Source organism: Saccostrea echinata, unplaced genomic scaffold (assembly GCF_033153115.1).
Source record: "Saccostrea echinata isolate AGI-Se365-2 ecotype Australia unplaced genomic scaffold, CSIRO_AGI_Sech_v1 ptg000014l, whole genome shotgun sequence".
Classification (NCBI taxonomy): Eukaryota; Metazoa; Mollusca; class Bivalvia; order Ostreida; family Ostreidae; genus Saccostrea; species Saccostrea echinata.
Genome location: NW_026889763.1, coordinates 2,568,838 through 2,640,926, shown reverse-complemented (window position 1 = coordinate 2,640,926; position 72,089 = coordinate 2,568,838). Strand labels below are relative to the sequence as shown.

Here is a 72,089-nt window from a genome sequence, read left to right as displayed (position 1 = left end):
TTATAGTCCGCCGCTGACGGTTCAAGTGGAATTATCCAGACAAAGAGAGCACATTTAACAGAGAAACATGTTATTGAACTGTAACACAAGTAGGAATCGAGTTAATCATCCAAACATGCTGAAGAAACACGATCTTTTGATGTCCGATCTCTTCTTTGTTTACATGCGAAACTTCTTCCGGTGATCGTTCAAGGTTAGATCGAAAATGTTTATTTTCTTTTGTGATTTTATAAATATTTCTTTTGTAAACGTTCTATGTCCTTTTGCGTTTCTGTAATTTATTTTGAAATATGAATTAACCTTTACTCCAATGTGTTGAAAGCTGTAGGATACAGGATAGGATAGGATAGGATAGGATTGGATTAACTACTATATGTTTCTATCGTGAATCCTCAATCCTGAATCCTATCCAATCCCACCCCATGTCAACTTGTGGGATAGCAGCACTGTACCAATATCTGTAAAAATAAGCTATTTTCTTCTACTTCCTGTTTGGCCGAAAGTGACGTCATTCGATGCATTTTGATGTTCTCGCAAGCTGCTACTTGTCATGTTGATCAACTTTGCTTCTTTGAAGTATTACAAATTCTCAATACTTTTTGAGATATCAGGAAAAATATTTTGGCCCCTTTAGATTCCTTATTTTAGGGGCCAGCCCTTTTTTCGATATCATTTAAAAGATCTTATAATTCTGCACAAATTTTGTTATATATGTTTTCACAAAATATTTCCAAGTAAAAAGATATCCTACAGAAAGTGTTCGAAATTTTGAAATTTTCGATACGACTTTTTTCAGGCCATAGCGAGCGTCGACATGTGGCACTTCCGCTGAAAGTTAACTACGTATTACAGATCTACATATATTGCTCTGTCTTCCCTAAAAGTTTCACGTTCCTGTGATGAGTGGTTTCTCAGAAAACCTGCGGACAAACTGACCCTCCAAAAATCACTAAATCGCAAAAATCTTCGGACCGGAAGTGACGTCATCAAAATAAAAAAAATATTTATCAAGAATTTTTAATGTTCTATCAGACCTGAAAGTTTCATGAAAATCGAGCAAACCGTTTTCGAGAAATTACGTGCACAAAATCGGTAAGAAAAAAAAGAAGAACTAGAGCAAAGCTCGTTGCAAAGCAACGAGTAGGTCTTCCGTCCGATTTTCAGAAGCACTGCTTCGAAGATGGATAAATGAAAATAAATTATTCGTTAAAAAGAAGACCTCCAGATCAAAATGATGTCGATCTGTATTTTGTTTTTTTAGGATTGAAATCTATGCTGATTTTCGTTAAATAAAGCAAATCAAGCCTATTTCCTGTTTGACCAGAAGTGACCCCAATCGACAGAAAATTGGGTCAGAAGTCTTTGGCGAATTTAATTATTTGATTTTATGTTGATATTTGAAGAAATACGTCATTTATAGTTACTTCTGGTTTAACCGGAAGTTGACAAAAGTGACGATACTCGACAGGAAAGACAATCAGACGTCCTCTGTGACATGCATAATTCAATTCAATACCAATATCTGTGAAAATAAGCAATTTTCTACTTCTTCCTGTTTTGCCGGAAGTGACGTCATTCGATGCATTTTGATGATCTCACAAGCTGCTACTTGTCATGTTGAACAACTTTGTTTCTTTGAAGTATTACAAATTCTCAATACTTTTTGAGATATCAGGAAAAAACATTTGGCCCCTCTAGATCCCTTATTTTAGGGGCCAGCCCTTTTTTTGAGATATTATTTAAAAGATCTTGTAATTCTGCACTAATTTCGCAGCTCTGTTAAGGCTGCATAAAGGGGGCGGGGCCTAATTTATACGGGAAAAGTTTACTGTGACATCACACAAATATAGCAATTCCTCAAAATAACAGAAAATGAAATAATTTGCGAATCTAAACTGCATAAGAGTAATGAACTACATCAAAACTTACCACTGCATTCATTTTTGTCGCTAGTTAAATCCCACACAGCAAGATATAAACAAGTCACTGATCACAATGCACTTGTCGACATGACGTCATCATGGTAAAGTTTGACGCATTTTATGTGCAGTGAGAGGCGGATCAAGTAACTTTTTCACAGTTAAAAATGCATTTTATTATTAAACAGAATATTATTTGAAAATCTTAGGTAGACCATTAATACAAATTTGAAACATTTGTTTAGTGTCATTATTTAAAAACTATCGAGAGAATGTATTGAATTAATTCTACCGTGTTTTTGTCTACAGGGTGTGCATGTTTCACGCCGAGGTGCCTCATTAAATCGCCTTTTCGCAAGGGCATACACTTCATAGATCTTGACCACTTTTTGAATACATATAATGGACATATTCCTTAACTTGAAAAGTGCTGCTGCTTTCCTGAAATCAATAGCATAACTTAATAAATACATAAAATACTTTGTAAAGGTCACACATATTTCGACATTAGCAAGATAACATGAAATTTAAACTAATAAAATGCGAATTCTATTTAAAGCAGCAGCACTTTCCATAAACTACAAGTTGTGTAGAAACAATCTATTACTTTGATTTTTAATTTTAACTAGGGTATGCCCTTGCGATATTGAAATTTGTTTGTGACCTACATACAGTACACATTACATGCATTTATCACGTGACTATCAAATAACGTGACCAAACCAAATTCAGTACAGAGCGAGGTATACAATGTTATTTCAAAGAATGTTAAAGTCATAAGATAATATAGTACCTTTACAAAATTAAATTCATTTTAAAAAGGTATGTATTTATACACGTTTATATTCTGTTGATTTCTTCGAAGTACGCCTTAACAGTGCTGCGTTTGTTCTATATGTTTTAACAAAATATTTCCAAGTAAAAAGATATCGTACAGAAAGTGTTCGAAATTTTGAAAATCTCGATATGACTTTTTTCAGGCCATAGCGAGCGTCGACGTGTGGCACTTCCGGTGAAAGTTAACTACGTATTACAGATATACATATGTTGCTCTGTCTTCACTAAAAAATTTCACATTCCCGTGATGAGTGGTTTCTTAGAAAACCTGCGGACAAACTCACCCTCCAAAAATCACTAAATCGCAAATATCTTCAGACCGGAAGTGACTTCATTAAAATAAAAAAAATATGTATCAAGATTTTGTAATATTCGATCAGACCTGAAAGTTTCATGAAAATTGAGCCGATCGTTTTTGAGAAATCGCGTGCACAAAATCGGTAAGAAAAAAATAATAAGATTATACACAGTCAGCTGACAGTAGCATAAGAAATGATCATGATGATTCCTCAATAAATTATTTTAAATTGCGATCAGATAAGAAAAAATATTTTTTAGCCACAGTAGGGAAATGATTCTATAGCAATAACAAAGTGAAAAAGTGTAAATACATCTGATCATGTGACAAAGTATTTGTAAATATTTAACCCCCCTACCCGTCACTTTCTACACAACCTCCTTTTTTCGCATCCGATTTCTGTGTATATTACAACAGAATAAAATTTTAATAGTTCAAGTCATTAAAACATTGCTTAAAGGGAGAGATATGAATAAACATACACACATTTACAGTGTGTAGTATACTTACATGGTCTTGCACCAAACAACTGCGATTATGATCTGTTATAGTCCGCCGCTGACGGTTCAAGTGAAATTATCCAGACAAAGAGAGCACATTTAACAGAGAAACATGATATTGAACTGTAACACAAGTAGGAATCGAGTTAATCATCCAAACATGCTGAAGAAATACGATCTTTTGATGTCCAATCTCTTTGATTACATGCGAAACTTCTTCCGGTGATCGTTCACGGTTAGATCGTACGCCATATTACTCGAAGGTAATAGAATTAATGTGTGTTAAGAAAAAAATATTTATTTTCTTTTGTGGTTTTATTAATAATTCTTTTGTAAACGTTCTATGTCCTTTTGCGTCTCTGTAATTTACTTTGAAATATGAATCAACCTTTACTCCAATCTGAAGGCTGTAGGATACAGGATAGGATAGGATAGGATTGGATTAACTACTATATATTTCTATCGTGAATCCTCAATCCTGAATCCTATCCAATCTCATCCACATACAACTTGTGGGATAGCAGCACTGTATCAATATCTGTGAAAATAAGCTATTTTCTACTACTTCCTGTTTGGCTGGAAGTGTCGTCATTCGACGTATTTTGATGATCTCGCAAGCTGCTACTTCTCATGTTGAACAACTTTGCTTCTTTGAAGTATAACAAATTCTAAATACTTTTTGAGATATCAGGAAAAATATTTTGGCCCTTTGCTTCTTTGAAGAATTACAAATTCTAAATACTTTTTGAGATATCAGGAAAAATATTTTGGCCCCTTTAGATTCCCTATTTTAAGGGCCAGCCCTTTTTTGAGATATCATTTAAAAGATCTTATAATTCTGCACAAATTTTGTTATATATGTTTTCACAAAATATTTCCAAGTAAAAAGATATCCTACAGAAAGTGTTCGAAATTTTGAAACTTTCAATACGACTTTTATCAGGCCATAGCGAGCGTCGACATGTGGCACTTCCGCTGAAAGTTAACTACGTATTACAGATCTACATATGTTGCTCTGTCTTCCCTAAAAGTTTCACGTTCCTGTGATGAGTGGTTTCTTAGAAAACTGACCCTCCAAAAATCACTAAATCGGAAAAATTTTCGGACCGGAAGTGACGTCATCAAAATAAAAAAATATGTATAAAGATTTTTTAATGTTCTATCAGACCTGAAAGTTTCATGAAAATCGAGTGAACCGTTTTCGAGAAATTGCGTGCACAAAATCGGTAAGAAAAAAAATAATAAGAAAAACAGTGGAAAAGAAACCGAAGAATAACAGGAAGGACTTCCGCTGAAGACGAAAGACCTTAATAAAAGTGAAAAAGAAACCTAAGAATAACTAGATGTGATCTCTTTGCGAGCAACGAGTGGGTCTTCCGTCCGATTTTTGATAAGATGAGATCAGAATTTGTCTGAGACTTTCGTTCAAATATAATGATATAAATAAATTAATAGGAGCAATTTTGCTTCAGTAATCTTTAACAAAATATTGATCATTAAAGATTATAGCTTAAAGATTTTCGGTCCATTTTGGCCCCTATTTTGAGGGGTCAGCCCTATTTTCTTCACATCTTCTTACAGCTTTCATGATTTTGAACACTTTTTGTAAAACAACTATTCTAAAATTCTTTTTCGTTTCCAAAATATATGCAAAAGAAATAATAGGGGCCTGCCCTTCTTTTTAGCAAAAGTTGAAAGGTAACAAACTGTTCAGAACATTATTGTGAACATCTTTTATTCAATAATGCTTATCCAAATATTTCCCACTTTTGAGATATAAAGCATCAAAGATTTTGCATTCTACTAATGTCCCTAATGTCCACTTATAACGTAACATATGATGACAACACGTTATATAGTTAAGGAGTATGAAGATGATCTATTTTGCCTTAGTAGTGTATTACAAAATATTGATCGTTTAAGAGTTATTGATGAAAGACTTTCGGCCCCTATCGGCCCCGATTTTGAGGGGCCAGTCCTTTTTTCTTGATTTCACCTTAAAGCTCTTATGATTTTGAACACTTTTTGTTCAACAACTAGTCAGAAATTCTTTTTCGTTTCCAGGATATATGCAAAAGAAATATTTAGGGGCCGGCCCTTCAACTCCTTAATGGGGACGTTTAGCAAAAAATGAAAGGTTGCATATTGTTTAGAACATTATATTGAACATCCTTTGTTCAATATTGCTTATCAAAATATTTCCCACTTTTGAGATATAAAGCGTCAAAGATTTGGCTTTCTTGCCCCATTATGGCCCCTAATTATGTAACATATGATGTGAACATTGTAATATATAGTTGTAAATTGTTGAGATACACATTTTTGCTTCACTAATGCATTACAAAATATTGATCGTTAAAGAGTAATTGATCAAAGACTTTCGGCCCCTCTCAGCTCTCAGCCCCTATTTTGAGGGTCCAGCCCCTTTTTCTTCACATCATTTTAAAGCTCTCATGATTTTGAACACTTTTTGTTCAACAATTAGTCAGAAATTCTTTTTCGTTTCTGAGATATTTGCAAAAGAAGTATTTAGGGGCCGGTCCTTCAACTCCTTAATGGGAACGTTTAGCAAAAAATGAAAGGTTGCATATTGTTTAGAAATTGTTTAGAACATTATTTTGAACATCTTTTGTTCAATATTGCTTATCAAAATATTTCATAGTTTTAAGATATAAAGCGTCAAAGATTTGGCATTCTGACCCCTTCGTTGATCGTTAAAGAGTTATTGATTTAATACTTTTGGCGCCTCTTGGCCCCTAATATGACAAGTCAGCCCTTTTTTTTTACCCCTACCGAGCTTCCATACTAGGCACTTCCGGAAAATATCCAAACCCAGGTGCAAAATGGCAACTTGTCCTCTATCATCACTGAAAATTTCAGCGCTCTAGCTTAAGCCGTTTTTGAGTTCCATCGCAGACAAGGTGGTCCTCTAAATTTTGATAAAAGGGCGATAACTTCCGACCGGAAGTTAATATCCCTTAACAGAATTGCCGGAATTAACTTCAGATGTCAACGCATCTACCATGAAAATTTGAATGAAATTGAACAAGCCATCTCCGAGAAATCGTCTGCACAAAATTTGTAAGAAGAAAAAAGAATAAAAATAATAATAACTAGATGCGATCTCGTTGCGAGCAACGAGTGGGTCTTCCGTCCGAATTTTGATAAGATAAGATACGAATTTGACTGAGATTTTTGTTCATAAATACCTAATTATTCAAAACGTACAATTTGTTTCAGTTATGTTTAACAAAATTTTGATCATTTAAGAGTTATAAAAGGTTTTTGGCCCCTCGTATGGCACCTAAAAACGTAATATTTGATGAAGATTTTAAAAATATATATAGTAGCAGATCGTGAAAATTGACATTACTGTTAAAGAGTTATGAAAAGAATTCTGGCCCTTCTGAGCCCCTAATTTGAGAGGTCAGCCCCTTTCTCTTGATATTACATGAAAAGCCTTGTAATTCTGAAGACTTTTTGTTCAACAACTATTCAGAAGTTTCGTTTCGTTTTCGAGATATGTAGACTTGAAATATTTAGGGGCCGTCCCTTTAAGTCCTTATAGGGGCTGTTTTGGAAAAATTAAAAGGAAGCACATTGTTGAGAACATCATTCTAAACAACTTTTTGTTCAATATTGCTTTTCAAAATGTTTCCCCTTTTCCAGATATAAATCGTCAAAGATTAAGCATTCTGGCCCCTTGTGGCCCCTAATTACGTAATATTTGAAAAAAGTATTAAAATATTGGTTGCAAATTGTAAACATGAACATTTTTGCTTCAATAATGTATACAAAAATATTGCTTGTTTAAGAGTTATCGATTAAAAACTTTTGCCCCTCTCGGCCCCTCATATGATGAGTCAGCCCTTTTGTCTTGATATCATGTCAAAGATCTTGTCATTTTGCACAAATATTGTTCAATATGCTTTAACAAAATATTTATACTTTAAAAGATATGATACAAAATGTCTCAAAAATTCACTCATGGTTCGTGTCCTAAATTTCGACCCCTACCGAGCTTCCATACTAGGCACTTCCGGAAAATATCTAAACCCAGGTGCAAAATGGCAACATGTCCTCTATCATCACTGAAAATTTCAGCGCTCTAGCTTAAGCCGTTTTTGAGTTCCATCGCAGACAAGGAGGTCCTCTGAATTTTAACAAAAGGGCGTTAACTCTCGACCGGAAGTATATATCCCTTAACAGACTTGCCGGAATTAACTTCAGATGTCAACGCATCTACCTTGAAAATTTGAATAAAATCGAACGAGCCATATCCGAGAAATCCTCTGCACAAATTTTGTAAGGAGAAAAAGGAATAAAAACTAGATGCGATCTCGTTGCGAGCAACGAGTGGGTCTTCCGTCCGATTTTTGAGAAGATGAGATACGAATTTGACTGAGATTTTCGTTCATAAATATATAAATAGTGAAAACGTACAATTGGCTTCAGTTATGTTTAACAAAATTTTGATCATTATGGCACCAAAAAACGCAATATTTGATGAAGATTTTAAAGTATTTATAGTAACAGATCGTGAAGATGAACATTACTGTAAAAGGGTTATAGATGAAAGACTTTTAGCCCCTTTGAGCCCCTAATTCGAGGTGTCTTGATATCACATGAAAGGTCTTGTAATTCTGAAGACTTTTCGTTCAACAACTATTCAGTTTTCGAGATATGCAGACTTGAAATATTTAGGGGCCGTCCCTTTAAGTCCTTATAGGGGCTGTTTAGGAAAAATTCAAAGGATGCACATTGTTCAGATCATCATTCTAAACAACTTTTGTTCAATATTGCTTTTCAAAATGTTTCCCCTTTTCGAGAATTAAATCGTCAAAGATTTAGCATTCTGGCCCCTTATGGCCCCAAATTACGTAATATTTGAAGAAACTTTTAAGATATATAGTTGCAGATTGTGAAAATAAATATTTTTGCCTCAATATTCAATATCAAAATATTTAACGTTAAGGAGTTATAGATGAAAGACTTTTGGCCCCTCTGAGCCCCTAATTTGATGGGTCAGCCCCTTTTTTTGATATCACTTGTAAGGTCTTGTAATTCTGAAGACTTTTTGTTCAACAACTATTCAGAAATTTCGTTTCGTTTTTGAGATATGTAGACTTGAAATATTTAGGGGCCGTCCATTTGAGTCCTTATAGGGGCTGTTTAGGAAAAATTCAAAGGATGCACATTGTTCAGATCATCATTCTAAACAACTTTTGTTCAATATTGCTTTTCAAAATGTTTCCCCTTTTCGAGATATAAAGCGTCAAAGATTAAGCATTCTAGCCCCTTGTGGCCCTTATTTATGTAACATATGACGTAAAAATCATAATATATAGTTGTAGTTTGTTAAGATAAATAATTTTGCTTCAGTAATGTATACAAAAATATTGTTTGTTTAAGAGTTATCGATTAAAGACTTTCGGCCCCTATCGGCCCCTAATGTGATGAGTCAGCCCTTTTTTCTTGATATCATGTCAAAGATCTTTTTACTCTGCACAAATATTGTTCAATATGTTTTAACAAAATAATTATACTTTAAAAGATATGATACAAAATGTCTCAAAAATTCACTCATGATTCGTGTTCTAAATTTCGACCCCTACCGAGCTTCCATACTAGGCACTTCCGAAAAATATCTAAACCCAGGTGCAATATGGCAGCATGTCCTCTATCATCACTTCAAATTTCAGCGCTCTATCTTAAGCCGTTTTTGAGTTCCATCGCAGACAAGGAGGTCCTCTGAATTATAATAAAAGGGCGATAACTTCCGACCGGAAGTGATTTTCAAAAAACGATATTGTCGGAATTAACTTCAGATGTTAACGCATCTGCCATGAAAATTTGAATAAAATCGAACAAGCCATCTCCGAGAAATCTTCTGCACAAATTTTGTAAAGAAAAAAAAGAATAATAACTAGATGCGATCTCGTTGCGAGCAACGAGTGGGTCTTCCGTCCGATTTTTGAGAAGATGAGATACGAATTTGACTGAGATTTTCGTTCATAAATATATAAAAAGTCAAAACATACAATTTGCTTCAGTTATGTTTAACAAAGTTTTGATCATTAAAGAGTGATAAATAAAAGGTTTTTGTCCCCTCTTATGGCACCTAAAAACGTAATGTTTGATGAAGATTTTAAAATATATATAGTAGCAGATCGTGAAGATGAACATTATTGTTAAAGAGTTACAGATAAAGACTTTTGGCACCTCTGAGCCCCTAGAACATCATTCTAAGCAACTTTTGTTCAATATTGCTTTTCAAAATGTTTCCCCTTTTCGAGATATAAATCGTCAAAGATTAAGCATTCTGGCCTCTTATGGCCCTTAATAACGTAATATTTGATGAAACTTTTAAGATATATAGTTGCAGATTGTGAAGATAAATATTGTTGCTTCAATTATTAATATCAAAATATTTAACGTTAATAAGTTATAGGTGAAAGACTTTTGGCCCCTCTTAGCCCCTTATTTTTGGGGTCAGCTCCTTTCTCTTGATATCACATAAAAGGTCTTGTAATTCTGAAGACTTTCTATTCAACAACTATTGAAGTTTCGTTTCGTTTTCGAGATGTGTAGACTTGAAATATTTAGGGGCCGCCCATTTAAGTCCTTATAAGGGCTGTTTAGGAAAAATTAAAAGGATGCACATTGTTGACACCATCATTCCAAAAAACTTTTGTTCAATATTGCTTTTCAAAATGTTTCCCCTTTTGGAGATATAATGCATCAAAGATTTAACATTCTGGCCCCTTCAGACCCCTAATTACGTAATATTTGATGAAAATTTTAAAATATATAGTTGCAGATTGTGAAGATGAACATTTTTGCTTCAATAATTAATATCAAAATATTTAACGTTAAGGAGTTATAAGGGAAAGACTTTTGGCCCCTTCTGAGCCCCTAATTTGAGGGGTCAGTCCCTTTCTCTTGATATCACATGAAAGGTCTTGTAATTCTAAAGACTTTCTGTTCAACAACTATTCAGACGTTTTGTTTCGTTTTCAAGATATGTAGACTTGAAAATTTAAGGGACCGTCCCTTAAAGTCCTTATAGGGGCTATTTAGGAAAAATTAAAGGGATGCACATTGTTGAGAACACCATTCTAAACAACTTTTGTTCAATATTGCTTTTCAAAATGTTTCCCCTTTTCGAGATATAAAGCTTCAAAGATTTAGCATTCTGGCCCCTTATGGCCCCTAATTACGTAAAAGTTGAAGAAAAATTTTCAAATATATAGTTGCAGATTGTGAAGATGAATATTTTTGCTTCAATATTTAATATCAAAATATTTAACATTAAGGAGTTATAGATGAAAGACTTTTGGCCCCTCTGAGCGCCTAATTTGAGGGGTCAGCCCCTTTTCTTGATATCACATGAAAGGTCTTGTAATTCTAAAGACTTTCTGTTCAACAACTATTCAGACGTTTTGTTTCGTTTTCGAGATATGTAGACTTGAAATATTTAGGGGCCGTCCCTTTAAGTCCTTATAGGGACTGTTTAGGAAAAATTCGAAGGATGCACATTGTTCAGATCATCATTCTAAACAACTTTTGTTCAATATTGCTTTTCAGAATGTTTCCCCTTTTCGAGATATAAAGCTTCAAAGATTTAGCATTCTGGCCCCTTATGGCCCCTAATTACGGAATATTTGTAAAATATTTTAAGATATATAGTTGCAGATTGTAAAGATGAACATTTTTGCTTCAATAATTAATATCAAAATATTTAACGTTAAGGAGTTATAGATAAAAGACGTTTGGCCCCTCTGAGCCCCTAATTTGTTAAGGTAAATAATTTTGCTTCAGTAATGTATACCAAAATATTGATCGTTAAAGAGTTATTGATTTAATACTTTTGGCCCCTCTCGGCCCCTAATATGATGAGTCAGCCCTTTTTTCTTGATATCATATTAAAGATCTTGTCATTCTGCACAAATATTGTTCAGTATATTTTAGCAAAATAATTATACTTTGGAAGATATGATACAAAATGTCTCAAAAATTCACTCATGATTCGTGTTCTAAATTTCGACCTCTACCGAGCTTCCATACTAGGCACTTCCGGAAAATATCTAAACCCAGGTGCAAAATGGCAGCATGTCCTCTATCATCACTGAAAATTTCAGCGCTCTAGCTTAAGCCGTTTTTGAGTTCCATCACAGACAAGGAGGTCCTCTAAATTTTGATAAAAGGGCGATAACTTCCGACCGGAAGTAAATATCCCTTAATAAACTTGCCGGAATTAACTTCAGATGACATCGCATCTACCATGAAGATTTGAATAAAATCGAACAAGCCATCTCCGAGAAATCTTCTGCACAAATTTTGTAAGGAGAAAAAAGAATAATAATAATAAAGGTAAAAAAGAAACCGAAGAATAATAGAAGGGTCTTCCGCTGAAGACGGAAGACCCTAATAATAACTAAATACGATCTCGTTGCGAGCAACGAGTGGGTCTTCCGTACGATTTTTGATAAGATGAGATACGAATTTGACTGAGATTTTCGTTCATAAATATATAAATAGTGAAAACGTACAATTTGCTACAGTTATGTTTAACAAAATTTTGATCATTATGGCACCAAAAAACGCAATATTTGAAGATTTTAAAATATTTATAGTAGCAGATCGTGAAGATGAACATTACTGTAAAAGGGTTAAAGATGAAAGACTTTTAGCCCCTTTGAGCCCCTAATTCGAGGTGTCTTGATATCACATGAAAGATCTTGTAATTCTGAAGACTTTTCGTTCAACAACTATTCAGTTTTCGAGATATGCAGACTTGAAATATTTAGGGGCCGTCCCTTTAAGTCCTTATAGGGGCTGTTTAGGAAAAATTCAAAGGATGCACATTGTTCAGATCATCATTCTAAACAACTTTTGTTCAATATTGCTTTTCAAAATGTCTCCCCTTTTGGAGATATAAATCGTCAAAGATTAAGCATTCTGGCCCCTTATGGCCCCTAATTACCTAATATTTGAAGAAATTTTAAGATATATAGTCGCTGATTGTGAAGATGAACATTTTTGCTTCAATAATTAATATCAAAATATTTAACGTTAAGGAGTTATAGTTGAAAGAATTTTGGCCCCTCTGAGCCCCTAATTTGAGGGGTCAGCCCCTTTTTCTTGATATCACTTGAAAAGTCTTGTAATTCTGAAGACTTTTTGTTCAACAACTATTCAGAAGTTTCGTTTCGTTTTCGAGATATGTAGACTTGAAATATTTAGGAGCCATCCCTTTAAGTCCTTATAGGGGCTGTTTAGGAAAAATTAAAGGGATGCACATTGTTCAGATCATCATTCTAAACAACTTTTGTTCAATATTGCTTTTCAAAATGTCTCCCCTTTTGGAGATATAAATCGTCAAAGATTAAGCATTCTGGCCCCTTATGGCCCCTAATTACGTAATATTTGAAGAAATTTTAAGATATATTGTTGCAGATTGTGAAGATGAACATTTTTACTTCAATAATTAAGATCAAAATATTTAACGTTAATGAGTTATAGATGAAAGACTTTTGGCCCCTCTGAGCCCCTAATTTGAGGGCTCAGCCCCTTTTTCTTGATATCACTTGAAAGGTCTTGTAATTCTGAAGACTTTTTGTTCAACAACTAGTCAGAAGTTTCGTTTCGTTTTCGAGATATGTAGACTTGAAATATTTAGGGGCCATCCCTTTAAGTCCTTATAGGGGTTGTTTAGGAAAAATTCAAAGGATGCACATTGTTCAGATCATCATTTTAAACAACTTTTGTTCAATATTGTTTTTCCAAATGTTTCCCCTTTTCGAGATATAAAGCGTCAAAGGTGAAGCATTCTGGCCCCTTATGGCCCCTAATTACGTTATATTTGAAGAAAATTTTAAGATATATAGTTGCAGATTGTGAAGATGAACATTTTTGCTTCAATAATGTACACAAAAATATTGCTTGTTCAAGAGTTATTGATTAAAGACTTTTGGCCCCTCTCGGCCCCTCATATGATGAGTCAGCCCTTTTTTCTTGATATCATGTTAAAGATCTTGTCATTCTGCAAAAATATTGTTCAATATATTTTAACAAAATAATTATACTTTAAAAGATATGATACAAAAAGTCTCAAAAATTCACTCATGCTTCGTGTCCTAAATTTCGACCTCTACCGAGCTTCCATACTAGGCACTTCCGGAAAATATCTAAACCCAGGTGCAAAATGGCAACATGTCCTCTATCATCACTGAAAATTTCAGCACTCTAGCTTAAGCCGTTTTTGAGTTCCATCACAGACAAGGAGGTCCTCTGAATTTTAATAAAAGGGCGATAACTCCCGACCGGAAGTAAATATCCCTTAACGGACCTGCCGGAATTAACTTCAGATGTCAACGCATCTACCTTGAAAATTTGAATAAAATCAAACGAGCCATATCCGAGAAATCCTCTGCACAAATTTTGTGAGGAGAAAAAAGAATAATAACTAGATGAGATCTCGTTGCGAGCAAGGAGTAGGTCTTCCGTCCGATTTTGCGATGAGATGAGATGTGATTTTGATAAAGTTTTCGTTAAAAGATAATGATATAAAGATTTCCCTCCTTAGATTTCATTCTTTTGATTTATATAACATAATCTTGAAAATCTTTCGTTCAATATTGTTTTTCAAAATATTTCCCCTTTTCGAGATACGAAGTGTAAAATATTTAGCATTCTGGCCCTTTTGACACAATAGAGAATAAAAATTTTACAACATATTGTTGCATATTGTTACGTTAAGCATTTTTGCTTCAGTAAAATAAAACAATTTCTTGATCATTGAAGAGTTACATAGTAGTCTTTTGGCCCCTCTGAGCCATTAATTTGAAGGATCAGCCCCTTTTTCTTGATATCAAATGAAGACTTGTGATTTTAAACATTTTTTTTGTTCAACAACTATTCAGAAGTTTCTTCTCGTTTCCGAGATATGTAGAATAGAAATATTTAGGGGCCAACCCTTCAAGTCCTTAATTGGTCCGTTTTGCAAAAATTGAAAGGATGCATATTGTTTAGAACATAATTCTGAACATCTTTTGTTCAATATTGCTTAGCAAAATATCTTACCTTGTTGAGATATAAAGCGTCAAACATTTAGCATTCTGGCCCCTTTTGGCCCCTTATTATGCAACATATGATCTTATTTTTATAATATATAGTGGCACACTGTTAAAATGAACATTTTTGCTTCAGTAATTGATAACAAAATATTGATAGTTAAAGAGTTATAGATGAAGGACTTTTGGCCGCTCTGAGTCCCTGATTTGAGGGGTCAGCCCCTTTTTCTTGATATCAAATGAAAAGACTTGTGATTTTAAACATTTTTTGGTCAACAACTATTCAGAAGTTTCTTCTCGTTTTCGAGATATGTAGAATAGAAATATTTAGGGGCCAACCCTTCAAATCCTTACTGGGATCGTTTTGCAAAAATTGAAAGGGTGCATATTGTTTGGAACATAATTCTGAACATATTTTGTACAATATTTCTTACCAAAATATTTCCCCTTTCCGAGATATGAAGCATCAAAGACTTATCATTCTGGCCCCTTTTGGCCCTTATTATGCAATATATGATCAAAATTTCATAATATATAGTTGCAAATTGTTAAGTTGAACATAATGGCTTCAGTACTTTATGACAAAATATTAATCATTAAAGAGTTATAGATAAAAGACTTCTGGCCTCTTTGGGCCCCTAGTTTGAGGGGTCAGTCCCTTTTTCTTGATATGAATAGAAAGGCCTTATGATTATGAAGACTTTTTGTTCAACAACTATTCAGAAGTTTCTTTTCGTTTCCGAGATATGTAGAATAGAAATATTTAGGGGCCAGCCCTTCAAGTCCTTACTGGGATCGTTTAGCAAAAATAGAAAGGGTGCATATTGTTTAGAACGTTATTCTGAACATATTTTGTTCAATATTGCTTATCAAAATGTTTCCCCTTTCCAAGATATCAAGCATCAAAGATTTATCATTCTGGCCCCTTATGGCCCCTTATTACGTAATATATGATCCCAATTTTATAAAAGGTAGTTTTAAATTGTTAAGATAAATATTTTTACTTCAGTAATTTATAACAAAATATTGACTGTTAAAGAGTTATGGATAAAAGACTTTTGGCCCATTTGAGCCCTTAATAGGAGAAAATAGCCCTTTTTTTCTTGATATCAAATGAAAGCCCTTATCATACTGCACAACTTTTGTAATATATGTTTTAACAAAATATTTACAGGTATAAAGATATAAAAGAAAACGTGTCAAATTTTGCGAGATGCTTTTTAGCCTATTTTTCAAGCCCAGGCGAGCTTCAGCGCCTTTTGCGCCGGGAAGATATAGACGCAAAAAGCACATCTACAATCCCTCTTCTACCCTCACTGAAAATCTCAACTTAATATCTTGAATCATTTAGGAGTGATTGCCAGGACAAGCCGACCCTCTGAAAATCAGAAAATCGTCCATATCTCACGACCGGAAGTGACGTCATCGACGACGAAAATTTCCGACAAGGTTCAGATACATATCTATCAGATCTGAAAGATTGGTAAAAATCGACCGAGCCATTTCCGAGAACTCGCGTGCACAAAATCGGTAAGAAAAATAATAATAACTAGATGCGATCTCGTTGCGAGCAACGAGTGGGTCTTCCGTCCGATTTTTGATAAGATGAGATAGGAATTTGACTGAGATTTTCGTTCATAAATATATAAATAGTGAAAACGTACAATTTGCTTCAGTTATGTTTAACAAAATTTTGATCATTATGGCACCAAAAAACGTATTTAAAGACGATTTTAAAATATTTATAGTAGCAGATCGTGAAAATGAACATTACTGTAAAAGGGTTATAGATGAAAGACTTTTAGCCCCTTTGAGCCCCTAATTCGAGGTGTCTTGATATCACATGAAAGGTCTTGTAATTCTGAAGACTTTTTGTTCAACAACTATTCAGTTTTCGAGATATGCAGACTTGAAATATTTAGGAGCCGTCCTTTTAAGTCATTATAGGGGTTGTTTAGGAAGAATTCAAAGGATGCACATTGTTCAGATCATCATTCTAAACAACTTTTGTTCAATATTGCATTTCAAAATGTTTCCCCTTTTCGAGATATAAAGCGTCAAAGATTAAGCATTCTGGCCCCTTATAGCCCCTAATTACGTAATATTTGAGGAAAATTTTAAGATATATTGTTGCAGATTGTGAAGATGAACATTTTTGCTTCAATATTTAATATCAAAATATTTAACGTTAAGGAGTTATAGATGAAAGACTTTTGGCCCCTCTGAGCCCCTAATTTGAGGGGTCAGCCTCTTTTTCTTGATATCACTTGAAAGGTCTTGTAATTCTGAAGACTTTTTGTTCAACAACTAGTCAGAAGTTTCGTTTCGTTTTCGAGATATGTAGACTTGAAATATTTAGAGGCCGTCCCTTTAAGTCCTTATAGGGGCTGTTTAGGAAAAATTCAAAGGCTGCACATTGTTCAAATCATCATTCTAAACAACTTTTGTTCAATACTGCATTTCAAAATGTTTCTCCTTTTCGAGATATAAAGCGTCAAAGATTAAGTATTCTGGCCCCTTAGGGCCCCTAATTACGTAATATTTGAAGAAAATTTTAAGATATATAGTTGCAGATTGTGAAGATGAACATTTTTGCTTCAATAATTCATATCAAAATATTTAACGTTAAAGAGTTATAGATGAAAGACTTTTGGCCCCTCTGAGCCCCTAATTTGAGGGCTCAGCCCCTTTTTCTTGATATCACTTGAAAGGTCTTGTAATTATGAAGACTTTTTGTTCAACAACTAGTCAGAAGTTTCGTTTCGTTTTCGAGATATGTAGACTTGAAATATTTAGAGGCCGTCCCTTTAAGTCCTTATAGGGGCTGTTTAGGAAAAATTCAAAGGATGCACATTGTTCAAATCATCATTCTAAACAACTTTTGTTCAATATTGCATTTCAAAATGTTTCTCCTTTTCGAGATATAAAGCGTCAAAGATTAAGTATTCTGGCCCCTTAGGGCCCCTAATTACGTAATATTTGAAGAAAATTTTAAGATATATAGTTGCAGATTGTGAAGATGAACATTTTTGCTTCAATAATTTATATCAAAATATTTAACGTTAAAGAGTTATAGATGAAAGACTTTTGGCCCCTCTGAGCCCCTAATTTGAGGGCTCAGCCCCTTTTTCTTGTTATCACTTGAAAGGTCTTGTAATTCTGAAGACTTTTTGTTCAACAACTAGTCAGAAGTTTCATTTCGTTTTCGAGATATGTAGACTTGAAATATTTAGAGGCCGTCCCTTTAAGTCCTTATAGGGGCTGTTTAGGAAAAAATTCAAAGGCTGCACATTGTTCAAATCATCATTCTAAACAACTTTTGTTCAATATTGCTTTTCAAAATGTTTCCCCTTTTCGAGATATAAAGCGTCAAAGATTAAGCCTTCTGGCCCCTTGTGGCCCTTTTTTATGTAACATATGACGTAAAAATCATAATATATAGTTGTAGTTTGTTAAGATAAACAATTTTGCTTCAATATGTATACAAAAATATTGCTTGATTAAGAGTTATCAATTAAAGACTTTCGGCCCCTATCAGCCCCTAATGTGAGTCAGCCCTTTTTTCTTGATATCATGTTACAGATCTCGTTATTCTGCAAAAATATTTTTCAATATGTTTTAACAAAATAATTATACTTTAAAAGATATGATACAAAAAGTCTCAAAAATTCACTCATGATTCGTGTCCTAAATTTCGACCCCTACAGAGCTTCCATACTAGGCACTTCCGGAAAATATCTAAACCCAGGTGCAAAATGGCAACATGTCCTCTATCATCAATAAAAATTTCAGCGCTCTATCTTAAGCCGTTTTTGAGTTCCATCGCAGACAAGGAGGTCCTCTAAATTTTGATAAAAGGGCGATAACTTCCGACCGGAAGTAGATATCGCTTAAGGGAGTTGCCGGAATTAACTTCAGATATCAACGCATCTACCATGAAAATTTGAATAAAATCGAACGAGCCATCTCCGAGAAATCGTCTGCACAAATTTTGTAAGAAGAAAAAAGAATAATAACTAGATGCGATCTCGTTGCGAGCAACGAGTGGGTCTTCCGTCCGATATTTGATAAGATGAGATCAGAATTTGACTGAGATTTTTGTTCAAATATAATGATAAAAATAAATTAGGACGAAAATTTTTCTTCAGTAGTGTGTATTAAAATATTGATCATTAAAAAGTTATAGATTAAAGACTTTCGGCCCGTCCTGGCCCCTATTTTGAGGGGCCAGTCCTTTTTTCTTGGTATCTTCCTATAGCTCTCATGATTATGAACATTTTTCTTCAACAACTACTAGTATTCTGAAATTCTTCTTCGCTTCCGAGATATATGCAAAATAAATATTTAGGGCCTGGCCCTTCAACTCCTTAATGGGGGCGTTTAGCAAAAATGAAAAGGTTACAAACTGTTTAAAACCTTATTTTGAACATCTTTCATTCAACACTGCTTATCAAAATATTTCCCAATTTCGGGAGAGAGAGAGTGCCAAAGATTTGTCATTCTGGCCCCTTGTGGCCCCTAATTATGTAACATATGATGTGAATATTATAATATATAGTTGTAAATTGTTGAGATAAACATGTATGCTTCAGTAATGAATTACAAAATGTTGAGCATTAAAGAGTTATTCATCAAAGACCATCGGCCCCTCTCAGCCCCTATTTTGAGGGGCCAGTCCCTTTTTCTTCATATCACTTTAAAGCTCTTATGATTTTGAACATTTTTTGTTCAACAACTATTCAGAAATTCTTTTTCGTTTCCAAGATATTAGCAAAAGAAGTATTTAGGGGCCGGTCCTTTAACTCCTTATTGGGGACGTTCAGCAAAAAATAACAGGTTGCATATTGTTCAGAACATTATTTTGAACATCTTTTGTTCAGCATTGCATATCAAAATATTTCACAATTTTTGAGATATATAGCGTTAAAGATTTTGCATTTTGGCCCCTTATGACCCCTTATTATGTAACATATAATGTGAATATCATAATATGTAGTTGTATATCGTTAATATTTACATTTTTGCTTCAGTAATGCATTACAAAATATTGATCGTTAACGAGTTATTGATTAAAGACTTTCGGTCCCTCTCAGCCCTTCTTTTGAGGGGCCAGCCCCTTTTCCTTCATACCACTTTAAAGCTCTTATGATTTTGAACATTTTTTGTTCAACAACTATTCAGAAATTCTTTTTCGTTTCCGAGATATTAGCAAAAGAAGTATTTAGGGGCCGGCCCTTTAACTCCTTAATTGGGACGTTAAGCAAAAAATAAAAGGTCGCATATTGTTTAGAACATTATATTGAACATCTTTTGTTCAGTATTGCATATCAAAATATTTCACACTTTCGAGATATATAGCGTTCAAGATTTTGCATTTTGGCCCCTTATGACCCCTAATTATGTAACATATAATGTGAATATCATAATATGTAGTTGTAAATCGTTTATATTAACATTTTTGCTTCAGTAATGCATTACAAAATATTGATCGTTAACGAGTTATTGATTAAAGACTTTCGGTCCCTCTCGGTCCTTATTTTGAGGGGCCAGCCCCTTTTCCTTCATACCACTTTAAAGCTCTTATGATTTTGAAAACTTTTTGTTCAACAACTATTCAGAAATTCTTTTTCGTTTCCGAGATATTAGCAAAAGAAGTATTTAGGGGCCGGCCCTTTAACTCCTTAATTGGGACGTTTAGAGAAAAATGAAACGTTGTATATTGTTTAGAACATTATTTTGAACATCTTTTGTTCAATATTGCTTATCAAAATATTTCCCACTTTTGAAATATAAAGCGTCAAAGATTTTGCATTCTGGCCCCTAATGGCCCCTAATTATGTAACATATGATGTGAATATTATAATATATAGTTGTAAATTGTTGAGTTAAACATTTTTGCTTCTGTAATGCATTACAAAATTTTGTTCGTTTAAGAGCTATTGACTAAAGACTTTCGGCCCCTCTCGGCCCCTAATGTGATGAGTCAGCCCTTTTTCTTTGATATCGTATAAAAGATCTTGTAATTTTACACAATTTCTATTCAATATGTTTTTAGAAAATCTCCATAGTTTTAGAGATATGATAAAAAATGTCTCGAAAATTCACTCCTGATTATTGTTATAAATTTCGACCCCTACCGAGCTTCCATACTAGGTACTTCCGGAAAATTTGAAAACCCAGGTGCAAAACTTCAACATGTCGTTTATAATCGCTGAAAATTTCAGCGCTCTAGCTTTTGCCGTTTTTCAGTTTTTGTGTCGACAAAATGGTTATCTGAAAATCGATTAAAGGGCGATAACTTCCGACCGGAAGTGAATTTAAAGGATTTGAACAAAAAAGGATCATCTTCAGATCAAAAGGCATTACCCCTGAAAATTTCATGAAAATCGATCGAACCGTTTGCGAGATATCTTCTGCACAAAAATTGTAAAGAAAAAGTGGAATAATAATAATAATAATAAAAGTGAAAAAGAAACAATACAATAATAGAAGGGTCTTCCGTTGGAGACGGAAGACCCTAATAATAACTAGATGAGATCTCGTTGCGAGCAACGAGTAGGTCTTCCGTCCGATTTTTCGATAAGATGAGATATAATTTTGACTATGATCTTTGTTAAAAGATAATAATATATATATTTCCCTAATTAGATTTCATTCTTTTGATATATGTAACATTATCAAAGAGCTATAGATGACATGCCCTTGGCCCCTCTCAGCCCCTAGTTTGAAGAGTCAGCCCCTTTTTCTTGATACCAAATGATAGGTCTTGTGATTTTGAAAATGTTTTCTTTAACAACTATTCAGAGATTTCTTTTCGTTGTGGAGATATGCTGAATGGAAATATTTAGGGACCACCCCTCCAAGTCCTTAATGGGGCCGTTTGACAAAAATTGAAAGGGTGCATATTGTTTAGAACATTATTCTGACCATCTTTTGTTCAGTATTGCTGATCAAAATATTCTCCCTTTTCGAGATATAAAACGTCAAATATTTAGCATTCTGGCCCCTTGTGACCCCTTATTACGTAACATATAATCAGAATCTTATCATATATTTTGTAAATCTTTAAGATAAGCATCTTTGCTTCAGTAATGTACTACAAATTATTGATCGTTAAGGAGTTATAGATGAAAGACTTTTGGTCCCTCTGAGCCCCTAATTTGAAGGGCCAGCCCCTTTTTCTTGATATCAAATGAATGGTCTTGTAATTTTAAAGATTTTTTGTTCAACAACTATTCAGAGATTTCTTTCGTTGTGGAGATATGCTGAATGGAAATATTTAGGGGCCACCCCTCCAAATCCTTAATGGGGCCGTTTGACAAAAATTGAAAGGGTGCATATTGTTTAGAACATTATTCTGACCATCTTTTGTTCAGTATTGCTTATCAAAATATTCCCCCTTTTCGAGATATAAAACGTCAAAGATTTAGCATTCTGGTCCCTTATGGCCCCTAATTACGTAATATTTGAAGAAAATTTTAAGATATATAGTTGCAAATTGTAAAGATGAACATTTTTGCTTGAATAATTAAGATCAAAATATTTAACGTTAAGGAATTATATATAGATGAAAGACTTTTGGCCCCTCCGAGCCCCTAGTTTGAGGGGTCAGCCCCTTTTTCTTGATATCACATGAAAGGTCTTGTTATTTTGAAGACTTTTTGTTCAACAACTATTCAGAAGTTTCGTTTCGTTTTCGAGATATGTAGACTTGAAATATTTAGGGGCCGTCCCTTTAAGTCCTTATAGGGGCTGTTTAGGAAAAATTCAAAGGATGTACATTGTTCAGATCATCATTCTAAACAACTTTTGTTCAATATTGCTTTTCAAAATGTTTCCCCTTTTTGAGATATAAAGCTTCAAAGATTAAGCATTCTGGCCCCTTGTGGCTCTTATTTATGTAACATATGACGTAAAAATCATAATATATAGTTGTAGTTTGTTAAGATAAATAATTTTGCTTCAGTAATGTATCCAAAAATACTGCTTGTTTAAAAGTTATCGATTAAAGACTTTCGGCCCCTATCAGCCCCTAATGTGCTGAGTCAGCCTTTTTTTCTTGATATCATGTTACAGATCTTTTTATTCTGCACAAATATTGTTTGATATGTTGTAACAAAATAATTATACTTTAAAAGATATGATACAAAATGTCTCAAAAATTCACTCATGATTCGTGTCCTAAATTTCGTCCCCTACCGAGCTTCCATACTAGGCACTTCCGGAAAATATCTAAACCCAGGTGCAATATGGCAACATGTCCTCTATCATCATTGAAAATTTCAGCGCTCTAGCTTAAGCCGTTTTTGAGTTCCATCGCAGACAAGGACGTCCTCTGAGTTTTGATAAAAGGGCGATAACTTCCGACCGGAAGTGATTTTCAAAAAACGATATTGCCGGAATTAACTTCAACTGTCAACGCATCTACCATGAAAATTTGAATAAAATCGAACCAGCCATCTCCGAGAAATCTTCTGCACAAATTTTGTAAAGAAAAAAAAAGAATAATAATAATAATAATAATAAAGGTAAAAAAGAAACCGAAGAATAATAGAAGGGTCTTCCGCTGAAGACGGAAGACCCTAATAATAGGGAAAAAGAAACCGAACGAAAGCAATAAGGTCTTCCGTTGAAGACGGAAGACCTTAATAAAGGTAAAAAAGAAACCTAAGAATAATAGAAGAGTCTTCCGCTGAAGACAGAAGACCCTAATAATAAAGGTAAAAAAGAAACCTAAGAATAATAGAAGGGTCTTCCGCTGAAGACGGAAGACCCTAACTAGATGAGATCTCGTTGCGAGCAACGAGTAGGTCTTCCGTCCGATTTTTCGATGAGATAAGATGTAATTTTGATTAAGTTTTCGTTAAAAGATATTGATATAAAGATTTTTCTCCTTAGATTTTATTCTTTTGATTTACATAACATAATCTTGAACATCTTTCGTTCAATATTGCTTTTCAAAATATTCCCCCTATTCGAGATATGAAATGTAAAAGACGTAACATTCTGGCCACTTATGGCGCCTAATTATGCAATAGAGAATAAAATTTTTCAACATATTGTTGCATATTGTTAGGTTAAGCATTTTTGCTTCAGTAATTTATAACAAATTTTTGATCATTGAAGAGTTACATATTAGTCTTTTGGCCCCTCTGAACCCCTAATTTGAAGGGTCAGCCCCTTTTTCTTAATATCAAATGATAGGTCTTGTCATTTTGAAGACTTTTTGTTTAACAACTATTCAGAGATTTCTTTTTGTTGTGGAGATATGCCGACTGGAAATATTTAGGGGCCACCCCTCCAAGTCCTTAATGGGGCCGCTTGACAAAAATTGAAAGGGTGCTTATTGTTCAGAACATTATTCTGACGATATTTTGTTCAGTATTGCTTATCGAAATATTCCCCCTTTTCGAGATATAAAGCGTCAAAGATTTACGCAGCTATGTTAAGGCTTCCCGAAGCTTTAAAATGCGCTCAAAACATAATATGTCATTGCGAGGTCGGTTTTGGTTTTATTTAGAAGTATTGAACTTTAGTACTTCCAATTTATATAAAGGGTTTCCCCGGTTATATATTAGCATTATATATTAGCACATTTGTTATGATATCACATGACTTTGTTGATCACGTGACGGTCATTTATAATTTTTTGAAGTCGGCGCAGCTGATTAACACAATAATTATTAACATTTTGTTATATAAATAAACTCATCGTATCCTTGTGTATCCGAAATGTGCTTGGGAAAAGTCATAGTATTACTTGGGTACAAAATATTTCCTGAGAAATTCAATCTAATTAAAATTAGATGTTCCGAATCCGCTATCGCTTCTCAAACATCTAACAACATCCCATTCGGGGTCACGTCAGAGCGACCTTTCGATTATGAATAAACATAAAAATTTTGGCCAATCAGATTCAACCTTCTGTATTCAATTCTAAAATTAGTTCCACGGCTACATCTCTATATTATTGATGCTCAGTAGGCTGTCTTACGTTGAATTAAAGTAATTTTGGTATAAATTGAACGTATAGTCCGCCAATCTGACATTCTTACCTGAATAACGCAAACGAAAATGCACAAACTACTATATATCCCGCAAGTCACATTCATATATAGCACGGTCTTTACCATGCATATTTTGTTTACTACGAAACCTCTCGGGCGTTTAGGTTTGGCAGTAAAAAAAAGAAACGCATCCGAACTATGAGCCAAGATTTCGACGACGGCGATTTCATTGGGTAATCGAAAGGTCGCTCTGACGTGACCCCGAATGGGATGTTGTTAGATGTTTGAGAAGCGATAGCGGATTCGGAACATCTAATTTTAATTAGATTGTGAGAAATTCAACTTACCTACAAATTTGAGGGTATTTTCCACACAATATCGTAATTTGTATTAAAACAAAGCCAACACACATTTTTCCCAAGCAAGATTCAGTTAGAGAACAACCTCTTCTTACAGATTTCTACAAAAATTATCAGATTAATCCTCATTAATCACCTGCGCCAGACTCTTTTATACACACAAAATAAATTCTACCTCCAACCACGGGTATAAAACAGAGCACATTTCAAAAGTATATTTTTCATAATCATTTTGAACATGATGATTTTCAATCAAGGCTAGGTAAGCGGTGTATTTTTAAAATATTCGGACATATAAGACTTAAAAAACCTTTAACGACCCGTGAATTTTGCAATAGCTATCTAGCATTTTACATGCAGTTTGAAATAAAGTGTGAAGTTCATGACACTCTCCCCGTCATAACACCTCAAGTTCGCAGTGACCTGACGTCATTTTCCATTATGACGTCATATTTTGGTAGTTCAGAGATGTGAAGGCACAGAGTGCACTGTCATATTCTACGGGAAGCCTTAACCTACATGTACCTGCGTAGCATTTTGGCCCCTTGTGACCTCTTATTACGTAAAATATCATCAAAATTTTAAACCATATAGTTGCAAATCTTTAAGATGAACACTTTTGCTTCAGTAGTTTAAAACAAAATATTGATCGTTCAAGAGTTATACATAAAAGATTTTTGGCCCCTGTGAACCCCTAATTTGAGGGATCAACCCTTTTCTCATGATATCACATGAAAGGTCTTGTGATTTTAAAGACTTTTTGTTCAACAACTAGTCAGAAATTTATTTTTGTTTTCGAGATATGGTGAATTGAAATAATTAGGGGCCAGCTCTTCAAGTCCTTAATGGGGCCCTTTTGCAAAAATTGAAAGGTTGCATATTGATAAGAACATTATTCTGAACATCTTTTGTTCAGTATTGCTTATCAAAATACTCCTCCTTTTAAAGATACATAGCGTCAAAAATTTAGCACTCTAGCCCCTTTTGACCCCTTATTACGTAACATATGATCAAAATTTTAAACTATATAGTTGCAAATCGTTAAGATGAACATTTTTGCTTCAGTAATTTATAACAAAATATTGATTGTTCAAGAGTTATACATAAAAGATTTTGACCCCTCTGAGCCCCTAATTTGAGGAAACAGCCCTTTTTTCTTCATATCAAATGAAAGGTCTTGTTTTTCTGAAGACTTTTTGTTTAACAAGTATTAAGAAAATTATTTTTGTTTTCGAGATATGGTTAATTGAAATATTTAGGGGCCAGCCCTTCAAGTCCTTAATGGGGCCTTTTTGCAAAATTTGAAAGGTTGCATATTGATAAGAACATTATTCTGAACATCTTTTGTTCAGTATTGCTTATCAAAATATTCCTCCTTTTAAAGATACATAGCGTCAAAAATTTAACATTCTAGCCCCTTTTGGCCCCTTATTAGGTAACATATGATCAAAATTTTAAACTATATAGTTGCAAATCGTTAAGATGAACATTTTTGCTTCAGTAATTTATAACAAAATATTGATTGTTCAAGAGTTATACATAAAAGACTTTTGACCCCTCTGAGCCCCTAATCTGAGGAAACAGCCCTTTTTTCTTCATATCAAATGAAAGGTCTTGTTTTTCTGAAGACTTTTTGTTTAACAAGTATTAAGAAAATTATTTTTGTTTTCGAGATATGGTTAATTGAAATATTTAGGGGCCAGCCCTTCAAGTCCTTAATGGGGCCTTTTTGCAAAATTTGAAAGGTTGCATATTGATAAGAACATTATTCTGAACATCTTTTGTTCAGTATTGCTTATCAAAATATTCCTCCTTTTAAAGATATATAGCGTCTAAAATTTAACATTCTAGCCCCTTTTGGCCCCTTATTAGGTAACATATGATCAAAATTTTAAACTATATAGTTGCAAATCGTTAAGATGAACATTTTTGCTTCAGTAATTTATAACAAAATATTGATCGTTCAAAAGTTACACATAAAAGATTTTTGGCCCTTCTGAGCCCCTAATTTGAGGGGTCAGCCTTTTTTTTCTTGATATCAAATGAAAGGTCTTATCATTTTGCACATCTTTTGTTTGATATGTTTTAACAAAATATTTACAGGTAAAAAGATATAAAAGAAAACGTGTCAAATTTTGTGAGATGCTTGTGAGCCTAATTTTCGAGCCCAGGCGAGCTTTGGCGCCATTTGAGCTGGAAAGATATAGATGCCCAATTGCACATCTACGAGCTTTCCTCTATCTTCACTGAAAATCTTAACTCAATATCTTTAGTCGTTTAGGAGGAGTTTCCAGGACAAGCCGACCCTCTGAAAATCAGAAAATCGTCAATATCTCACGACTGGAAGTGACGTCATCAAAAAACAAAACAACCTATCAAGATCAATTGAATATCTTTTACATCTGAAAGTTTGGTGTAAATCGGTCCAGCCGTTTCTGAGAAATCGTGTGCACAAAATCGGTTGGAAGAAAAATAATAATAACTAGATGAAATCTCATTGCGAGCAACGAGTAGGTCTTCCGTCCGATTTTTCGATAAGATGAGATATGATTTTGACTATGATCTTTGTTAAAAGATAATAATACATAGACCTCCCTAATTAGATTTCATTCTTTTGATTTATATAACATTATCAAAGAGCTATAGATGACATGCTTTTGGCCCCTCTGAGCCCCTAGTTTAAGGGGTCAGCCCCCTTTTCTTGATGTCAAATGAAAGGTCTTGTGATTTTGAAAACGTTTTGTTCAAGAAATATTCAGAGATTTCCTTTCGTTGTGGAGATATGCTGAATGGAAATCTTTAGGGGCCACCCCTCAAAGTCCTTAATGGGGCCAGTTGACAAAAATTGAAAGGGTGCATATTGTTTAGATATTATTCTAACCATCTTTTGTTCAGTATTGCATATCAAAATATTCCCCCTTTTCGAGATATAAAGCGTCAAAGATTTAGCATTCTGGCCCCTTGTGACCCCTTATTACGTAATATATGATCAGAATCTTTTCATATATTGTTATAAATCGTTAAGATAAACATCTTTGCTTCAGTAATGTATTACAAATTATTGATCGTTAAAGAGTTATAGATGAAAGACTTTTGGCCCCTCTCAGCCCTTAATTTGAAGGGTCAGCCCTTTTTTCTTGATATCAAATGAAAGGACTTGTGATTTTGAAGACTTTTTGTTCAAAAACTATTCAGACATTTGTTTTCGTTGTGGAGATATTCTGAATGGAAATATTTAGGGGCCAGCCCTCCAAGTTCTTAATGGGGCCGGTTGACAAAAATTGAAAGGGTGCATTTTGTTGAGAACATTATTCTAACCATCTTTTGTTCAGTATTGCATATCAAAATATTCCCCCTTTTCGAGATATAAAGCGTGAAAGATTTAGCATTCTGGCCCCTTGTGACCCCTTATTACGTAACATATGATCAGAATATTTTCATATTTTGTTGTAAATCATTAAGATAAACATCTTTGCTTCAGTAATGTATTACAAATTATTGATCGTTAAAGAGTTAAAGATGAAAGACTTTTGGCCCCTCTCAGCCCCTAATTTGAGGAGTCAGCCCCTTTTTCTTGATATCAAATGAAAGGTTGGATTATTATGCACAACTTTTCTTCTATATGTTTTAACAAATTCTTAACATATATGAAGATATGAAAGAAAAGGTGTAAAATTTTGTGAGATGTTTCTGAGACATTTTTTGAGCCATACCGAGCTTCGGCGCCTTTTGCGCTAGAGAGATTCGGACACCGGCCTGCAAATCTACAAACCTTCCCCTACCTTCACTGAAAATCTTGACTCAATATCTGAAGTCGTTTCGGAGGAGTTTCCAGGACAAGCCGACCCTCTAAAAATAAGAAAATCATAAATATCTCGAGATGGAAAGTGACGTCATCATCGAAAAAAAATTTCCAATAAGGTTCAGATCAAAACCTATCAGATCTGAAAGTTTCATGAAAATCGGCTAAGACGTTACCGAGAACTCGCTTGCACAAAATCGGTAAGAATAATAATAATAACTAGATGAGATCTCGTTGCGAGCAACGAGTAGGTCTTCCGTCCGATTTTTCGATAAGATGAGATATGATTTTGACTATGATCTTTGTTAAAAGATAATAATATATATAGACTTCCCTAATTAGATTTCAATCCTTTGATTTATATACATTATCAAAGAGCTATCGATGAATTGCTTTTGGCCCCTCTGAACCCCTAGTTTGAGGGGTCAGCCCCTTTTTCTTGATATCAATTGAAAGGTCTTGTGATTTTGAAAACGTTTTGTTCAACAACTATTCAGAGATTTCTTTTCGTTGTGGAAATATGCTGAATGGAAATATTTAGGGGCCACCCCTCCAAGTCCTTAATGGGGCCGTTTGACAGAAATTGAATGGGTGCATATTGTTTAGAACATTATTCTGACCATATTTTGTTCAGTTTTGCTTTTTAAAATATTCCCCTTTTTCGAGATATAAAACATCAAAAATTTAGTATTCTGGCCCCTTGTGACCCCTTATTACATAAAATATGATCAGAATCTTATCATATATTGTTGTAAATCGTTAAGATAAGCATCTTTGCTTCAGTAATGTATTACAAATTATTGATCGTTAAAGAGTTATAGGTTGAAAACTTTTGGCCCCTCTGAGCCCCTAATTTGAGGGGTCAGCCCCTTTTTCTTGATATCAAATAAAAGATCTTGTGATTTTGAAAACGTTTTCTTCAACAACTATTCAGAGATTTTCTTTGCTTGTGGAGATATGCTGAATGGAAATATTTAGGGGCCACCCCTTCAAGTCCTTAATGGGGCCGTTTGACAAAAATTGAAAGGGTGCATATTGTTTAGAACATTATTCTGACCATCTTTTGTTCAGTATTGCTTATCAAAATATTCCACCTTTTTCGAGATATAAAGCGTCAAAGATTTAGTATTCTGGCCCCTTGTGACCCCTTATTACGTAACATATGATCAGAATCTTATCATATATTATTGTAAATCGTTAAGATAAGCATCTTTGCTTCAGTAATGTATTACAAATTATTGATCGTTAAAGAGTTATAGGTTTAAGACTTTTGGCCCCTCTGAGCCCCTAGTTTGAGGGGTCAGCCCCTTTTTCTTGATATCAAATAAAAGATCTTGTGATTTTGAAGACTTTTTGTTCAACAACTATTCAGAGATTTCTTTTCGTTATGGAGATATGCTGAATGGAAATATTTAGGGGCCACCCCTTCAAGTCCTTAATGGGGCCGTTTGACAAAAATTGAAAGGGTGCATATTGTTTAGAACATTATTCTGACCATCTTTTGTTCAGTATTGCTTATCAAAATATTCCACCTTTTTCGAGATATAAAGCGTCAAAGATTTAGTATTCTGGCCCCTTGTGACCCCTTACTACGTAACATATGATCAGAATCTTATCATATATTGTTGTAAATCGTTAAGATAAGCATCTTTGCTTCAGTAATGTATTACAAATTATTGATCGTTAAAGAGTTATAGGTTGAAGACTTTTTGCCCTTCTGAGCCCCTAGTTTGAGGGGTCATCCCCTTTTTCTTGATATCAAGTGAAAGGTCTTGTGATTTTGAAGACTTTTTGTTCAACAACTATTCACTGATTTCTTTTCGTTGTGGAGATATGCTGAATGGAAATATTTAGGGGCCACCCCTCCAAGTCCTTAATGGGGCCGTTTGACAAAAATTGAAAGGGTGCATATTGTTTAGAACATTATTCTGACCATCTTTTGTTCAGTATTGCTTATCAAAATATTCCACCTTTTTCGAGATATAAAGCGTCAAAGATTTAGCATTCTGGCCCCTTGTGACCCCTTTTTATGTAACATATGATCAGAATCATATCATATATTGATGTAAATCGTTAAGATAAGCATCTTTGCTTCAATAATGTATTACAAATTATTGATCGTTAAAGAGTTAACGAAGAAAGACTTTTGGCGCCTCTGAGCCCCTAATTTGAGGGGTCAGCCCCTTTTTCTTGATATCAAATGAAAGGTCGTATCATTCTGCACAACTTTTCTTCTATATGTTTTAACAAATTCTTAACACGTATGAAGATATGAAAGAAAAGGTGTAAAATTTTGTGAGATGTTTCTGAGACATTTTTTGAGCCCTACCGAGCTTCGGCGCCTTTTGCGCTAGAGAGATTTGGACACCGGCCTGCAAATCTACAAACCTTCCCCTACCTTCACTGAAAATCTTGCCTCAATATCTTAAGTTGTTTCGGAGGAGTTTCCAGGACAAGCCGACCCTCTGAAAATCAGAAAATCCTAAATATCTCGAGATGGAAAGTGACGTCATCAACGAAAAATATTTCCAATAAGGTTCAGATCAATACCTATCAGATCTGAAAGTTTCATGAAAATCGGCCAAGACGTTACCGAGAACTTGCGTGCACAAAATCGGTAAGAATAATAATAATAATAATAATAGGGAAAAAGAAACCGAACGAAAACAATAAGGTCTTCCGTTGGAGACGGAAGACCTTAACTAGATGAGATCTCGTTGCGAGCAACGAGTTGGTCTTCCGTCCGATTTTTCGATAAGATGAGATATGATTTTGACTATGATCTTTGTTAAAAGATAATAATATATAGACTTCCCTATCTAGATTTCCTTCTTTTGATTTATATAACATGATCAAAAAGCTATAAATGACATGCTTTTGGCGCCTCTGAGCAGCTAGTTTGAGGGGTCAGCCCCTTTTTCTTCATATCAATTGAAAGGTCTTGTGATTTTGAAGACTTTTTGTTCAACAACTATTCAGAAAAATCCTTTCGTTGTGGAGATATGCTGAATGGAAATATCTAGGGGCCACCTCCCCAGGTCCTTAATGGGGCCGTTTGACAAAAATTGAAAGGGTGCATATTGTTTAGAACATTATTCTGACCATCTTTTGTTCAGTATTGCTTATCAAAATATTCTCCCTTTTCGAGATATAAAGCATCAAAAATCAAGCATTCTGGCCCCTTGTGACCCTTATTACGTAACATATGATCAGAATCTTATCATATATTGTTGTAAGTCGTTAAGATAAATATCTTTGCTTCAGTAATGTTTTACAAATTATTGATCGTTAAAGAATTATAGATGAAAGACTTTTGGCCCCTCTGAGCCCCTAATTTGAGGCGTCAGCCCCTTTTTCTTGATATCAAATGAAAGGTCTTGTGATTTTGAAGACTTTTTGTTCAACAACTATTCAGAGATTTCTTTTCGTTTTGAAGATATGCTGAATGGAAATATTTAGGGGCCACCCCCAGGTCCTTAATGGAGCCGTTCGACAAAAATTGAAAGGGTGCATATTGTTTAGAACATTATTCTGACAATCTTTTGTTCAGTATTGCATATCAAAATATTCTCCCTTTTCGAGATATAAAGCGTCAAAAATTCAGCATTCTGGCCCTTTGTGACCCTTATTACGTAACATATGATCGGAATTTTATCATATATTGTTGTAAATCGTTAAGATAAGCATCTTTGCTTCAGTAATGTTTTACAAATTATTGATCGTTAAAGAGTAAACGATGAAAGACTTTTGGCCAATCTGAGCCCCTAATTTGAGGGGTTAGCCCCTTTTTCCTGATATCAAATGAAAGGTCTTGTGATTTTGAAGACTTTTTGTTCAACAACTATTCAGAGATTTCTTTTCGTTGTGGAGATATGCTGAATGGAAATATTTAGGGGCCACCCCTCCAAGTCCTTAATGGGGCCATTTGACAAAAATTTAAAGGGTGCATATTGTTTAGAACATTATTCTGACCATCTTTTGTTCAGTATTGCTTATCAAAATATTCTCCCTTTTCGAGATATAAAGCGTCAAAGATTTAGCATTCTGGCCCCTTTTGACCCCTTATTACGTAACATATGATCGGAATTTTATCATATATTGTTGTAAATCGTTAAGATAAGCATCTTTGCTTCAGTAATGTATTACAAATTATTGATCGTTAAAGAGTTAACGATGAAAGATTTTTGGCCCCTCTGAGCCCCTAATTTGAGGGGTTAGCCCCTTCTTCTTAATATCAAATGAAAGGTCTTGTGATTTTGAAGACTTTTTGTTCAACAACTATTCAGAGATTTCTCTTCGTTGTGGAGATATACCGAATGGAAATATTTAGGGGCCACCCCTCCAAGTCCTTAATGGGGCCGTTTGACAAAAATTGAAAGGGTGCATATTGTTTAGAACATTATTCTGACCATCTTTTGTTCAGTATTGCTTATTAAAATATTCTCCCTTTTCGAGATATAAAGCGTCAAAGATTTAGCATTCTGGCCCCTTTTGACCCCTTATTACGTAAGTTATGATCGGAATCTTATCATATGTTGTTGTAAATCATTAAGATAAGCATCTTTGCTTCAGTAATGTATTACAAATTATTGATCGTTAAAGAGTTAAAGATGAAAGACTTTTGGCCAATCTGAGCCCCTAATTTGAGGGGTCAGCCCCTTTTTCTTGATATCAAATAAAAGGTCTTGTGATTTTGAAGACTTTTTGTTCAGCAACTATTCAGAGATTTCTTTTCGTTGTGGAGATATACTGAATGGAAATATTTAGGGGCCACCCCTCCAAGTCCTTAATGGGGCCGTTTGACAAAAATTGAAAGGGTGCATATTGTTTAGAACATTATTCTGACTTTTTTTTGTTCAGTATTGCTTATCAAAATATTCTCCCTTTTCGAGATATAAAGCGTCAAAGATTTAGCATTCTGGCCCCTTTTGACCCCTTATTACGTAACATATGATCGAAATTTTATCATATATTGTTGTAAATCGTTAAGATAAGCATCTTTGCTTCAGTAATGTATAACAAATTATTGATCGTTAAAGAGTTAAAGATGAAAGACTTTTGGCCCCTCTGAGCCCCTAATTTGAGGGGTTAGCCCCTTTTTCTTGATATCAAATGAAAGGTTGTATCATTTTGCACAACTTTTCTTCTATATATTTTAACAAATTCTTAACATGCATGAAGATATGAAAGAAAAGGTGTAAAATTTTGTGAGATGTTTCTGAGACATTTTTTGAGCCCTACCGAGCTTCAGCGCCTTTTGCGCTAGAGAGATTTGGACACCTGCCTGCAAATCTACAAACCTTCCCCTACCTTCACTGAAAATCTTGACTCAATATCTTAAGTCGTTTCGGAGGAGTTTCCAGGACAACCCGACCCTCTGAAAATCAGAAAATCCTAAATATCTCGAGATGGAAAGTGACGTCATCAACGAAAAAAATTTCCAATAAGGTTCAGATCAATACCTATCAGATCTGAAAGTTTCATGAAAATCGGCCAAGACGTTACCGAGAACTTGCGTGCACAAAATCGGTAAGAATAATAATAATAATAATAATAGGGAAAAAGAAACCGAACGAAAACAATAAGGTCTTCCGTTGGAGACGGAAGACCTTAATAATAGGGAAAAAGAAACCGAACGAAAACAATAAGGTCTTCCGTTGGAGACGGAAGACCTTAACTAGATGCAATCTCGTTGCGAGCAACGAGTGGGTCTTCCGTCCGATTTTTGATAATATGAGATAAGAATTTAACTGAGATTTTCATTTAAAAATACTGATATAAATAAATTGTTAAGACAAACAATTTTGCTTCAGTAATTTGTAACAAAATACTGATCATTAAAAAGTTAAAGATTAGAGACTTTCCGCCGGTCTTGGCCCCTTATATGAGTGGTCAGCCCCTTTTTTCATATCACGTTAAAACGTTCATGATTTTCAACACTTTGTCTGCAACAATTATTCAGAAATTGGTTTTTGTTTCCGAGATATATGCAAAAGATATATTAAGGACCGGTCCTTCAAGTCCTAAATGGGGACGTCTAGCAAAAAATTGAAAGATTGCATATTATTAAGAATATTATTTTGAACGCCTTTTGTTCAATATAGTTTATCAAAATATACTTCCTTTTCAAGATATATTGCGCCAAAGATTATGCAATCTGACCCCTTATAACCCCATGATATATATATCATATATAAGATATGATGTAAACATCATGTTAAATTGTTAAAGAGTGTGAAGATGAACTATTTCGCTTCAGTAATATATTACAAAATATTGATCATTCAAGAGATATTAATTAAATACTTTCGGCCCCTCTAGGCCCATATTTTAAGAGATCAGACCCTTTTCCTAGATATCACCTTAAAGCTTTCATGATTTTGAACATTTTTTGTTCAACAACTATTCAAAAATTCTTTTTCGTTTCCGAGGTATGTGCGAAAGATATATTTAGGAGCTGGCCCTTCAACTCCTTAATGAGAACGTTTAGCAAAAAGCGAAAGGTTCAGATCATTATTTTGAACATCTTTTGTTCAGTATTGCTTATCAAAATATTTCCCATTTTTGAGATATAAAGCATCACAGATTTTGCAATCTGGCCCCTTATGGCCCCCTAATTATGTAACATGTAATGTGAATATCATAATACATAGTTGAAAATTGTTAAAATAAACATTTTTGCTTCAGTAATGAATTACAAAATTTTGATCGTTAAATAGTTATCGATTAAAGACTTTCGGTCCCTTTTTTGAGGGGCCAGCCCCTTTTTCTTCATACCACTTTAAAGCTGCTATGATTTTGAACAATTTTTGTTCAACAACTTTTCAGAAATTCATTTTTGTTTCCGAGATATTTGCAAAAGAAATATTTAGGGGCCGTCCCTTCAACTCCTTAATGGGGACATTTAGCAAAAAATAAAAGGTTGCATATTGTTCAGAACATTATTTTGAACAACTTTTGTTCAATATTGCTTATCAAAATATTTCCCACTTTCGAGATATAAAGTGTCAAAGATTTAGCATTCTGGCCCCTTATGGCCCCTAATTATGTAACATATGATGTAAATAGCATAATATATGGTTGTAAATTGTTGAGATAGACATTTTGGCTTCAGTAATGCATTACAAAATATTGACCTTTAAAGAGTTATTGATTAAAGACTTTCAGCCCCTCTCGGCCCCTATTTTGAGGGGCCAGCCCCTTTTTCTTCATACCACTTTAAAGTTCTCATGATTTTGATCATTTTTTGTTCAACAACTATTCAGAATATCTTTTTCGTTTCCGGGATATATGCAAAAGAAATATTTAGGGGCGGGCCCTTCAACTCCTTCATGGGGACGTTTAGCAAAAATCAAAAGGTTACATATTCTTCCGAAAATTGTTTTGAACATCTTTTATTCAATATTGCTTATCAAAATATTTCCCACTTTCGAGATATAGAGTGACAAAGATTTGGCATTCTGGCCCCTTATGGCCCTTAAATATGTAACATATGACAAAAATATTATAATGTATAGTTGTAAATTCTTAAGATAAACATTTTTGCTTCAGTAATGTATACCAAAATATTGATCGTTAAAGAGTTATTGATTTAATACTTTTGGCCCCTCTCGGCCCCTAATATGATGAGTCAGCCTTTTTTTCTTGATATCATATTAAAGATCTTGTCATTGTGCACAAATATTGTTCAGTATGTTTTAGCAAAATAATTATATTTTAAAAGATACGATACAAAATGTCTCAAAAATTCACTCATAATTCGTGTCCTAAATTTCGACCCCTACCGAGCTTCCATACTAAGCACTTCCAGAAAATATCTAAACCCAGGTGCAAAATGGCAACATGTCCTCTATCATCACTTTAAATTTCAGCGCTCTAGCTTAAGCCGTTTTTGAGTTCCATCGCAGACAAGGAGGTCCTCTAAATTTTGATAAAAGGGCGATAACTTCCGACCGGAAGTAAATATCCCTTAACGGAATTGCCGGAATTAACTTCAGATATGAACGCATCTACGATGAAAATTTGAATAAAATCGAACTAGCCATCTCCGAGAAATCGTCTGCACAAATTTTGTAAGAAGAAAAAAGAATAAAAATAATAATAAAGGTAAAAAAGAAACCGAAGAATAATAGAAGGGTCTTCCGCTGAAGACGGAAGACCCTAATAATAAAAGTGAAAAAGAAACAATAGAATAATAGAAGGGTCTACCGCTGAAGATGAAAGACCCTAATAATAATAAGAGGGAAAAAGAAACCGAACGAAAACAATAAGGTCTTCCTTTGGAGACGAAAGACCTTAATAATAATAATAATAGGGAAAAAGAAACCGAACGAAAACAATAAGGTCTTCCGTTGGAGACGGAAGACCTTAATAAAAGTGAAAAAGAAACCGAAGAATAATAGAAGGGTCTTCCACTGAAGACGGAAAACCTTAATAAAAGTGAAAAAGAAACCTAAGAATAACAAGAAGGTCTTCCGCTGAAGACGGAAGACTTAAAAACAGTGGAAAAGAAACCTAAGAATAAAAAGAAGGTCTTCCGCTGAAGACTGAAGACCTTAATAAAAATAGTGGAAAAGAAACCTAAGAATAACAGTAAGGTCTTCCGCTGAAGTCGGAAGACCTTAACTAGAGCAAAGCTCGTTGCAAAGCAACGAGTAGGTCTTCCGTACGATTTTCAGACGCACTGCTTGTAAGATGGATAAATGAAAGTTAAGTATTCGTTAAAAAGAAGGACTCCAGACCAAAATTGATGTCGATCTGTATTTAGTTTTTCATGATTGAAATCTGTGCTGATTTTCGATAAAAAAAAAAAAAGGAAAGAAAATCAAGACTACTTCCGGTTTGACCGGAAGTGACCCCAATCGGCAGAAAATTGGGTCAGAAGTCTTGGGTGAATTTAATCATTTGATTTTATGTTGATATCTGCAGAAATACGTCATTTATACTTACTTCCAGTTTAACCGGAAGTTGACAAAAGTGACGATACTCGACAGGAAATACAAGCAGACGTCCTCTGTGACATGCATAATTCAATTCAATACCAATATCTGTGAAAATAAGAAATTTTCCACTACTTCTTGTTTGGCTTGAAGTGACGTATTTCGACGCAATTTGATGACCGCAGAAGCAACTACTTGTCATGTTGAACAACTTTGCTTCTTTGAAGTATTACGAATTCTCAATACTTTTTGAGATATGAGGAAAAAAAAACTTTTGGCCCCTCTAGATCCCTTATATTAGGGGCCAGACTTTTTTTCGAGGAATCATTTAAAAGATCTTGTAATTCTGCACAAATTTTGTTCTATATGTTTTAACAAAATATTTTCAAGTAAAATGATATCGTACAGAAAGTGTTCGAAATTTTGAAACTCTCGATATGACTTTTTTTCAGGACATAGCGAGCGTCGACGTATGGCACTTTCGGTGAAAGTAAACTACGTATTACGGATTTATATGTGTTGCTCTGTCTTCACTAAAAGTTTCACGTTCCTGTGATGAATGGTTTCTTAGAAAACCTGCGGACAAACTGACCCTCCAAAAATCACTAAAACGCAAAAAAAAAAAAATCCGGACCGGAAGTGACGTCATCAAAATAAAAAATATATCGAGATTTTGTAATGTTCCATCAGACCTGAATGTTTCATGAAAATCGAGTAAACCCTTTTTGAGAAATCGCGTGCACAAAATCGGTTTGAAAAAAAAAGAAGAAGAAAAACAGTGGAAAAGAAACCGAAGAATAACGAGACGGTCTTCCGCTAAAGACGGAAGACCTTATAAACAGTGGAAAAGAAACCTAAGAATAACATAAAGGTCTTCCGCTGAAGACAAAAAACCTTAAATAGTGAAAAAGAAACCTAAGAATAACAAGAAGGTCTTCCGCTGAAGACGAGAGACCTTAATTTAAAAAAAAAAAAAAAACAAGTATTCACTGACAAACGTCAGAGATACTCAAGCTGTAGAAAGTCAATAATGTAGTACTAATGCCATAAATATGCTAAGATGACATAAAATGTAGGCTTTTGAATTTCAACACTTTCTGTTGAATAAAATACATGGACACGTACTAGAAAACAAAATACATGGACATGGACATGGATATATACATGCATGTAGTGGCTTTATCATAAAGCTGCACTTGCGTCATATGGAGAAATTGTGTGCAATTTTTTCATGAGATTGCTTCCACGTGATTTATTTCTCATTAATATTCATCAGATACTGAATAAACTCGAAATTTCCCGATATAAAGAAGGTCACACTGACGCAAAAAATTGCCGTTTTCAAATTAAGAAGGCGGTCGGAACGTCTCATGGAAAGGTAAAACATATGTATTTTATAAAAATAGGCTCTTTCCTGCACCTCTTAATCGGCGGAAGAACTCTGTCAACTTGTAATAAACACTTACATTTCCTAATAAAAAAAATGATTAAAACACCAATTCTGTGCTCTTTCCTTCATTAAAACATTATACTCTCGCTTCGAATTTTCAAATCAAAAATCGGTCGCAACTTTCACTTTGGTATCAACAATCTTGTCATTTCCGGTAGAAGATAATAAGAAGAATCAAACCATCGGCGGAAGAACATTATCCGAAATAGTTAGGATATAAAAAATTGCAATTTTTGTATTTTCCCTATATAAACCTTTATAAATTCGGCCGCCATTATAATTCCAAAATGGCCGATATGCAAATAGCAGAATGAACACCATTTCTCCATATGATAAAAAAATCTTTATTTAACCTAAAATTCATAATTATAGAACTTAGAATTAATATAATTAAACGTTCTACTTTAATAATGAATTGTATTCAGTTTTAGGAATATTTCATGAAGCATAGTGGCGGTAGTTTCTATATTGATTTAATATTTGTCTCTATTAAGGTATTTAATACAACATGCGTTTATTTGTATATTTTCCTAAACAGCATATCGAAAAAATTGATATACAGCAATTCAAATAACTTGTTTCAAGCCATGTCACAACGTTTTAGCAAAGTGAAGGAGGGAGGGCAACCTCCGAAAACATCCAGCGTACTACGGGCCTGTGCAACATGTGTGTACATCATCTAATCTTTTCAATGAAAGAGTATTCCGTACAAATCCAAAACAGTGTCAAGTCCCAGTCCTTATGGGTTATAAAAAATAGCCCCTTTTTGAAACAAAACTTTAGACTTTAGACCGGATAGAATTTAACAGTACTATCACTCAAAGTAGTCAGATCTTAACGAAGGATTAACCTGTGTCACCTTTCAGGGTAACCGATGAACTCGTCCATGCATTGAAAGTCGTTGGAAAACTTACCTGAGGTTCCTACGTAGAAGAAAGCGCAAAATCTGTTGCGGCTGCGGAGAATCACCTATTATTCCTTCGTCATAGAATATAATCCGACATTTAACACCTTATATCTTTGAATATACAGACATTTTCAAGACAAGCTTCATTTTTTGTTTCTAGAAATGTTTTTATTTACACGACTATTTTCGTGTTTTTAAACTGAGTAAATCGATGACCTAGCATCTTTTTAGATAATCCAAGCCCCTCTAAGGCTTGAGAAAAAAAATTAAAATAATAAAGAAAATTGATTTAATGGTTTTCCAAGTAAGAGATATTTTATATAAATAAAAAATAAATAAATAAATGAAATAAAATGCGCTTCGAAATAGCAGAATTTTTCAAAACATCTCGCCATTTTATCCACCAGTATTCAGTGGCAAAATGGTATTCAAATTAATTTACAAATGTTTATGAAATGCAAGCTAGCATTCAACCTTCATATCACAGACACTAAACCTAAATATTTAATTTCTATACACATGTGTTACACAAACTTTTACTTTCGCTTTCAGTGATATAAAGTCAGATTATCAAAATACCCAAATTATAATTAGTTTGAGTACTAGCTTGCACTTTCAATATCATTTTGCCTCTGAATACCCATGGATAAAAGTTTTTATTTTGAATTTTGCTATTGCAAAGTGAATTTTAATATTTTAATTTATGGTTTGTAAATAGAATATCTCTTACTTGGAAAAACTTTTAATGTTTTGACATTTCCATAACTATGGTTTAAGCGTGTAACTCTTGAGTAACCTTGAGTAAAGATCTAAGTTTATGCCCTTCACCGGCATACACTCTGTACGTTGACATTCACAAGGACTTAAAACATACTAACAAACTCTCTCTCTCTCTCTCTCTCTTTCTATATATATATATATATATATATATATATATATATATATATATATATATATATATATATATATATATATATATATATATATATATATATATATATATATATATATATATATAAAGCTAGGGTGAGCATTCTCTTCGTGACATCTTTTTTACAGCTGATATTGCTGCTACGTAGAAAAGTACGTCTGTAACGATCAAAACAAAACGTAAAATATGACAGTATATATGCACATATCGGTCTATAAATCATAGCTTCCAGGTTTTTGCCTTATATAACGCTAAAATGAATCTCATTCGTTATGTACAGGTGGGACAGTGGATATTGCAGTACAGGAAACAACAGACACGGGGAAAATGAAGATAATTTACAAGGTGTGTGGTGGAAACTGGGGTGGAACCAATGTGGATGAAACCTTCTTTGATTTTCTGAAAAATATATTCGGATCCGAAGTTCAAAACAGGCTTACAAACGAATGTAGGTCGGAATATGTAGAGTTTCTTCGGGTATTTGAGATTAAGAAGAGAACAGTCGACAACAACGCTGAAAAGAATGTTAACCTTGTAGTTCCCCAATCCTTCATTAACATTTTATTGAAGAAAAGTGACAGTACGATGGAAGGCAATATTAAAGAATCACCACATGGCAGAACTGTTTTGTTAATGGGTAATAAACTCAAGATTGATCATTCTGCATTTGTTGCATTCTATAAGAAGTCGGTTGATAATATCATCTCTCATTTACAAGGTATTTTTAATGAGGATTGTTGTCGTGATCTTGTCGGTGTAGTTATGGTCGGGGGATTTGCTGAGAGTTCCATTGTTAACTCAGCTATTAAAAAGGCCTTTCCTGACAAGAAGTTTATTATTCCAATGGAAGCAGGATTAGCAGTTACTAAGGGTGCAGTTCTCTATGGCCATGAACCAGATGTGATTTGTTCGCGAATATGTCGATATACATATGGGAAAACCATTGCCGAAAGTTTCGATGAATCCATACACCCAATATCAAGACTTATTTTGATTGAAGGAAGACCGTATTGCAGGGGTGTTTTCCAAAAGTTCTTTACTATAGGGCAAGTAGTTTCACTTGGTGAGGCGATTGAATTGACTAGTACACTGTCCTTTGTCGATAAGTGGAATAAGCCCAGTCGTAGAAAACCAATTCATGTTTCAGTGTATGTATCTGATAAAGAATCTCCAATGTATGTAGATGATAAGGGATGTCATCTGCTTGGTAATATTGAGGTTAAGTGTGACAAAGGTATCTGGCCTGAAAGGGTTGAAATTGAAACAAAAATGGAAATCGCCGGGACCGAAATAAAGGTAACCTCAAAAATGAATACCGGAGAAGAAGTGAGCGCCACGTTTGATTTCCTCTAAAGACGAATTATAAGACATATTAGAACTGAGCCTAATTTTTATAAGCTCTGATTGGTTGAAATCCTATTAGCGCAAAGAACTTAAACCTTATTTTTTTAAATCCCTTTTAGTATATTCTTAACGGATTTATCCAGATTCTAAGGCAGAAAATCTAACATTATTTTTTAAAAGATAAGAAAAAGTCTCGTAGTAATCAGGGAAAATGCAATAAAGCTAATACAACTCATGTAAACTCTCGACATATAAAAGAAAAATACGTTATGTATGCACCATATTTTGTTCCAAATGACGATTTAAAAAAAAAATTACATTGTACATTTTTGTGTATTTTGTCGCCTACCATGGAGAATATCCAACCCTATCTCCAGATAAAGGTATATTTTGCAATAGATATATAGTCAGTAATTGGCTGGAAGCAAGTTGTATCAGGTAAGCATTTCTTCTCATCGAAGAATGATCGCTGGCCTGCTTCATAGGCAGACACAACATTTTATGATTAACGACATTGCCACATACAATTTGACCTGGATATTTTGTCATGTGAAAGTATAAAGATTCACGAGATATTCAATAAAGATGACAGACATCAGAAGTTGCGATATTTGCTATAACTATTCACCATGATAGAAATTTTATCATTTGTCAAACTGGATACATGCATCTTGAAACACAGGTTTTCAGTGTCTACGGGAAAAAAATGATTGCACTTAATGTACTAAACGTGAACCTAGTAAACTGCAAAAAATGCAAATGGGGAGAAAAGAATTAACAGAATTTTTCAAAGACTTACTAGTGCGGTTACTTAAAATATTAACGCGAATAAAATGTAACTGTAGAATGCAACGCAGTGTTATATAATTAGAGAATATTACATACTAAAATCCATATCATATGTCATATCAGCCCTCGGGCCCCATATCAGCCCTCGGGCCCCATATGGGGCCCGAGGGCTGATATGACATATAATATGGATTTTAGTATGTAATATTCTCTATTTATTAACATAAGTCGGATCTGTAAACCTATAGGGTTTAGAATGGACATATTATCTAACATTTTAAACTTGGATTATATTCATAACATAATTATTTTAGTTATTAATAGTGAACTTAATAGTGACAGTATAATGAAATAAAAGTTTGTTAAACAGAGGTGTACATTGTTTGTGTACCACATGCAGTGATTTTATAATTGGAAAAGATACTTTAACATCATGAACTAGAATTATATTGTTAGATCAAATTGGATGTTGTTATTGATACAATGAACTAAAATTTTGTAAACTCATTTGTAATGGAACTGATCAGAATAGACCAATCAAGCCCATCGATACTAAGTAATAAAATTTTAACGGAAATATAAAGTTACTATTAAGATTCCTGATTAAGAGTAATGAAATTGGGAACTTTGAAGCAGATAAGTATAAAGAGCCTAGGGCTAGAACTCCTGTGGTACAGAGATGGGGACTGAGTCCATAAATATTATTAATGAAGGTATACCTGGATTGGAGGGTAGTGTCATGTTGGGGTACATAGGTCAACGGACAGACCTACGGACTAAGCGTAGGTGGTATGGCAATGTTAAGTCAGCCAATGAAAAGTACTTTTATATCCGTGACCATGAATACCCCCTGAGCAACAAAATACCCTGTTTTGCCGAAAAGCGGCATTCTGTTCTTTCTTTCGATCATTCTTTGGCATCTATTGACTCTCTTTTGAAATACTCTTTGGATTATACTTTGGACTCTAATTTTTCAAACCTTACCTTAATTATTACTTTGCAATTTTAGTTCTACGCTCTTCTTAAATATTTAGGACGGAGCTTTAAAACTTTTGCTACAACCAGTGGATTGGTCTATTCTGATGAAATTTCAGAAACAGGCATATAAAAATCTATACGATCACGGTAGTTTAATAAACTTAAAAAAAACTTACAAACTTTGTTATTGGCTTACAGATCTCATTATATTCAGTTGGACATTTTGGGCATGTCTGCACACAGGATAAATGTGTAGAAAAGGTTCAACACCATCCGTTCTTTCTTCGTCATCGTTGTATCATAAACCGTTTTATGATCTGATGAATGAAAAATTTATCACATGTTTACTCTTTTATCCGTTGGATTAACTCAATTGATATTTTTTTCATATCCCACTGCTGTTACGTCACACTGGGTTTTGCATGAAAGTGACGAAGTAAACATAATGTGGATTCATATATAAAATCAGTGTAAAACATTGATAGTAATGTATAAAACATGTGATAAAAAAAATCTCCCATGATTTGTTGTTAGAAATGATTTTTTTATCGAACTCTCGTTGTGTGTTTTTCATCCCCTCGCCAAGGCTCGGGGATAAAAACACTCAACTCGTTGAAAAAAAAATCATATCCAACCACAAATCATGGGAGATTATATATATATATATATATATATATATATATATATATATATATATATATATATATATATATATATATATATATATATATATATATATATATATATATATATATATATATAAAGTATCAGAAGCAAAATCTGAAGGTGCATTCTGTAGTAGTATTCTCAGCGACATATGTACATGTAAATACAAAAGTGGTGTGCAAGTAATACGGAAGTTTCTCGTAGGCTACTGTATACAGGGTTATTTTCGCTTGCAAACAATTTTGCCCGTTTTAATTCGCCCAGTCACAGTTCTGTATAAGAAATTATACTGTGATTTTGAATTTGCCTCGTTTTAAATTCGCCCACCTGTGAGTAGAGCGAAAGGGGGCGAATATAAAAGGGGGCAAAAATTTTACTGTATACAATATTTCATGCAACGCGATTATGACGGTGCATATTGCCGTCCTATACATATTGTGGCCGGCGACAATTTGTACCTACCCTGATTGCACATATTGTCATCTATCGGTACATATTGTCGCATGCTGCAAAATTAATAATGTACATTTTATCGCTTGCGACGGTATTTGTCTACCCACACTTCATGTTCACTTCACATATTGTCACTGTTAGAGTTTTGGTAATATGGATGATGATGTGGATGATAATGAAAATGTTAATGATGATATCGAAAATTATACGTTCAATTTCGCTTATTCGTCATTCTTTCAACGCCAGTTAAGAAAGCTGCAATGAAGGTTGTATTCAATATAAATGTGTACAAGAAATACTGTAACGAGGAAAAAAGTGCAAATAAAATCAATAAATTTTTATTAGAAAAAAGACTAGGAATATCTCCCTAATGCAGTCCCTATAATATATCGGTACAGTATGAGAATCACACAAAATACATAACAAATAATTATTACTTCTGAACACAAAAATTAACATCCAGTCTCCAAATATATACGAGAGAAAACTATAGGCTGGAATATCAGATAAATACGGAATTCCTGTATCTTGGCATATCTTGGCATATCATACTGGTGCACATCAATCCTGGACACAATTTTAGTTAAAAAATTCTTTCTACATTATTGCTTATTTATTTATCTTCTTGTATCTACATGAATCTGCAGTACACACACACACACACACACTCTCTCTCTCTCTCTCTCTTCTTCGAGATTGGGATAAACTAAGAACATCACAAAAAGTCATAACCAAGTTTAAAGGTGGATTAAATGTTTAAAAATGTTAATCAGTCATTTAATCTTCACTTCAAAACTCGTTTGGTAAATATAAAGAAAGATTATTACATTTTGTGTTAGCACATTTTGCTTTACTCTCGACGCAGAATGCAATGACACAAAATATAACAAACTCCACATTTCCTCTGGATACTAGAATACGTCTTGCTTTAATCAAAACACAAAGTTATTTAAAAAATGTTTTAATCCTTGTTAGCTGCCTTAGCAAAAAGTGATAGAGATATATTGGAATTTTGAAAATTTTCTTGTTCTTAATAAGCATTTTAGTTATCATATCTCAGAGCATTCTTTCTATATATTTCTTTTTCTTATCTTCAGCTGTCTCTGAAAGTTGCTTTTTCGTATCATTGACCTTCTTTGTAGGAATCCTTAAAATGTTGAAAATGATAGTAATCTATCATTACATAGTTTTTACCTAAATTAGTGGAATAACATAAAAAATCAAGCCAAGTAATACTTATTTTTATCTGCATTGATAAATTTTTCGAGTAACGTTAATTAAGAACATGAAATGAATATAAATTTAAATATAGTTGTTAATATACAATAGCGTATTTATTATTTAAAGAATTATGAAATATTTGATTAAAAACAATCAACAATGATTTATTTTATACATGATTTGTTTTACAAATGTATTTTATCCAAATGTATTTTATTTTTGCTAGCATGATACACACGATGAATCTTTTGACTGACCGTTTAAAAGCTCTGCCGTGTCTTCGTAATGTGGAACTGACGATTTGAGCTGATTGCAATGTGTCTAAGTATAAAAGAAAACAACTTTGGTCTCCCCTGATAGAAAAAGACATCAGTTTTGTCATGGCTTTTTGATTTGCATTCCGACTCTTTTTTTATAAAATAGTGTCAGTGCGATAGGTATTGAGACCATGACCTGAATGAATTCAAATTTAATCTAACACGTTCTTTTTCTGAAGGTATGTTATGGTCTGAAATCAGCATCAATTTTCAATGCAAAATGGCAATGGTACAGTGAATTGGTAAACCGTTCATAATTTTCAACATTTTTAGAATGAAAAATACTTGAGCGTATAACTGCTTTCACAAATTTTGTATCATTATCTTGACTCAAATCTATCTTTCTAAGTACTTTGTCAATGGGCTATATCGGAAGATGTTAGAAGTTAAATTTACGATACACTTATTATGCATAAAAGGGCAATAACATGTTGAAATAAAAATCCTAAATATCCCAATGCAACTGATGTTTGCAAGAGGATATGACTTTAAGGATGGATTCTTGTCAGCATTTTACGTCGTCAATGGGTCTCCATAAATTGTGCAAGTCGATAATGCAACATTCATATTTAATTGCACTGAAGGAAAAAAATATTCCTTAATTTATTAGTTTAAGTAATGTTGAATCTATTTCTATTTAAATAAATAAATTTTTCGTAATTTTTTTCTTTGATTTGCGACAATCGCCATAAAATTCGCAGTTCGGTAGCGAATGTCAACATGTCCAGATCATTTCCCGTGGAAAACCCTGAGAGGGTCGTTTTGTAAAATCTACAAACTGTGAACATTATCGAAGCATTGCAGAAGACCAGGGAAAGTTATGACAATTTAAATCATAGTTATTTATGCCCGAGGCATTCCGATCAGCCAAAGGAAAGCTTGAACTTGAATGTCACAAACACCTGCGAGATTACAGATCCACGTTGCCTCGTCTGATGTCATGTCGTGTGCGGTGGGCATGTAAGTTATAGTTATATATGTCTGAAGATTTTCATAATTTTGAAATTGAAATCATTAATTTCTATAAAATAATTGATTCTGATTGGATAAAAAATTCTTTTGATAACTGCATCAATAGAATCTGGAGTTCACTTGCACTTGGCAGCCGGAACTACTTTGGTTAACTTTACATGTATATTTCCCTCTTCCATATTACTTTGTGAAAGAAAAATGAAATCCTTTTACTCTATTTTCCTGAATTTCAAAATTTGTCCGTTACGTTCCTGAGTTATTTTCTACTTTCGTTTCTTTTCGAATTATCCCCCTTTGCTAAACAAATCAGATCGTCTGCAAATGACAACAATGCAGTTGCGGGAAAGAAGGAAAGAAATCATCATACGTATGTTAAATATTTGTCTTTGAGATAACTGGAATGAACAGTAGAACTGTGAAGAAACGTTTTTATGCTACCAAAGCGGGGAAATACTGTTAATCCATTAATTCTTAGGAAACGAATGCATGTGAAAAACGACGCTGAGCGAGGACGGATATTCTTTCAAAGTTAAACAGTCGGCAACAGACTCTTCCAGATTTTGAAGCATGTTGTGTTATGCATAGACATGTTGTGATACGTATATATATATATATATATATATATATATATATATATATATATATATATATATATATATATATATATATATATATATATATATATATATATATATATATATATATATATACTGTAAAAGTGGTTATTTATGCGTGGGGGAAATTTACACTACTTACGCGGTAAGCTTAGACCCGCGTAAAATACCCCCGCGCGTATGGTCACAAAATTTCAAACTTCTGGAATCATTCTAGATCACGACTTATACTGTAAGACCGGTCAAACCAGTCATATATTAATCGTGGTATTGAACGCACGTGAGTAAATAAATACATCACAAACAGTTATGAAAACGTAACTGTTCTTTTTTTTTTAATTGTGCAATGAAAAATGCATCTTCATATTAAATATTTTAAAGCAACGTCACGCAATTAAAGCTTAAAAACATCGATACTCATTTTCATTTCCTTTGTATGTACCTCTTAATTTCAAATAATTAGTCCAAAATGTTACACAAACTCAGAGTCACTAAAAACATACCTATTGAATTAATTGCCAACACTCGCCGCGCAGATACAGGTAAGTATATCCCACTTTGAAGTTTGAGCTTGCGTAAATAATTACAATAAAGCGTACACCAGTTGTTCACACTTCACCGCTTTTGACTGTGCAGATCGCCGTTATATTTAGTAATCCAACAGTATAAATTCTTTTTGTTTAGTTTGTTTGTAATTATTTCTATTTTTTTTCTTATTCATGCGTGTTAACTACTTGACCTTTTCAAAGGGGAACAACTCGATGTTAGTAAACGATGGCCGCGTAAATTTTTCTCAGTAACTCGTGCGACCGCGTATATTACACCCACGCGTAATGTTTGATGGTCACAAACGCGTACTTAACAACCAGTGTAAATAACCACTTTTACAGTATATATATGTTCGATTTGAAATTCAGATGAAGAGATGCGCATATGAAACCGAAAATTTCTGTGACCTAGAAAGAATTGATAAGGTTATATTTGAGTAGCTTCCCTTTACATTTACGAACCTAAAGATATCAGCTTACCATGCTTACTGGGGGAATTTAACCATTGGGATATAGCAAAAATTAATAATACAACAGGTAAGTTTTTGTGTTAAAACTGTTTTGTTAGAAAAACCTAGTAATGACACGACAATATCTGAAAACGTTGTTTGTTCGTAACACTCTGCGTCTGAAAATTTAGGCAACTAAGCTAGGCCTATATGTTGGACAGTCATTCGATCGTTCTCAAGTTAAATCTCATCATTGAGATAAATATTGAAAGATAAGAAATAAATCTTATAATTTTTTCTTTCATCGATGTATCATAGAAAGTTTGGACGTAAAATTTCATCAACCTACTGCGCGTAGATCTGTACATTCAGCCATTTTAAATTTCAGCAACGTTGTTGTATTCCTACGCACTGTCTTCGATGCTTAAATTAAATATTAAAGTGAAAGAAATTTTCATTTTATTGTTTTTAAGTCATAATTAAATGATAAGAAATGAAAGTAATATTTTTTTCTTTGACCGAAGTATCAAACAAAAATTTGGACGGAAAACGTTTTCATCAATGCGCTACGCATTCATTTCTTAATTACATGCTGGTTTTTATTGATTTATGGGAATTCGCACGAGAATTATAGATCTCTGTATCAATATATTTCGTCTGCTTATTCCCGCGACTTGTCAACATATGAAGACTTCAAGAGGATATAATTATTATTTCCGTGTGTTCGTCAGTTTTAATGAATAATAATTCACAAAAATAGCATTTTTTTGTATATGATTACATGTACTACAAATTTTATTTCTAACCAGCCTAATTTGTTTAAGACACAACAATCATCAAGTTATTAGAAAAGTAAGGTGTTCCGCTTGGGTAAAAATCAAACGGAAAAAATAACTTGGTATTGTGTATGGAAATATCAATAATACGGAACAATCATTTGTCTAATAAATAGAGCAAAATGAAACATAATTGTTCAAAAACTATTTATATTATTGTTTTTCCCTTTTCTGTATTTTTAGGATAAAAAATGTTTATTTATTTATGTCTAAAACACTATGATATAAGACGTTATACATGTGGTAGAATCTATTAAAATATCTTCATCATTTAAATCAATAAATGAAATACAGATGAGATTAATTGTTTAATCTTATAATCAATTTCCATTAATTTAAAAAAAAATAGTCTAACGGATGTTCATGTTTAATTCTTAGGAGAAAAACAACCTAGACTAGAAAAAAGATTGGAGGTCAGAATGCAGGATGATTGAGCAAGGGGTGCTGGCAGATGGACTATTGAGGTACATGTATAAGAAATATGGACACAACTTTATCTAACTATCATGTAATACAGCATCTGTGGTGCTATGTAAAATATATTACTTTTTTTTAAATTGTAGGTCAACAAAAAAACTTGGACTTTCACCAGGTGGACACATGTTCAGCAAGAAATTCTCACATCAAATGAATGATGGCTGCCTGTGGAAAAGAGATTTTCTCAGAATATATCATGTCAGAAGCAGGAATAATATATTTATCTGATCAGAGAAAATGTTTTGTAGAAATATGGAAGTCAATGCATATGCTATCAAAATCACTGCTGCTTGTTGCATGATTCCATTCTTGATTTTTTTTTTTTTTCACAAACTTTCAGTCAAAAGTAGTTTTATTTATAATCATATAATGTTTAATTATGTGACTTCCCTTATTTTAAAATGTATTGAAGTTCATTATCTTTCATTAGATTACAGTGTGAAGATTTACATGTACTGGCATTACAACAACCTATAAATGATATATATCTACATGCAGCTCTATGTATTCATTTGCTTTAAATTTTCAAATACAGTTAAAAACTTAAAATACAGTTCTGAGATGCATAAAAATGTGCCTGCTTTAGATCATTTAGTTAAAGGGTGATTTTAAGCAAGAGAGTGCCGAACAAAATTGCTGGTAGTGGCCGGGTTAAAATTTAGATTTTTACAAATGAACTACATATACTTGCAGTAGAAACCCTCAAGAGGTAATTCTTAATTCAATTTCAAAACAAGTCATTGACACTGATAAATAAATGTTTGTGTTACAAATTCTCAAAAAAAAAAAATTCATCCTTGAATAAGTATTTTGCGTCTAAATGTGAAATTAAGTTTGATAGCTGCATGAATATTATTGTTACAATGTTGAAAGGATGTCATTTTCAGGCAAAGATGTCAAAGTGCATTAATTTTGATCGTCAATAATGATGGTTTTTTTGTTATCTTAAAATTCCAGCAAATTTTATGCAATATATATGATCACATTGAGGAGTTATATTTATTTGTGCTGAACAAACTATATACTTATACTCATAAATGTGTGTAGGTATTGATTGATTTCAAAACTCGGTCGACAAATGTGAAATATCCAATAATATAATACCAGGGACCTATCTATGTATATAACTACATATACATGTATAGGCATGTATTAGTCTCTCTGATATTCATATATTAAGCATTGAATGTCTAGATTCATATGGCATGTTCACTATACATGTATATTGATTTCATGTTTATCTCATTATACCCCCCGCAAACGAAGTTTAGGGGGGGGGGGTATATTGGAATCAGCATGTCCGTCTGTCTGTCCGTCTGTCTGTAGACGAGATTTTTTGGAAACTGTTGCAAGGATTTGTCTGAAAATTTGTACACTTATTATTTGCCATATGAAGGTGTGCACCTGATATTTTCATCATGATTGGTTAATTTTTTTTTTTTTTTTTTTTTCATTTTACAGGTGTGTTTTTTTTTTCATTTTTATTATGTGGTTTTGTCCGGATCTGTTCCGTGAGACTATTGCATAAATTTGTGTGAAAATTTGTACACTTATTATTTACCATATGAAGATGTGCACCTGATATTTTCATCATGATGGATAATTTTTTTGCATTTTACAGGTGTTTTTTTTTTTTTCATTTTTATTGACTTAGTCATTTCGGGTTCATGTCTAAGGTTTGAGACATAGAATCTAGAACATCTGTACAAAAATGTGAACTACAGCGTAAAACTACTCATTAGAACTAAAAAAAATCACAAAGTATTAAAAACAGTTTTTACATTACACAGCAGATAGTGTAAATCCATTTGTCCCTTGGGAGTAATGAGTGGACATGCATCCAGTTAAAGATTAATTAATGAGTTCAGTGTGGGAAGCTGTTAGGGCATCTCTGATCAAGCAGGTCTTATTTATATCTCCTGGGAATTGGGCAGAAAGAAATAAAGATCTCTGTTGTCTAAGTCTCTTAATTGTAATTTATGTCTGTCGAAATACATAGTTACTGGAACCAGCCTTTTATTTTCAAAATGAGTTTGATATAAAGGTATTAAGATCAATTTGATTTTGTATAATTAATTATGAAATTTTTTTCAACAATCAATTTGCAGAGTGTCATGTCTCACAAAGATGACAGATAGTTGCAAATTATTTTTTCAATGTAATAAAAAACACTGTAATTATTAGTATTGATGTTTTATTAGGCTGCATCTTAGTTTCATTCATTAAAAAAAATATAATGAGTAATCAAATTTTCACTCTTAATGTTTAAGCAAATTGTGAACACCTCTCACATCTAGAAAACATTAGTGATTTGGTACCTTCTCTGAAAAACCCAGCGGGGGGTATTTGTCCCTTTTGGACAGTTCTAGTTAATAATGTTTTGAAGTCTTTTCTAGTCTATGAAAGTTTTATGTATGATTTTTCTCATAATTTTTTGGAAGGTTTATTAACTAATCCTCGTTATATTGAAGGTTAAGTTGCTTTGAATTTGTCCTGTGCATGTGAAGAATGTATGTGATAATATTTTGTAAATGCCACTAGAAAGTTGATGTATTTTATAAAATTGTCAAACATAACGTAGGAAAAAAATGACAGAGGAAATTCGGTATGAATATTTTAAATATCATTAGTGTAAAATACCATAAAAATGAAATGAATGACTCGTAGAAATGAATGTATATATGTCACAATTACACCAAATTGCTATATTTTGGGGGATTAAAAATCTTTCTTATAGATTTGAAAAACACTCGGTAAATTGAAGATTTCAGAAAGTGTAGAGTAAATTCGGGCTATTTTTTTTTTCTATAATTTGCCTGATTACCATATCTTTTTTACCTTGTAAATTAATTTTAAATCTTTGAATATTTAATCAGACGAAAGTCTAAATATTTGTCATTATATGGTCAATTGCAAAAATTGAGATGAAATTTCATGTAAATTCATGAAAACTCAGATTTTTGAAAAAAATATCGAGGAAATTCGGATAAAATGTATTTATTGAATATTGAGGATTTCATGTTTTCTTTTCACCAGCTCATTTCATATTAATTAGTGATCAAAAATAATTATTAACTTTAATTTTATGGTGAAAGATATTTTTTCAGGCAGCAAAATTTATTCATGTGCACAAATTTCAAAACTTCCCTGTGTAAAAGTACTATTTTTAGGACTTACTTTCAAATGTCCTTGACCGAAAATCGAGGCTGATGACACCAAAGTTTTTGGATGTTAAAATAGTGTACACAGTCTGAATATTGAGTATTCAGAAAATCAAGATTCTGCCACTATAAGAAATATGAGAAGAATCCATCTTTAAACGTACAATTGAAAATCAACTGTAAGAAAGTTTCAATCTCGCTCTCTATATATAAATGACAGATTTTTGCCAAGTGTGAAAAACCATTGTCAAAAACATCGAAATCTTCTGCTAGTTTATCACTCAGGTGACCTATTGCTATCTGTTTTTGTCCGTAGTCGTCCCTTAACTTTTGAACATTTTCAACTTCTTCTCCAAAACCGCTCAACCAATTTCAACCAATTTTGGCATATCGCATCTATGGGTAAATGGAAACAAAAATTGTGAATTTCATGGTCCCTGCCCCCCTGGGGCCCGAGGGGTGGGGCTAAAACCACCAAAATTGATGCAATCTTTAATATTCTTCTTCTTTACTCCTGGACACCAAGCAGTAAAACTGTTGGCGTGATTGTAATAAACATTGAGCCCTCTACCAAAATTTTGAAATTCATGGCCCCAGGATCAGAGGTTCTGGTTCTAGGGCGGGGCTATATAGATCATATAGTGAAAATGCATTATTTCTCTGAAAATCTTCTTCTCTGCTCCTGGGTATTATTTAAACAAACTAAGTGCATGGTTATGATAAGCATTGATGCCTTTGCTAAAATTGTGAATTTCATGGCCCATGGGTCAGTGGTTCTGGTGTTAGGGTGGAACTCTATTGGTTATATAGTGAAAATGCATTAATTCTTTGAAAATCTTCTTCTCAGCTCCTGGGTATTATTTAAACAAAGTAAGTGCATGGTTATGATGCACAAGGATGCTTTTCCAAAATTGTGAATTTCATGCCCCCCTGGGTCAGGGATTCTGGTGTTAGTGCGGGACTCTATTGATTATATAGTGAAAATGCATTAATTCTTTGAAAATGTTTTTTCTCTGCTTTCGGGTATTGTTTAAACAAATTAAACTAAGTGCATGATTATGATTCACAAGGATGCCTTTTACAAAATTGTGAATTTCATACCCCCTGGGTAATGGGTTCTGGTGTTAGGGCGGAGCTCTATTGATTATATAGTGAAAATGCATTAATTCTTTGAAAATCTTTTTCACCGCTACTGGGTATTGTTTAAACAAACTAAATGAATGGTTATGATGCACAAGGATGCCTTTTACAAAATTGTGAATTTCAAGGCCCCAGGGTTGGGCCGGGGGGGGGGGGGCTCTTTTGATAATATAGTGAAAAAGCATAATTTCTTTGATAAAATATTGAAAATGCATTATTTCTGTTAAATAATCATGTCTGCCCCTTAGTGTTCTTTGTTTTGTTTGTTTATTGCTGCTTAACGTCCCTCTCGAGAATTTTTTACTCATATGGAGACGCCACCACTTGCCGGTGGAGAGCTGCAAATTTTGACCTATACTCGGCACTCAGGGCCATTGAGCAGTGAGGGATGTTCTTCGTGCCAACACCTACTGCGACACGGGACCTCGGTTTATACGGTCTCATCCGAAGAAGCGGTCTCCACGTCCCACAGTGGGATTCGAACCCCCGACGTAAGGATCAACTCCTTACTCCTCGACTCTAGAGCAGACGCTCTAACCACTGCGCCACGCGGGCGACCCCCTTAGTGTTGAGCAGATAAACAAAGTGCATAGTTATGATGAACAATTGTGCTTCTTACAATTTTTTTAAAACTTGTGGTACCAGGTTTTGGTGTTTCGTGGGAAGGGGGGGGGGGTATATTGATAATATAGTGAAAATGTGTTAATTCTTTGAAAATCTTCAACTAAGTGCATAGTTATGATGATGAGGGTACCTCTACCAAATTTGTGAATTTCATGACCCTGGGACATGGGTTTTAGTGTTAGGATAGGGCTGTGTTGAATCTGTAGTGAAAATGCATTATTTCTTTGAAAATTTTTTCTGCTCCTTGGCAAATCGCAGGCAATCAGAATAGAAGTTTTAATAAGCAAGGGTATTTTTACCAGATTTTTGAACATCAGGACCATTTGGTCAAGTGTTCTGGTCCTGGCCATCGCTTTATTAATTTGTATTCTACTTAGAGAAGTTATTCCCCTTTGCTATTCACTTTTGATAATTAATCACTTTAAATAATGTAGTATGTATTTGAAAGACTAAGAGAATTATATATGCAAGAAATGTTATTGTATAATACAAAAAGCACTTTCATAGTTTTAATGATCAGGTAGACTTGTAAATAATAAATAAATCAAAATGAGACAAAAATAACTTATAAAATGTTCTTCAAAGACCAAGAGAGGCCAATGTGAGAGGTCACAATATGGGGTTAAAAGTAGTACGAAAGAACTGATAGTTTGTTAATTGTCTGCATTGCGAAAGTGATAAATGGGGGAAAGATTAGAATTTGATTTATGAGTTGTTACTGAATACTAGACTAATTATTTCATTGATCCTGATCTTCCTATTTCTCTTGCTTTTGGGCAACAAAGCTTCATCTATCAGTTTATTTTATACTTTATGGATCCTCTAAATTGTTGTATTATGCTCAGGTGACCGTTCAGGCCCTTGGGCCTCTTGTTAAGAATATTTCAAGTCTTGTCTTAGTTCTTTTTCTAGGGCAGGAAATCACTCTGTGATATTAGTTTGTAGGAGGGAAAAAATTGTAAAATTCAATATTAATGTGATTCATTACGTGATTATTTTTTTCTTTTGTCCATGTTACTGTCATAGTAACAGTTTTATAAGTATGTCAGATTGTCAGATTTTACATCAAAGCACAAAAAACAACAAATGAACATTTGTTCAAGTATGTTTACTAGTATTTACAATTATTCAGGTACAGTTAAACAGAAAAGAAATCTTAGTACATAAATGAACAACTGAATAAAAATTACCAAATATCGATTCATGAAAATAACATAAGTCCATTCATTCAAACTATTAAGAATACTAACAGTTGCATTGCTTAATACTGAATGTTGAAACTTGTAGGTTTACATAAACTGATGATTCAAACAATGAAAAATATGCTACTGGCCTTGGTTGTTGCCTGGATATTAAGAGATACAGCTCATCCCAATCTAAACCTGTAATTATGAACTTATATTTCATGAATTTTACAAGTAGGAGAGGGAGGACTCTACGTTCATTATCAAAATCATGAAATTTTCTCACAAAACCGCAGAAGTAGGGAAAAAAATAAAGATAAAATTCATTGTAACAAGTGAAAAAAAAAAACACCCTGGGCAAACAAATTTCGTGTTTTAGTGACTGTCACAAATTTCACATTTTTGTCAGAGTGGTAGCTGCTCATATCATTCATGAACGTTTATCTGCTAGATGTTATGAGCCATGGAAAAGATTTCCTCAGGTGTTGTGTATTCAAAATGTAAAACAAACGTAGTCATACCCAGGAACTTGACCTTAAGTCGTAGGAACACAAATTTCACAAACTATATCTGATATGAGGCTAACTGCTCAATAGAACCATGCCAAAAGTTTGCCAGCTAGATATTAATGAAAAAAAGATCTTCAAAGGTATAAGAGATTTCAATATTAATATGACAAATTTACCTCTACCGTGAAGTCTAAGCCCTGAACCCCGGGGATATGGATTTCAAACTTTATTTAAAAAGTTAGTCTCCTATTATAATCATGCAAGTCCAATGAGCCCTAACTCCGTCACCAGGGCACTCTGCAATATGTCAATGTATTAATTAGAATTTTTTCTGCTAGAAATCTACAAGCTAAGGAAATGAAGGCGATTTTAAACAAGATATGCACTTTTAATATACATGTATTACTATTTTGCCCAATCTTGGGCCTTAACACTTGACCCTGGGGGCATTTATTTCACAGTTTTGGTATAAGACTTTATTTCTTCAAAATCATGCAAACAGTTGGTCTGCTTGATGTTGTTGGAAACAGAACATTTTATGAGAATGGATTTCATGGCTCAGCTCAACCCTTTGGGCCAAGAATGCCTAGGAACATGAAATTTTTCGCTCAACTTCATTCATAGATGCTTCATAGAAAATTCGATTAAAATTGACTGGCTCAGGTGACCTTAAAATTGATGAAGATCATATGCACATTTTATACGTTTGTGATATATGATTAGATCATGTACATTGTGCTTCAATCATTTCTTTGAAATGTTCATTGATGTTTGAGCACAAGACGCTAAAATGCCTTTAAAACACATAATTATAGGGCAGATATTTATTCCATATCAATTCATTTTATGGGTATTCTTGAAACTTGCACGCAGAAAAGTATAGATAGTTTTCAGTAGGCCCAAATTAGCAAGAGTTATTTTCCGTTGGCCGCCATATTAGAGGTCAACATGCTCATATTCCTTCATTATTTAACCAACTTTGACTTATTATACTGGCCATTGTGGGGTAGGAAGCATTGTTTTTCTGAAAAATATACATTTGTTAAAGCCTCCTTTATTTCATAATTTTTATTCCATAAGATTTCCCCCCCCCCCCCAAATATTTCTGGTACACCCTCTTAGATTTGGTAGGACAAAGAGGAAAAAATACCAGGTTGACCACCAAGATGGCGGCCAAGGGAAATAAACTCGGAGAGAAAATACGTCATATGAAAACTATCTGTTGGTCATATTTTCATATACGGTTAAAGGGTTTATAAGAAAGATTTTGCTTTGAAATTTAGAATTGTCTAGGTCTTCATTTTCTTTAATCTCAAATTTACTTATCCAAGAAAGAATTTTTGTAATATTAGATCTGAGTATTGTTTGTGTCATAACTCTAAAAGGGTTGGTTGTTAAATGGGGGGTTTAACCTATTCCAATAATCGTATATAGGTGTATTATGGAAGGCGGACGCTGATGCATATGCATGCATTATTTGTATCAATTCAATGGTATCTTTCTGAGCGAGGTCAGGGAGATGTATTATAAATTTGTCATATATCAAGTAAGACAATGGAAACAACATTTGTAAACATGATTGAATTTTAAAATTTGAATTCTTTCTTATTTTATTAAAGACTGAAATTTGTCTCAGACAATATTTTGTATTCTTGTCGAAGTTGACATTTTTATGCATTGATGTCTTTGAATTTGTTTATAAAATTTATGGAATTTTTCAACATGTGCATAAGGCACTACTTTTTTTCTTAGGCAAAAGGTACGAATCCTGTGAATATAATCTATGATATTAAATGGATATCGATGCCCATGATTTGTATATTCAAATACTTTCCTAAACATGTATATTTGGTAGATTGTGGAAATATCATTTGCATAGAGTTCAGTTATCAGTTGACATATTTCATTTTCTAAAATTGTTAAACATGAAAGCTTTTTCACAGACCTTCTATTAATTTTGTGTAGGTAGTGATAACATGAGCACGTTGCAGACTGATTTGGAAAAACAAAAGTATGGAAGTCCATTATCACCTTAAATGAAAGTGATACAAAGTCCTTTTGATAAAAAATGTTAGTGTCAATCGCTCTTTGATATGGAATACTGTGTTTGAAAAAGAAAGCAAACTGGCTAGGTTCAACTTGATATTTGTTTCGGCATTCTAAAACATCTGTATCTGCATTGTCAATAAGAATATAAATAAGATTTGAAAATCCCTTTGCAGCAGCAATATGAACAAAGCTTAGTGTATCCAGTCTGCGAAAACAGCTTAGAGTACAACAACCGAAAGAAAAAGAATAACGACGTAACGTCATTTCGACTATTTCAGGATGTGAATAGGGTACTAAATTTGGGTCACTTGCATAAAACATCTTATTAATTACATATATTGTCTTTGGGAATAAATACTTTAACTTTGCAATGATACATGGAGCAAGATGGACAACATGATCTATGTAAAGGAGAAAGGCCGAAAACTGTCCATTCTGTGAGAGAAAGAACTAATCGAGGGCCGTAGGCCCGAGATTAGTTCTTTCTCTCACAGAATGGACAGTTTGAGGCCTTTCTTCTACTTAAAACATGATTTCCTTTGTTTTGAAAATTAAATATAAAATGTACAAAATGACAGGTAGCACACATACAATGGCAAGTTCATTGTTTACGGAATGGACAGTCACAGGTAAGCTAGGGATGCAGCGCAATTTGCTGAATAGCCATTGTGTTTCCAGATGAAAATAACAAAAGGTTTCTGTCTTAAGAGTGGACAGTTACAGGTGGATTTTGCGGGATACTAGTATTTATACAATTATGCGATGCTTCAAAATCAGTTTACAGTTTGCGTTGTAAAGGCATACCTGTTTTCCTGTGATGGAGAGGGTATATGACAGAATCAAATTCTTATAAACCAAAATATGCACAAAATTAGTGATATTTGGATCTGGAAACAGAAAAGGAAGAGTAAAAGAAATATATTAGCCAAATTTTGACCCAAAAATGAACTTCGACGACAGATACAGATGATCAAATTCAAATCAAACCTGGAAATGTTTTATTTGAATTCTATTTTTGAGGATATATTAACTGCAGCAGTGTAATGGTGAGATGCAAATTGTGTTCTGAGTGTTGGATTAGCCATGAGCCAATCTTCGACCTGAAATGTTTTTCAAATCAAATCTGGAAATGTTTCATTTTTATTTATTTTCTACCGAAATATTAACTGCAGCAGTGAAGTGTTCATGGTGCAAACTTTTTCTGGGTGGAGGATTTAATATTAGACGTACTTCTATCTGAAAATGAATTCTCCTCCAGGGAATGGTTTTTCCGAAATTAAAATCAAATGTGAAATTGTGTCATTTGAATTCAGGTTTTGTGAAAATAAAGTTTTGGGTATTGAAATAATGTGCATCATTCATGGATTTAAAAGAGTAAAATCGAGTGGATGCTGTGTAGATTTTGTGTTCTAGATTAACTTTGGTCTCCGCGTTCTTTTTGTTATTTACATGTAAATTAAGAAGTATTTAATATATTTGTTTTTGTTTCCCTCTTGAACACATTCCAAAGTTTACCTGTAACTCTCCATTCTGTTTGTTTTAACTGTCCATTCCTTTTGAAAAAACTGTCTATTCTTAAAAGAATGGACAGTTATCCAAAAAGAATGGACACTTACAGGTAACTTAATGGATTGTTTGAGGAGTAAGCTCAACATTAAGCTATAGAATGGACAACACAAACAAAAGGTTTACGTCACAATCATGTTTTAAATCGAATGCAGGAAGTTTTCATGTATCAACGAAATTAAGCACATATATATTCCCTCCATTCATTATGGCATTGAGCGGTCTGATTTGTTTGCACTTTTCCAAAAATGTTTCAATTTTATCAGTAAGCCTTGTGTCATTAAAAATTTCATAGATTGGCCAAAATTTCCTTTGGCTGTCATACAAGATATACCAAAGAGATCCATCTTGATTATTGTTGCAGGAGTTTCCTATAAGATCACTTAAAAATAATGAAGAGAGCAACAGATTGGGATACGTAGATTTTCGAATAAGAAGTCTTAGAAACACCTTGACCTTTTTATCACTTGTTGTTATGGTCTCATAAAATCTTTGATAAAAAAGTTTTATCATATAAAGCAAATAAAATCGATTTTTGCCCAATGCCTTGTACAAGAAGGAAAAAACATCTCGTTCCTTGATAAGATTTGTATTATTTAATGCAGAAAAGGCCTCAAAAGCAAATTGTTCAAATGGATCCAGTATTTGCAAGCGGAGATTCAAACATCCTGGTCTACCGAATAAATCTGTCATGCTACAGTTGTAAGGCAAATGTGAGAAATAATGTTCAAGTATTGGCTGATATGCTGGCATGTTCTCGAAGAGAACGTCTAAAACTGACATGTTAAACTTATATTTTGTAAGATAATTATATGAATTAATCTTTTTACCAGTTATTGTCCTATCATAGCAGCATAATGTAAAGGTGTTCTTCCGTCAATATCTCTTTCAGTGACTAGCCTTTCATAACTTCTTATAATATCCTGGTACAAAATACTCAAAGTCGTCAGTCCTGATGTTGTAAATAATAAGTAATGTAAAATATTCTTATTACTGTTATCTCTGACATTCAAAACCAATGTCTGATTTTTTGCTAAGATTTGCTGTAAGATAAAAACATTACCACAAAGTATTGGATAGTGAGCAGGCGTTGATCCATTCAAAGTTCTATCTGCTAAATGCAAACCAAAGTCAAAATCAGATAAGATAAAATTGTGGTTGTAGCAGGCATAATGCATAGGAGTCGCACCATCCAAATCAGTTGCATTCCATAATGAGTCGTTAATTTGCTTCTTGGTTAGAGATTTCAATATTTCAAACTCTGCATAAATTGCCACTATATGCCAAAATGTAACACCTTTAGAACACAATTTAGGGTCCTTTATATATTGCCTGCGGCATACAGCTCTGCATGTATCATTAAGAGGTAGCCCAGTATTTATAAAATAAAGAAGAACATCTTTTTGATTGAATGCTACTGCAGTGATCATAGGAGTCATTCCTCGTGCATTTGTGCATTTCAATGCATTTATCTTCTTTTTTGTTAAGACCTTGACAACATCTAAATCTAAATCTAAACATATAAATAGTAAACGTTGATCGTCCTTTAAAACGTAATATTTATCATCTAGTTCGGAAAGTAGTCTTGGGTCTCTGCTTTGTAATCTTTCTTTTCTTTTTGGTACCCAGTAAATGGCATCATTGCAAGGTAAACAGTGGTCGATAGCATTATGAAAGAGAAGATATTTTACAACAAATACGTGTCCATTTTTAGCAGCAAGATACAATGAGTGATTGAAGCTGGACGTCCAGTCACAATCTTTCGATGGCATGAGAAGAATAAGTATGGGAACATGTCCTTGTTCGGATGCCAAATGAAACGAATTAAGGTATTCAATGTATAAATACCATTTTTTGTGCCTAATAAATGAATGGTCCGATTTTTTAAAATATGGTAGCATTTTGAAGGTGATATCAAACAAAAATACTCCACCAAAGGAATTTACCAAATTTTGATTATTTTGCAATTAACTGTACCTTGAAGTTAACATTGAAGTCTATGGGCAGCGCATGTGTTATTAAAATATTGTAAAAAGTAATTTAAATTTCATACAAATCTCTTGGTGAATATATGCATAAACTCTTTCTTTATTAAAATATAAAATAAAATGAATCATTCACCATAGATATTTTGAAAAAATTAAAATTTTCTTCTTTTCGTCAAGGGCAGATAACTCTTCAAAAACTTTAAGGTGCAAAATGACTGGTTTCCTACATGTTATCTGTCATGTGAATTTGATTCATTTCACTTTCATCGTTATCTAGCAATGCATTTTTAACTTGTTTAAGATGATTCAAAATTGTTCAAAATCCCTTCATTATATATTGAATACCTTAAGACCTATACCATTTTCCTAGCAGAGATTTACTTTATATTTCATAAGAAGTTTTACGACACCTGAATTTCCATTTTGAGAGGCAATGTTTAAGAGACTGTAACCCCAGTGTGTATATCATACTTGGTAAGAGCTATGAGGTCTTGTTTAAGTGGAAATTGACTGAAAGCAGGCTGTGGTCGTTTGAAATTAACATTTGCGCCACTTTCAATTAAAGCACGAAGGAAATTTTCATTGCCATATGCAGCAGCAACATAAGATACCGTTAAATTTCCAGAATCTCTCTTGTCAATATCAGATCCAGATATAAACTGTATAACAAGTTTCATAGTGTGATATGAATCTATTGATGCGGCTGTGTAATGCGTTAGAAATGTCGATTCACTTTCGTTTATTCTGTGACGAACAGCATCTATCAATTGCTTCTTGAGTGTTACATTCATTGAACTGGCCACGTGTCTAAATATTTCAATCAAATCCGATCGATTCAGGACTAAATTATGTTCATTTAATTGGCTAAGCCAGTACTGAGTTGATGGCCATTTTGTTTTGAAACATAAAATTCATTTTCCATTTTGTCCTGTTTGGAAAAGAAATCAGCAATCCTTTTATGAGAAAGTGTGACAACTCATTGGAAATAAAGCGAGAAAACACTAATTTCGTATGTATATCATTGATGTCTAAAATTTTATAGATCCATGCGAGGCATTCTTATCAAGATCTGAACTGGATAAAAGATTTTCAATTTGTTCATTTACAGTAGTATTATCTAACCTTCTCTTTATGAATTTCTTAATATCCTCTAATTTTTTTTTCCAGAAAAGAGGATTATGGTAAACAAGCATTCCTGGAGGAAGATTATCGCGTATATGTGAGATATTTCTAGAAGTGAATAAAAACTTTAAGTTAGCTGGCAATAAATGAACTCTTTCACTTAATAATGAAAAAATATTTCCTGAGCCAATTTCAATGCACTCATCTAAAGCATCTATAATGAAAATTAATTTGTTGAACTCTAGTTTTATTCTGCGATGTGGATTCAAAATACCAAAATCAAAACAACCATATGGCTCCTTAATACATTTCCTACTAAAGAGATACTCGTTTGCCATGCTGTCTGTTTGTATAATGTTTCCAAATTCAGGTAGTACATGAGCAAGACTAACAGCCATATTGCAAACAAATATACCTGGTATCATTGTTGATTCAAAATCATAGCTACATAAATGAATGCCTATCAAGTTTTTGTAGATAGGAAAGGCTGGGGAAAGCTTAGTACTGCTACAAGAAATATGTGAAACAAGTGCAGTTTTACCAAAACCTATCTCTGCAGCAAGTAGCACGCCTCTTTCATCCGTATTCAGAAGATTGTAAGCTATATCTTCGATGAGCCATTCCCTTCCAACAAAGTGCCTGCGAGCCTTTATAAAGTAATCAAAGTATATGTCACTCTTCCAAGGAAAGGTGAAATCCATGGTTTTGCATTCTACAAAGAAATATAGAAAACTACATTAAGTTTGAAATCTCTCTCTCTCTCTCTCTCTCTCTCTCTCTCTCTCTCAGTTGAACGATAAATGCATAAATTTTGTTTCAAATATATATATGTTTGTGTTAGAATTTAAGATTATTTACAAGGTATGGCTCTCCATGATGGTCTAAAAATAATCAGCTTCATGCCTCTCTCTCTCTCTCCCTCTCATGTAATTTTCAAAATTACCTCCATGAAGTTCAAAGATGTCTGTATTTTGGTTGTCTGTCTTATTACTGTTGCTCAATTTTAATGTCATCATAAATATGAAAAACATCACTAAAATAACTCCTAACATAAAAATGCAATATCTCTTTTGTTTACTGCGTTGTTCTTGACTACCTCCGCACTCTGTTTGCAAGGTATTTTCCATGAACTTTTGGATTTTTGTCTTCACTTTCACATTATTACTGGAATTACTGGGATAATTATTAAAAACGCTTAATAATTTTGTAACTACTGAACATTGTAGTCTTTGGCTTTTAAGTTTTAAATTTAATATAGTCATTACAGATTCCTTGCAAATTTGATTGGTACGAATGGATCTGTGATCAAGAGAGTCCAATAACGTGTCTAAACATGATATCAAATCTTCTTCATTTACAATAAATGACGTGTTGTGGGCAAAATGAATGTTTCGCACAGCACGAATTCTGTTCATCAAGTCTGTATTCTGTCCTATTTCAAAATAACGGCAGTTGTCGAAGAGCGACACGATCTTCGATATTTTACTTGTACAAGGAATTGTTGGATTTTTACAATTATGCACAAAGACGTTTGCAATTTGATTTATTGTAGATGGTTTACTGTCTCTACCCCAGGAACTCGATTCAAAATACTTCCATTGAATGCGATTAATATGGCCTGGATATCTCATATACCGACAAAGTTCTTCTCTCCATTTTGAACAAGTGAGACACCATTCATTAAACCTTGATTTTTTCTGTTTGGGACAGTCGTTATTGCACGGTAAATATCCCGAACACTTAGTAGATAACTTCACATACCTATCATCCATTGCCTTTTTCACAAGATCTTGTAATCCTTCTTGAGTGTACTTCAAGGCAACCACCAGAGTGATGTAATTTGTGAATTTTTCATCTGCTGTACACGTATCCAAAGAGAACGCCATTTTGTATTTTGATTTTTTTTTTTTTTTTTTTTTTTTTTTTTTTGTGGCACGTTTTACCTTGTTGACTGGGATATTGAATTAACGGAGTGGATTGCGGTTGTTTAAAATTGCATTAAATTGCATTAAAAGTGCAGTTTAGAAAAGCAGAGAGAGAAGCTCACGTTAGAAATTTCTTTACAGATAAATCATTGTGTCTAAAAAATTACTTGTTATTCGCAATTACATTTTCTAGCATAGATTGCGTAAAGAATATAAAAAAATGCAAGTTGTTATTCTTTTTTAAAATAAATTTTCCAAATGTGGCATACGTGTATATATGTAGGTATATATGCACTACATAGCATCTTATGCACAGTGTCCACACACCTATATATGATCAGTACATGTATACTGAAAAAAAAATAATTTAGGGGTACCGACCCTCTGACAAGAGAGATAACTTTCCAAGTAAATACTATTCATAATTTTCATCATCAGAGTTTCATTATCAAGCCCTCATAGTAGTCATTTCGATCGAACATTACGTATGATGGAAACATTACCTTCTATTTCCTTTGCCTATACTTTTCATATTGTTTTATTATATATTATAACAAAAACATTTAAATTCAGTATTAAAAGCCTTATAAATTTTGAATAAGTTCTATCTTTTTTAAGAACCATTTTAAAAATTGTTTAATGTTTCAAGTACCAAATGAAGAATTTTAATTAGTATTACATTTATTTTCCACTGAAAAAAATATAAGAAAGATAACTCTTGCTAACAGATATATTTTTTTTCTTACAACTACATACAGCATTGTGATATTCTGACTTAGGAAGCAGCGCTTTATTATGTTTTCTAATATGAATTTATAGGTATAATACCAAATATTATTTTCTTATACACCTCATATTTTTAATTTTATGTTGTGATATTAAATTATTACTCTTTCTATCCTCTGTGTTAAAATTTCTTCATATCATGCTCTGACAAAAAAAAAAAAAAAAAAAAAGAAAGAAAGAAAGAAAGAAAGAAAGAAAGAAAAAATCATTTCTTAAAAAATAGGCAGCGCTTCATACCTCATATTGTTTTCCATTTGAAGCTGATGCTAATTAGCCATTGATGAAAATCGATGTTGGGAAGTTTACAAAAAACAGAGGTTCATTAATCCTTAAAGCAACTTTAAAAATTCACATAAATACAGTGTTAAATAATTTAATGATATATTTTCCAAATAATAAATTCACATAAATACAGAGTTATATAATTCAATGATATATTTTCCAAATAAAGTATGGTACACTTTTACATGGCATATACATTATATATATATAAAGAACTAAGTACGTTACGTTTTATTCGAAGGCCCACAATTTTTCGTATTTTCAAATACACGTTTGCAAAAATATAACTGCTATGTACATGTAGAAGAAGATTGGTAGTTTTGATATATGCATAACAAAATTTCACAAGTACGTTGATTAGAGGTATTCACATGATTTAAACATCCGTTCTTTCCGTAAATTGCTATTTTTCCCACTATTTTTACAACAAATTCCCAAAATTGAAGTAGTGCACATCCCTCGAGCAAAATAAAACATATATGTTTAAAAATAATTTGATAAAAGACAAGCAAAAATAATGGTAAGAATTTGCTCGAGGAATGTGCAGTATGTTAATTTTGACATTTCATGACTATTTCCGGTGGCGGATACCAAGTTAGTCGAGAGGCGAATTCTTATCTAGGAGTAATAATAATGGTGCATTTCGTGTAATAATGTTACAAAATAAATTTATTATTGATTGACCATATTTATATTGCTCATACAAATATATTTGTCATGAAAATAGCATAAAAACTAAAAAAAATGTTTTATAGAAATGGCATATTATTTTATACAAGTAAGCCTTACACTTGATAATGTTGCCAGCAAGAAGGGAAGAGATCAATTTAATGAACTAAAGCAATAAAATAAAAATGTTCAGCTGACTAATGAAATCACTAAAAGTATTATTGCAGAAAAGAAAATGCTTTAAAAATCCGAGCCTTTATTTCATTTTGCTACTGAAACGGCCTAGTTGACGTCTGCATCTATGTAAATAAATTACGCAATAAACTCAAAGATGACGTCACGATAAGTCCCCTTGCAACACATTATTTTTTGGAAAGGGGGGGGGATAAATTCTTAATCTTTTTGGATGCCGTTGGTCAGGACTGATCAGATTAATTAATATTCTGAAGTCTTGTATTTTCAGTCATTTATACACGTGCATGGTTGATGTTTGAATATATTTTCAGATTTTACAATTCGACGCACAATATAAGCGTGTTGCATCTGCATAAGTTTATATTGTAGACATTGCTGTTAATATTATGCATATAAAAACAAAGACTCATATTTCACCTAGTAAAATTTTTCACCCGTATATTCTACTTAAGATCATTCCACATATAACAGAGTTGTGATTTCTTATCTGTCGAGGATCCAGTGAAGTTGAAAGAAGACTAGAATGAGAAAGCGAGAGAAAGGTCCAAAAAAGAATTTCGGACAAAAAAAAAATAATTAAAAAGCTGTATCGGATGAGGGGTTCACTTTTCAGCAAGATTACCTGTCACTAAATTCTTTCACCCCATTACGAGGGTGTATGTGTACCACACAATTTAATATAAATACTGTGGAACAAAATTATCTGTCTGAAAACAAGTTATTTATCAGGCACGAAGAATCAGGGACGCAGGCCTAGGGCCCCTTCCCACTTTTTTCCAAACTTTGAAAATGTTCATTGAAAGACTGCCCCCTCCCTCCTCTGTTTGCCGTAGCGTAGGTAAAGTTTAGGAATTTAGTGTATTGGGGGAAAAATTGGTTGTGAAAAAAAAAAGTTTGAACCTACCGTGAGACGGGGCCTCGGTTTCTAAGATCTCATCCGAAAGACCGGCAACTTTCACTTCAAAGTGCCGAGCGCTAGAACAGTTGCTACCTATTTTTTTATCGACTTAGGTCGGTCGCGGCCGAGATTCGAACTCACGACCTCCCGATCACGGAGCGAGCGCTCTACCTGAAATGGATTGAAAAGCAGGCATAGATGCCTATGATCTTTCTCTCCATAGGTTTGGTATCGAAGGCTTACAATTCTTACTTAAAGATAGGCTCTCATATTGAGCGAAACTTCAAGCAACAAAGTCAAAACTTCAAGCAACAGTATTTATCTATAATTATATGTACGTATTTAAAAAAAGATCGTAAAAGTGTTCTTCAAAGAAAGTAAATGTTTATACATGTTTATTTTTATTTTATTTTTTTTTAATGGAATATATGGAGATAACGAACAGTATTCAAGCTCAAAAGTCCATTATACAATACAAAATAGGAGCAGAGCAAACACGGACCTCCAAACATCAGAGGTGGGATCAGGTGCCATGGAGGAGTGAGCATCCCCTGCCGACAGGTCACACCCGCCGTGTGCTCCTTGTCATGATCGGGAAATAACGGAAAAATCCGTCGACAATTCAGTGTGTAAATAATGGCCTAACAATTAGTATGAAAAACGTCAGTCAGCATTTGACTCAATGATAAATTGTATTTGCTGACAAGGTCATTGTATCGACCATAGAACTTACGAAATGATGCCTTTAAACGCGACAGCTGATATTCTTGTTTCATCAACTTATTTGTCAATAATTTACCTCGTTTTAGAAATTGTACATACGTAGAGCATGCTCTTGCGTATCGAATCAACTGAGAGATATATACCCCGTATGCAGGTGATGAAGGTATATTGCTGCATAAGTAAGGGAAGTTGACGATTGAAAAGTTAAAGTCATCACGTTTATCATAAAGCTTGGTTGTTAGATTACCATTAACGTCTTTTTCAAGTAAAATATCCAAATATGAAACAGATGTGTCAGACTCTGTGGTATCTTTTATCTCAAGTTCACCAAGATATATCGTATCGACATAAGAATGAAAATAGCCATTGTTAATTGACAATACGTCGTCGATATATCTAAATGTCGAGTTGAAGGCCACAGCAAGTGTTTTCTTCTTTTCACGTACAAGATTTTGGACAAATTCTGCTTCATATGAATACAAAAAAGGTCTGCTAATAACGGGGCGCAATTGGTACCCATAGAAATTCCAATAGATTGTTGGAAGACCTGGTCTCCAAAAACCACATAGATATTGTCAATCAGAAACTCAAGCATCTTTTTAATGTCAACTTCAGAGTACTTGTGTGTATAATTAGAATGTTTTTTCACAAAATAATTTTGCAAATGACCAATGACAAGGTAAGTATATTTACGAGTTCCATTTTTATTGAAAAAGCAGCTGTCAATGATATCAAAAAGCCTGGACTTTAATTTATCGTGGGGAATGGTTGTGTATAAAGTTGAAAAGTCGTAAGTTTTTAAGCTGTTCATTTTGGTGAAATCTTGTGATTTCAAATTTTCCAAAAGTTCCTTGGAATTTTTAAGTATCCACATCTGATTTACACCACTTCTCGAATATATTGTTGCACAGTACTCTTGAAGTTTCTCCTTCACCACTGTTAATATCTTAGTGAGGAGTAAAGATAGAGGCTTGGTTGAACATTTACTGGAACCCGCTATGTATCTTTGTTTGTAAGGATTTTTATGAAGTTTCGGAATCCAATATAAATATGGCAATTCGAATTCATTTTGGTTGTTTGGAATATTAAAAATATTCAAAACTGACATATGATTTTGAAGAATTTCTTCCTTAGAAAGGGAACTATGAGTATAAGTTGGATTACCACTTGTAGAATTAAATCCAAGTTCCTCTAAAATACATTTAATATAATGAGCCTTACAAACAAAGACTATGTTGTTTCCTGCTTTGTCAGCAGGGACCAGTACGTACTGATCATGTAATCTATCTAATTCTAATTTATTTATTTTTCATTATTATTATTATTATTATTATTATTTGGAAAAGCTATACTAAGTCGGTGAAAAAAGCCTCAATAAGTTGCTAGAGGAAATGCGATAGAAAGTTGCCTATGCCAACTATCCAAGAGAAGTGCTGCATCTCTACCAGCTTTTGAAGGGGGGGGGGGGGGGGGGGGTGGGGGATACTTGACTCGTGCATTTGAGAAGGATCATCCGGTGACACATAATATTATTGATCGAATGACAGTACTTTTTCAGGGGTTTTTTTGAAACTTTTTCAGTCTACAAGACAGAAACGTTTTGAACACATTTTGTTTAGATGAATTCGAGAGTGACGCCGTGACTCGTTGGAAAGGATAGGCTTGGGAATTTGCCCTTTCAATGTTATCTATTTATTACAATTTCAAATAATTTTCGAAAATATCTTGAATGCATTCTCATAAAATATTATAGGGAATCTAACATTCTATAAAATAGTGTTAGAAGTTTTAATGCAATCTTAAAAGCAAACCAAGTAATTCAAAAAAAAAAACAAAAACAAAAAAAAAAAAAAAAAAAAAAAAAAAAACAGTGTAGTTTTTTTTAAAAATCAAACACTTTATGAATTAGAATAATCGGATACTTATAATAAACGTACTATTAAATATGCCTTACGCATCTCTCTCTCTCTCTCTCTCTCTCTCTCTCTCTCTCTCTCTCTCTCTCTCTCTCTCTCTCTCTCTCTCTCTCTCGTTTTAAAATCATATAAATTAATCTTGTCATTTTTACGTATATTGTTGGACCCAAAAACCAAACTGGTTGTCTGAGGCCTTTATTTAATTATAACCGATCGATGGGTCGACAAAACGCATTTTGGCCGAGAGCATAGTCAATAAATGTTTTGTTATACTTTTGTATCTTGTTCTGGCTTCGACTTAATAAAGGATGACTGCACTTAAGGACATGCGAAAATTGCGACAAAATAAACTTTCAAACAAGCATTTTTCTTTTAATTGCAGGAATGGTCAACATGTAATCTACAACTTTACGTTATTACATTAAATAAAAGTATGCATTTACGAAGTACGAAGCTGTTTTCAAAGTTGGGAGTCATCACAATATCTTGAATCTCCGTACGATAATGAGGACGCCCACTTTTTCACTGACTTTGTACATAGTCAGCGAATGTTTGTCTATTGTTCTCCGTTTAACCAGTAGTTGTTTATTATAGTTGTTGTGTCAAAAGGAGATTAATAGACAAACATGCGCTCATGGTTTAGAAGAGAAAAAACTGCTTCTTC

General features: G+C 33.4%; 3 protein-coding genes across 3 annotated transcripts; 1 reads left to right on the top strand and 2 right to left on the bottom strand.

Annotated features, from left to right (window-relative positions):
• The first annotated feature begins 39,773 nt into the window (after positions 1 to 39,773).
• On the top strand, positions 39,774 to 42,377 carry LOC133186989 (heat shock 70 kDa protein 12A-like). Its single transcript, XM_061322366.1, has 2 exons — positions 39,774 to 39,852; positions 41,305 to 42,377. Exons 1-2 carry the CDS (start codon positions 39,774 to 39,776, stop codon positions 42,375 to 42,377), a joined length of 1,152 nt encoding a protein of 383 aa, XP_061178350.1.
• An 18,706-nt stretch (positions 42,378 to 61,083) lies between these two features.
• LOC133186987 (uncharacterized) lies at positions 61,084 to 62,360 on the bottom strand. Its single transcript, XM_061322365.1, is given in 2 exon segments — positions 61,084 to 61,748; positions 61,751 to 62,360. Coding segments are annotated over 2 exon segments (1,275 nt in total).
• Positions 62,361 to 63,937: 1,577 nt separating this feature from the next.
• LOC133186986 (uncharacterized) lies at positions 63,938 to 65,917 on the bottom strand. Its single transcript, XM_061322364.1, has 3 exons — positions 65,793 to 65,917; positions 65,128 to 65,204; positions 63,938 to 64,743 (listed from the first exon to the last, which is right to left on the bottom strand). The coding sequence occupies exons 1-3, from the start codon at positions 65,915 to 65,917 to the stop codon at positions 63,938 to 63,940; spliced, it is 1,008 nt and encodes a 335-aa protein (XP_061178348.1).
• Positions 65,918 to 72,089: the final 6,172 nt, after the last annotated feature.

What these genes read in the sequence shown, in the direction of transcription:
- LOC133186986 (XM_061322364.1), bottom strand. Translation starts at nt 65,917, where the DNA reads ATGGCGTTCTCTTTGGATACGTGTACAGCAGATGAAAAATTCACAAAT. An exon ending in AAAAAGGCAATGGATGATAG is followed by an intron (nt 65,205 to 65,792) that starts GTATGTGAAGTT and finishes TAATTATCCCAG; the next exon opens with TAATTCCAGTAATAATGTGA. An exon ending in CTTGCAAACAGAGTGCGGAG is followed by an intron (nt 64,744 to 65,127) that starts GTAGTCAAGAAC and finishes ATTTCTTTGTAG; the next exon opens with AATGCAAAACCATGGATTTC.
- LOC133186989 (XM_061322366.1), top strand. Translation starts at nt 39,774, where the DNA reads ATGTCACAACGTTTTAGCAAAGTGAAGGAGGGAGGGCAACCTCCGAAA. An exon ending in ACTACGGGCCTGTGCAACAT is followed by an intron (nt 39,853 to 41,304) that starts GTGTGTACATCA and finishes CGTTATGTACAG; the next exon opens with GTGGGACAGTGGATATTGCA.